This window comes from Pelobates fuscus, chromosome 13, assembly GCF_036172605.1.
Source record: "Pelobates fuscus isolate aPelFus1 chromosome 13, aPelFus1.pri, whole genome shotgun sequence".
NCBI lineage: Eukaryota > Metazoa > Chordata > Amphibia > Anura > Pelobatidae > Pelobates > Pelobates fuscus.
The window spans coordinates 104,354,408-104,426,496 of NC_086329.1; the positions used below are offsets into that span (position 1 = coordinate 104,354,408).

Genomic DNA, 72,089 nt, shown 5'->3' on the forward strand with positions numbered 1-72,089 from the left:
TTTATAGACACTGCATAAAAACTGCAATTTTCAATCCATCAAATAAACTTGCAAACAAAGTGCACACTCAACTCAAATAGCAATGACAATAAATAACAACACAGAAGAGAAATTAGTGTCTTAACCTTCTGACCTCAATCACATTCCTATAAATCCAATGTAACGCCTCTCCTGCTGAAATTGACAATACCGCCTCTACCCAGTTGCTAATTCATGCATGCACTACACGAAACATGAAATAGCAATATTCTGTAGTGCAACAATGAATTATGCACCATTGACATGACAATCTCAATAATATAGAGAGTGGAAAGAAGAAATCTCAATCCCAAAAATTGGTTAAACCCCATTATACATTCAGAAACTAAATAACAAAACAGACACAAACACAGTAAACAAGAGCTTGGTGCAGCACTAGACGGATTCTCGGAGTTCCACGCGCTCTGTACGATGAGCTGTAACAATATCCTCACAATGGGGTTTAATATCTGGATCTTCTCTGCATCATCAGTTTAATAATTACCTGGAAATGGAAAATACGTATTAAACACACATTATATCTACATATCACAATGTAATATCAATAGGGTACACATTGTCTTCATCTCTCCAGTCTCCACTTCTCCCCTCTAAACTCGCTCCCGTCCCTCTCAAGCAGCCCTCAGATGAAAGGATTCCGTTCATATGAAGTCTCCCGAACGAAAAAGGGATAAAACACACGAATAAAAAGGGGAAATCATACGAATATGTGTAGGTTTCGCCACAAAAGAATTTGGAGTTCTCCATTCTGCTACACTCATCTATTCTGATCTCTTTCCCTTAGTCTGATTCCATTCCTAGTGCATATTTTAAGCCTCTCTCTGACTATTGCCATCTTCTCCTTTTTTCTCAAACATGCATTTGTTAATCCCATCCTAAAAAACCCATCCAACTCACTTTCTCAATAATAACTTTATTGTGGCTTCCACTCCCTCGATTCTACTGAAACTGCCTTTACCAAAGTGACTCATGACTTAATCACTGCTAAATCTACACAAAACATGTAGATTTAGCAGTAATTCTCCACCACCTCTCTGCTGCCTTTGATACTTTTGACCACTCTCCTCTTCAAGTCCACCATCTTTGACTTTGTAACACTGTATTTTCCTGGTTTTCATCCTATCTTTCTCAACGTTTATTGAGTGTCTCTTTCACCACCTCCTCCCTGTTGACTGTCTCAGTTAGTTTTCCCCACTGCTTTGTTCTTAGTCCCCCTATTCTCCATCTACACTACCTCCCTGTGTAACCTTTTATCTCCTTTGAATTTCAGTTCCATCTGTATGCTGACAATACACAGACTCTCTCCTTCCGTGACTCCTCTCCTGCTCTCCTGGAGTGAATCGCAAACTTCTCTTCCATCTCTAACAGGAAATCTTTCCATTTTCTAAAACTTAATTTTTCAAAAATGTAACTCCTCATCTTTCCCACGTCAAATCTTTCCTCCTCCATCAATCTCCCTGCAAGTCAATGGGACAAATATTACACCAACCCCTCAAGCTCGTTGTCTTGTTTTTACTATTGACTTGGGTCTTACCTTTTCTCCTCACATCCAGTCTAAATCCTGTAACTTCCACCTTAAAAATATTGTCCACGTTCACCCATTTTCTAACAAATGCACTCATTTCCTGACTTGGCTATTGCAAACTCGTTGACCTTCCAAATGCCCGCATTGTCCCTCTTCAATCTGTAATGAATGCTGCAGCCAGTCTCATCTTCCATACTGACTGCTACTCCCACACCTCACCTCATTACCAATCATTACATTGGCTTCCTGTACCCTTCATGATCCAATTCAAACTGCTAAGGCAACAATGAAATTCCCCAGGCATTTAGAGTGTCAGAGCCACAGGTAGTTTTAATGAAACAAAAAAGGCAGCAACGTTTCGACCTACTAGGAGGTCTTTTTCAAGCTGAAGAGGACCTCCTAGTAGGTCGAAACGTTGCTGCCTTTTTTGTTTCATTAAAACTGCTTTAGGAAAGCATAATATCGTCCTGGGTGACGTTTCGCTCATTTCACTGCCCTCATCAGGTCCATCGTCTCCATAGCCCAGCTCAGAATTCCTCCTTGCTGCTTCCACAAACCCGTTTTACCGGCTTATTTCAACACAGATATCTTCTTATCCATCAACCCCTACCCCTTCTGATATTATTTCTCTTATGTGTCTTTACCCTTCCTCATGGATTGCAAGCTCGTTAGAGCAGGGCTTTCTTCAACTCGTCTATGTTATATGTTGTATGTTAATTACCTGCTGTCAAGTATCCCCATTTTATATTTATTATATATGTTGTCGCTCTATAAATGATAATAAATAGTAGCTTAAGAATTCCCTCTTATATTATAAAGATCTTATTACACAGTTATTTATTGGAATCCTCACTAAAGGAACTCATTGTATTTAGTAATAAAGTATCTCCTGATAAACTGATCCCAGCAGATTGGATTCTGGAAGCTCAGAATTCCCCACTTTGATAAATATCCTGGAATCACCTCCTCTCTCCATGGGTGACCTACCGCACCCCTAACTCAATACACAGGGGTCAGAGGTCATCCTGCCATTTACATGGGACCATGTAATAATAATAATAATATTATTTACATAATCCCACTTTTACCACTCAGGACACAACGGGGCAGGAAATGGAAAGTGCACCCCAAACCCCAGGGAGCAGGAACATCAGGGATTCTGTGTATTAGCACAGGTATCTAATACTGAGCAGCCCACCTGTGGCCATGCAGGGAGATCCTTAAACCTGCATTGTACGGAGGCTGAATATCAGAGTATTAGAAGGTACGTACCCCCAGGAGCCCAGCACAGATAGCAGCAGCCATGATAGTCGCGGTGCTGACGATTCGTAATCTTCTTGAAACAGGAGCTGGTTTAGTTGTAGCAGACACTGCACACAATAAATCCATATAGATTATTTAATATCTGGTTATTTACTAACAATCACTAAATAAGAACCTGTCTCATACAATGTACCTTATAAAAGCGCCGGCCTTGCACACACTGCACATGCATATTCTGCATCCACCATACAAACACACTGCATCCCTTACACACCATGCACTGCATCCTTGTGTGTTGAGTTGTGCTTTGAACTGTGTAAGAGGCCTTTTAAATTTCTCATGGCAGCCCTGCACACTACCTTTGTATGAAGTACCTGGATTGAAGGACCCTTTAACTAAAAGATCAAATATACCAGCTTTACTGCACTTCAATAAATCTGGTGGCTCTTTTGCACGCTCACTATTCATTCCCAAAATTTACTAAGCTGTGCGAAGTTCCACTTTATGACTAGTGTTAGAGGAGATATTTTAAGATTCCCAAATCCCATAACAGACCCATTACCTGTGAGTGTGAGCTGAGCGTGGTCCTCACTCACTGAGTTAGTAACAGTCACTCTGTATGTCCCGTAGTCCGTGCTCCGTACAGTGAGGGTGTCATTAAATTCACTCAGCTGGTGGACCTCGGGCAGGTCTCCTCCATCTCGGGTCCAGGTGACTGTGTCCATCCCCCCAGTAAACTGAACTCGCAGAGATGTGGTCAGCCCCGAATTACTGAGACTGGAGCTAAGGCTGGTGATGGAGACTTTATCTGGGAGATAAGAGGTGGAGATCAGAGGCAGTGAATGTGCATGTCTGCTGGGTGGGATTTACTAAACCCAGTAACTGAGGATCGTTGAACCGTCATTGTGATTTCTCCATTAACTCTCAATAGTAAAACCGGTATTTACCATCCTTTCTCCATGATACAGGGTAAGAAGCAGATTATTAATAATCACACTGTACCGGTTAAATGTTTATCCATTTGAACATACTGTAAATACAAGTATGCATGGGATGATATGACTTTAATGACTTGGCTTCCCTGTTAAGCGCCCTCAATTCCCAGGTGCCATTCGACCCCTCTCTTCCCATTGACCCTCAGGGTAAATTTGGTGCATTCTGATCACCAGAGTTTGGGCCCACATCTTTTTTTAGCATGTTTTTGCAGGTAAGGGTAGCTACGAGAGGTACAAAGGTATCACAGCTACAGTAACATTCCTTCTGAGCCATTTACATGCACTTTGGGTCAGACAGTGTTTGAAAACTGACGGTTAGTCTCTATGGCAGTGGTGCCTAAAAGGTACATCCCCAGATATTTTACTACCTTTAATTTACCTTTTATTAGCCAACATGAATAGCACAGAATGAACCTGTGTCTCTGGTGCAAGGATGACTTTGGGAATTTCAGTAGCGCTCACTGGTGATTCACATGGGAAATCCCTGCTTGAATAAAGGTGTGTTAAACACATAGCAAACCACTAGAGCAAGCCTCTTTGGTACCTTTAACTCAGAAGGTGCTCTTGTTGGTAGCTCTACTCAGCCAGGAGAATGTGTGAGCTCCTGGCTTTATCCTGTGAACCTCCCTTCACTGTTTTCCAACAAGATAAAGTTGTACTGGGTCCTGTACCAGTTTTTAACCGAAAGTGGTATCCACACTAAGAGGTGGTGTTACCATCATTCTACCCTTGTCCGTCATCTCCAGAGGAGGAAACTCTGGATGTGATTAGAGGTCTTTCTTTCTATATTGAGAAAACAAGCATATATATATATATATATATATATATATATATATATATATATATATATATATATATATATATATATACATACATATAATATCTCAAACTCTGGATGTGCAACTTTTTATGAGAGCTGCTGGTAATTTACATTAAAAAATCAAAGTAATCCTTCCCTTACTCTCTGTGCAGCTCGCAGACTATTTACCATTGCCAGCCCTAGGGGTATGCAACTGTGTGTGTGTGTGTGTGTCTGCAACTGTGTGTGTGTGACTGTCTGCAATAGTATGTGACTGACTGTCCCTATGTATTGGACAGTCTGTCTGTAACTGTGTGTGTGACAGTCTGTCTGTAACAGTCTGTCTGTAACTGTGTGTGTGACAGTCTGTCTGTAACTGTGTGCCTGTAACTATGTATGTGACTCTCTGTAATTGTGTGCCTGTAACTGGCTGTAATTTTGTTACTGTCTACGTGTGTGTGTGTGTGTGTCAGACAGTCTGCCTTCGACTGTGTGTCAGACAGTCTGCCTTCGACTGTGTGTCAGACAGTCTGCCTTCGACTGTGTGTCAGACAGTCTGCCTTCGACTGTGTGTCAGACAGTCTGCCTTCGACTGTGTGTCAGACAGTCTGCCTTCGACTGTGTGTCAGACAGTCTGCCTTCGACTGTGTGTCAGACAGTCTGCCTTCGACTGTGTGTCTGACAGTCTGCCTTCGACTGTGTGTCTGACAGTCTGCCTTCGACTGTGTGTCTGACAGTCTGCCTTCGACTGTGTGTCTGACAGTCTGCCTTCGACTGTGTGTCTGACAGTCTGCCTTCGACTGTGTGTCTGACAGTCTGCCTTCGACTGTGTGTCTGACAGTCTGCCTTCGACTGTGTGTCTGACAGTCTGCCTTCGACTGTGTGTCTGACAGTCTGCCTTCGACTGTGTGTCTGACAGTCTGCCTTCGACTGTGTGTCTGACAGTCTGCCTTCGACTGTGTGTCTGACAGTCTGCCTTCGACTGTGTGTCTGACAGTCTGCCTTCGACTGTGTGTCTGACAGTCTGCCTTCGACTGTGTGTCTGACAGTCTGCCTTCGACTGTGTGTCTGACAGTCTGCCTTCGACTGTGTGTCTGACAGTCTGCCTTCGACTGTGTGTCTGACAGTCTGCCTTCGACTGTGTGTCTGACAGTCTGCCTTCGACTGTGTGTCTGACAGTCTGCCTTCGACTGTGTGTCTGACAGTCTGCCTTCGACTGTGTGTCTGACAGTCTGCCTTCGACTGTGTGTCTGACAGTCTGCCTTCAAAGGGTGGGCCACTGACGCGAATAATGTGACCAGAACTGCCAAAAGGGGGTAAATATGCCCAAAAAGGGGGCATGTTGTTCCAAAGAATTGGAAGGCCAGCCTGGCATCAGTGTCCTGTATCACAGTGTCAGTGTCCCCATGTCGCCTAGTCTCCCAGTGTCTCAGTGTTCTCATTTCTCCCAGTGTCCCCATGTCTCAATGTGTCCCGTGTCACTAGGATACTAGGGGACACAGTGAGACATGAGGACACTGAGAGCCTCGGGGACACAGACACTTGGGGACACTGGGAGATATGGGGGCACTTGTGGATACAGACATGGAGACTCTGGGAGACATGGAGACACAGACATTTGGGGACACAGAGACATGGGGACACAGACACTGGGAGACATGGGGACACAGACATTTGGGGACAGAATGACAATAGGGACACAGAGACATAGGAACACAGACACTGGGAGACACGGGGACACTAAGACACTAGGGACACTGACTGGGAGGCATGGGGACACAGACAGTTGGGGACACTGGGAGACATGGAACAGAGAGACATGGGGACACAGACACTGGGGACACTGGCTGGGACATAGAAACATAGAATGTGATGGCAGATAAGAACCATTCGACCCATCTAGTCTGACCAATTTTCTAAATACTTTCATTAGTCCTTGGCCTTATCTTATAGTTGGGATAGCCTAATGCCTATCCCACGCATGCTTAAACTCCTTTACTGTATTAACCTCTACCACTTCAGTTGGAAGGCTATTCCATGCATCCACTACCCTCTCAGTACAGTAATACTTCCTGATATTATTTTTAAACCTTTGCCCCTCTAATTTAAAACTATGTCCTCTTGTTGTGGTAGTTTTCTTTTAAATATAGTCTCCTCCTTTATTGTGTTGATTCCCTTTATGTATTTAAATGTTTCTATCATATCCCCCCTGTCTCGTCTTTCCTCCAAGCTATACATGTTAAGATCCTTTAACCTTTCCTGGTAAGTTTTATCCTGCAATCCATGAACCAGTTTAGTAGCCCTTCTCTGAACCCTCTCTAAAGTATCAATATCCTTCTGGAGATACGGTCTCCAGTATTGCGTACAATACTCCAAGTGAGGTCACACCAGTGTTCTGTACAATGGCATGAGCACTTCCCTCTTTCTACTGCTAATACCTCTCCCTATACAACCAAGCATTCTGCTAGCATTTCCTGCTGCTCTATTACATTGTCTGCCTACCTTTAAGTCATCAGAAATAATCACCCCTAAATCCCTTTCCTCAGATGTTGAGGTTAGGACTCTATCAAATATTCTGTACTCTGCCCTTGGGTTTTTACGTCCAAGATGCATTATCTTGCACTTATCCACATTAAATGTCAGTTGCCACAAGTCTGACCTTTTTTCTAGTTCACCTAAATCATTTGAAATAGGGACACTGGGAACCCTGAAAGACATGGGGACACACACTGGGAGACTAGGGGACAGTGGGAGCCATGTGGACACTAGGGACACTGGCTGGGAGACTTGGGGATACTGTGTCCCTTGTGTCTCTGTGTCCCAATGTGTCTCTCAATGTCCCTATAACAAAATAGAAAAGTCGAGGCACTCCAAGGTACAAATCAGGCAATTTTATTGAACCCACTCCATCGCAACGTTTCGACCTACACGGTCTTTGTCAAGCTTGACAAAGACCGTGTAGGTCGAAACGTTGCGATGGAGTGGGTTCAATAAAATTGCCTGATTTGTACCTTGGAGTGCCTCGACTTTCCTTCTATTTTGTTATTCAGCATTTTGGTCTCTGGTACTGAGACTGTCTGAGTTACACCCAGCTACATACTGCTTAAAGGGATAGAGTGCAGTTCCACACCCTACCATAACTACTTCTCAATGTCCCTATGTCTCACAGTGTCCCCATGTGTCTCAGCGTCCCCATGTCTCACAGTGTCCCCTAGTGTCTGTGCCCCCTAGTGTCTTAGTGTTCCCTTGTTTCCCTGCTGCCTTCCCCCCCTCCCCCCCCCCCATCCTTCACTTCCCTGAGCTGGAGTCTGTCTCTGCAGGCAGGGAGCTGCTGTCTGAACCCTCTGTGCTGTATGGCTGCTCTCCCGCAGATCAGTGAGTAGAGGGAGGCAAGGAGGGATATGCTGTAACTTCCTATCCCTGACTCTCTCCACACATTGACCCCTACTGGCTGGTGCTGGTATTGCAGAGAAAACTCCATTTATACTGAGAAGAATATCTGCATTTATATTGCCGGTATTACTGCAATATCAGCATGGCCAGGCAGCCTCAAATACCAGCTGTGCCTGTAAAATACCAGTCAGGTGGCAAACATAAGAGTAGTGTGTTAAAAAAAAAAGTGTGTTTTTTTAATGGGCCTATTCTATGGGCCTGGGCCTGGAGCTGCAGCTCCATCAGCCCCTGTGTTAATCTGGCCCTGCATGTGACACTGCAAAAATACACACCTGTATTCACACATTATACATGGATGAGCTGGTGTGACCAGGGAGGGGCGCTGTGAAGCCTTTCCGCACAGGGCACCCAAAGACCGGCCCTGCTACTTACCCATAATTCTGCATCTCGTAGAATTATACACAGTTTCTTTACGGTCTGTATCAATCAGTACCCACATATATCGACCTGTGTCACTGCTCTGAACACTTCTTATTATTGCGCATCTCCTGGATTCATCGAAATCAACCCTGTTTCGGTAATTACTAAATGCCTTCCAATAACGGAGATCACAGTTGTATTCCAGGATCGGTTCGGGTTTCGGGGAACAATCAAGGATAGCGTATCCCCCCGTGACGCACGTCATCCCGCACAGAGATAGGTCTGAACCCACCGCGACTCGTACAATGTCTGAACCAGAGGAGAGACCCAGCGCGAGGAGCAGGAGAGCTGGAAGACAGACACAGTTACAGTCATTACAAATCAGGATACATTGTATAAGCACACAATTGGTACTACCACCCAATTCCTGCCAAATCTCCCCTTTATAGAAAGGGGCAATTTTTTAGGGACTCTGGAATCCCTATGAATGGACGCCCTCTACTTTGGAGCTTTTATTCAAAACTGCAATATAAATACTCAAATTGTAACAAATGGAAAAATTCCAATAATTCTACCGAACCCATTTAAGATATAATACTGTATATTGATATGTCATTCCAATGATACCTGTCAAGAGGTGGGAAATATTAGGCAGCAAGAGAACAGTCATTTTCTTACTGTTAAGGACCAGGGCGTTTTTTACATTTCTGCGGTGTTTGTGTTTAGCTGTAATTTTCCTCTTACTCATTTACTGTACCCACACATATTATACATAGTTTTTCTCGCCATTAAATGGTCTTTCTAAAGATACCATTATTTTCATCATATCATAAATTTACTATCATTTTTTTTTTTTTTTAGAAAACATGATGAAAAAATGTAAATAAAAAAAAAAAAAAACTTTTTCGAACTATGACTATGCCTTTGAGACAGTATGGCAGCCCAGAAATGAAAATTAACCCCACCATGATTTACCATTTCAAAAAGTAGACAACCTTGGGGTATTCAAAATGTCCAGTCTTTTGTAGTAGCCACAAACGCTTGGCAAAGTTAGCATTCATATTAGGTTTTTGCAATTTTTTACACAAAAACTGCACTTTTACTGGTGATATTATCGTCGTGATAAGTTTTACTTTTTAAAACACTCATATTTGTGTTCAGCAAAGTCCTCCGAGTATAGCAGTACCCCCATGTAAAGGTTTTATGTTTTTTGGAAAGTAACAGGGTTAAATATAGGGCTTGGCAATTAAATTCTCGGGACTGTCTGCCTGGGTTGTCAGGCAGGTCCCTCAAATTATACTTAGTAAAATCAAATAATTATGTCATTAATAGTTAAATATAAATGTAGAATGTGTGTGTGTGTATGTATATATATATATATATATTTATATTTGTGGTGGGACTTAATTTGTATATGTAATAGAGGAAAGGGAGAAAGTTGGTAGTGTTGTGCCAAAACCAACGTACGGGTAGGCCTGTATAAAGAGGGCTAAAAAGGTATCAGTGAAAAACACTCTTTTAGCATGCTTACAAAGATAACCTTGAGCGATTCCCTGAGCTCTATCCATGAAGCGGAATCTAAGAACTGAATATAGGGATAACCATCTATTCGATATAATGATGTGGACTGGGCTGAGTGGAGGCCCATGAAGAAACTGCAACAGAGTTAGGTGGAAGCTGTTGTGTATGGGTAAGTATGTATCTAGTATTAACATGGGATAGTTGTTGCCTGTCAGGAATAGTGATATAGTGGTAAGATGGTTGATCTGGTTTGGAAATCCAAGGGTGAGAATGTAAAGGTCGATGTGAATGATAAGGTTGGAGTTGATTAAATATGGTGTACCACTGATTTCTCTGGGCCTCAAGAAACGGTGGAAGGCAATGTAAATAGTTACTTGATAACCATGTTAACTTTACTATCGAATGGTTTGGTATCCAATAAATCGGATAGGCTCCTGAATACATGTTCAGTTATGAGTAGCCTAATGGATGAAAGAGAATGTCCTGTTTTTTTTATAAATTCTTTATTTATATGTTTTGATCATGCGTTGTTATTTGCAAGTAGAGGGTACAGAATAAAGAAAGAAGGTGTGGGGGGGGGGGTTCATTTTAAGAGAATGTCCTGTTTTTGATGCCTTAGGAGATTGTTGTAATGGGATATGAGGAAAGAAAGGGAGTGTGATTGGGAAACGTAGTGAGGTAGTGATGTAGTAAACTTGTAAGGTACGAATTAATAATGTTATGTGTTATTTGTAAATGGTAGAAAGGCCAAAAGGTCATCGTGGTCTTGATGTAGTGATTACCTGCGAAGGGACGCTGAAACTTAACTTACTACAAACTGTAATTCCCTGACGTAAGTTGTTTGGCATGCATAGAACGAATGTGATGGAATAGTGACGGTGCCAGTAACATAAATCCATAACCAGCTTCTGTAAATGCCAAGGTTTTATCCGATGTATGTTGATGGTGGGTGCAAGTAGAACATTGTTGAAATAGAAATCGGGATAGCATGACTGCTGTGAGGTTATCCCCCCCCTAACCATCGCCTGAACCTAAAGGTTGGTTCTCTGTCCCCGTACCGGGGTTTGAAACATATTATTATTTTATTATTGATATAGCATCAGATTCCGTAGTGCTGTACAATGGGTGGACTAACAGACATGTAATTGTAACCAGACAACTGAATGTACAGGAACAGAGAGGTGGAAGGCCCCGCTCAATGAGCTTACATTTTGAGGGTTTTTTTTTCAAACTGCCATTTCAAGGTTTATATGTCGTATTTGACTTACGTATTTGTCGTAATGGTTAACGTACCTACCTTATAAAAGCAGGAGGAGAACATTGTACATTGAGAAACTGGAGTCTGCCGAACACGAACGCCAAAAAGGGGCCTAAGGTAAAATTGTTCTGAACATATGAGAGACAAACTAACAAATACGTTGCAAACAATTTAGGGGTAAATAAAGTAGTCAACTGGGGTAATACTGTTGAAAAAGGAAGATTAGTATAAGTGACTAGAATTAACCAGGTGAAATACATACGTTTAACAGTATATAATATGAGATTACATCATACAGCATTAGGTCATAAATAAAATTCTAATAATGATTAAACTCTAGATTGTATGTAAATTGTGAGCCTGTAACGAGACCGTATTTGTTGGCAGGTAATTGACCGATACATAGGCAATGTTGGCCTAATATGAATTTGGGATAGCACAGAGACGGATAAGTAAGCAGTGATAATGGAGAGGACAGAAATTTAGGTAATTAGAACTATGTCAACGAGAACATATGGTGTAAGTATTTATGTGGAACGTGGAACGTGGAACGTGTACAGATAATTTTTGCAGTATTGCAAACATGCTAAAAACGTATTGGAGGTAAACCATTACCAACAACCCTTACGTAATGAACAACTAAATCTAAAGCAAAATCTGATTTCTCAGAAAAAAACCCTATGTAGAAATGGCGTTAAATTTGTATGGTGAACATATATACCAATTAAAATAAATGTCGTTTAACTGAGTGTATATACCAAAGTTTGAGCCTGATGTAGCTTTAATACAGTCGGTAGTGACACCTATCCATATAGGGGACTAATTAGAATTGCGTATGATAAAATATGAAAATGGCTAAGAGAGGACCTAATACCGTATGTGGAAAGAGGTATCGCTGTGATGCTATGAATGACTGAAATAGGCTGATTACTATAGTGAGTTAACTGAATTATTGGTGTGAACCGCTCTAGGGCATTACCAGCTTGTTCGGGATATATGCAGCCTTTTCAGCCGTGGCCGGGAAAATGGTGCCTCCATGACTTTAAGCTCAACCGCCAAATTTAAGCAAGGTCCAGACCTCAGGGCCTTGGGAGTGGCGGGGACCGGGGATTCTACGGGGGAGGACCTGGGATGACAGGGTTGGAGTGTCTGTTAGAGATAGAATTTCACCTGGAACAATTTCTTGCAGCATCCTATAAGGAAATTAATAATGAGTTACCATGCAAAACTTTGATGCAAATTGACAATATCCCTTACGTAGAGCTGGCTCGCTAACTAGTGCCGATATGCAATGAAATTAACTATCCAGTGACCGGTGAGGCCCTTCTAGTTGCCAAATGGCTGTGAGAGGCTCTACCTATGATTTGAGCCGTGTGGGTTCGTAGCTACGATGCGTTGTAGTGGGGTGTTGACCTCTCGGTGACGGTAAAAGAGTCAATATGTGTGGCCGTGAGATGTGAGGCCCTGACTATGATCCTGCAGAACAGTACTCGAGGCACTAACTATGAGTTGGCCAATACCTTCAGGTTGAGGTGGGAAGTTTGCCTCGAGGGACCTGTATGAACGTAAACGTATTGAGGACCTAGCAAGGGTCCGATGGAATGCCTAAATAAGCACAACGTGTAAACGTAAAGGCAGAGTGAGTCCTTAATATACATGCTTAACAAAAAACATAAACGTAAGGAATAAAATACCCGAAACAAAATTGCTGGAGAAACACTGCTGTTCTTAGTTTCTCCAGTAAGTTTGCTACTGAATTGATATGGGCACCTGGAGTACGTGGTATAATGGGAGCACAAAGTGACTAACGAGTTGGGGAAATATATATATAGAAAAGACTTGTGCACTGAATTAGTGTGTAACCTAGCGTTATTATAAAACAGGCGTATGTGACCACCTAGTGCTATTAAATCGTGAACAGGAATCCCAGATAAACTGGATCAATTTTATTAGACTATATAGCTTGGTGCGCATAGATCATAGTTAATGGATATGTGAATTTAAAACGTGCAGTATATTTAAGAACTTTGGTAAAGTACTGAACTGTGACCAACATGGAAACGCACAGGTGAAGGTAGTAAGCGGAAAAAAACATGAAAAACAGGTTTATTTAACCAGAACAAATATCCATTAATAAGTGCAGGAAAACTGAACAGAAATGCACGAATGGGGTGAAATTCAGCACATGCTGAAACAAACAGTGAACCCTGTACCAAGCCCTATGGTTTATAAAACAAACAAACAGTGAACCCTGTACGAAGCCCTATGGTTTATAAAACAAACGAACAGTGAGCCCTGTACCAAGCCCTATGGTTTATAAAAAACGAACAGCTAACCCTGTACCAAGCCCTATGGTTTATGAAACAAACGAACGGTGAACCCTGTACCAAGCCCTATGGTTTATGAAACAAACGAACGGTGAACCCTGTACCAAGCCCTATGGTTTATAAAACAAACGAACAGTGAACCCTGTACCAAGCCCTATGGTTTATAAAACAAACGAACGGTGAGCCCTGTACCAAGCCCTATGGTTTATAAAACAAACGAACAGTAAACCATGTACCAAGCCCTATGGTTTATAAAACAAACGAACAGTGAGCCCTGTACCAAGCCCTATGGTTTATAAAACAAACGAACGGTGAACCCTGTAACAAGCCCTATGGTTTATAAAACAAACGAACGGTGAACCCTGTACCAGGCCCTATGGTTTATAAAACAAACGAACGGTGAGCCCTGTATCAAGCCCTATGGTTTATAAAACAAACGAATGGTGAGCCCTGTACCAAGCCCTATGGTTTATAAACAAACGAATGGTGAACCCTGTACCAAGCCCTATGGTTTATAAAACAAACAAACGGTGAACCCTGTACCAAGCCCTATGGTTTATAAAACAAACGAACAGTGAACCCTGTACCAAGCCCTATGGTTTATAAAACAAATGAACAGTGAACCCTGTACCAAGCCCTATGGTTTATAAAACAAACGAACGGTGAGCCCTGTACCAAGCCCTATGGTTTATAAAACAAACGAATGGTGAACCCTGTACCAAGCCCTATGGTTTATAAAACAAACGAACAGTGAAGTTAAGAGAATGCCCAAATAAATCGGTTTTAAACGAAAGCTCAAGTGTCAGCATCTAGGTAGGTTGAGATTTAAACGAATAAACGCATGATTCAACCAACATATGAATGGGACAAAGTAAACTAACGTACATCTTGAACCAGACAAATGAACAGGATAAGTGAACGAACAGGCTGTATGGGAACAAGCAGAAACCCTTGTACGTGAGTATTAAGCACAGGTTATTAAGAGCAGAACAGAATCAGCCAGTTATTGGTACACAAGTTTAAAGGGAGTGTGGCGAAACCGACCTCGCCACTGGGCATTGGAGAAGACTGATTGCCAGCTTCCTGCCATGTGACTATGGTCCCTGGGATTTATTGCGTTTAAAGCCCTTTAAAGACATTATTTGGGCTACTAGACTTTTGTTGGACTGTGCTGGCCCTTTAAGAACCCTCTGGAGACATATTGAGACTTTGTGTGACAATGCCCCTTTAAGACTATGTCCCCAGACCTTTAAAATACTTTGTTTGTGGCTTTCTCCCACTTGGTTCAGTAAATGGGGCTTACTGAACCAAGTACACAGGCGGAACACCCAGAAGTAGAAGCATGCAGGCAATTTACCTCCCAGGCTAGGAGCCTGCTGTAGGTAGATTGCCGACCACTGGGTGGCCGCCGTTCGTACAAACGAACACGTGGCGGCGGTCATCTTTGTTCATTCGAACGCGGTCAGCGGTGTGTGCCCCTGAATCTATGGAACTGAAAACGGCTACACGTTTAGACGAACACCGCTGACCTTTACCTTCTCCTCCACTTCGACACTGCGGCTGGAGACTAAGTCCCGTTTGTTTATGTTTAAAGTATGCTGATTCTGAAAATGTATGTTTTATATTTTGTAAAAACTGTATATTTTCTGCCTGTGATAATTAAGTTAGTCTTTTGTGTTGAGATAATTGTATCACAGGCAGAGGGGAGGATTTTGTGTGTAATTGCTGGGAGTGTCTGAGTGTATTGTACGTATTGATTGGTTGTTTTGAAAAACCCTGTGGGCAGTACTATGTGTGAGTCTGAGTCCTGTCTCTTATTGAGGGAACCTGCTACAAGGGATTGCTATGCTAGTCATACCCTCTTGCTATATCACTACTAAGCTCTTGTAAGAGCTTGTTCCTGTCTTGCTCTCTAAAGGAGTCTACGGTGGTTATGGTGTCGGCTGGAGTGCTTGGAGCCCTCAGGAAGTGCTAGGAGCATCCTTCAACGGAGGTACCCAGTCGGGGTGCCCGTTGATCCGTTACAGGGGGGTAACCCCAAATGTAAACTATATAAAGAAAGAGAAGTGGTGTACCAAATAAAGGGGAGCTGGGATAAATAACAAATATACTGGTATAAGTGATCAATCCAGGTAAAGAAGAATCTCAATATCTAGAATGAAAGATAAAAATAAAAAATACTTTATTGATACAAGTTATATAATATAATAGTGTTCCCCATTACCCAGTATGAGAACCCCAATATAAGTGTCCCCCATTACCCAGTATGAGAACCCCAATATAATAGTGTCCCCCATTACCCAGTATGAGAACCCCAATATAATAGTGTCCCCCCATTACCCAGTATGAGAACCCCAATATAATAGTGTCCCCCCATTACCCAGTATGAGAACCCCAATATAATAGTGTCCCCCATTACCCAGTATGAGATCCCCAATATAATAGTGTCCCCCATTACCCAGTATGAGAACCCCAATATAATAGTGTCCCCCCATTACCCAGTATGAGAACCCCAATATAATAGTGTCCCCCATTACCCAGTATGAGAACCCCAATATAATAGTGTCCCCCCATTACCCAGTATGAAAACCCCAATATAATAGTGTCCCCCATTACCCAGTATGAGAACCCCAATATAATAGTGTCCCCCCATTACCCAGTATGAGAACCCCAATATAATAGTGCCCCCCATTACCCAGTATGAGAACCCCAATATAATAGTCTCCCCCATTACCCAGTATGAGAACCCCAATATAATAGTCTCCCCATTACCCAGTATGAGAACCCCAATATAATAGTCTCCCCCCATTACCCAGTATGAGAACCCCAATATAATAGTGTCCCCCATTACCCAGTATGAGAACCCCAATATAAGTGTCCCCCATTACCCAGTATGAGAACCCCAATATAATAGTGTCCCCCCATTACCCAGTATGAGAACCCCAATATAATAGTGTCCCCCATTACCCAGTATGAGAACCCCAATATAATAGTGTCCCCCCATTACCCAGTATGAGAACCCCAATATAATAGTGTCCCTCATTACCCAGTACGAGAACCCCAATATAATAGTGTCCCCCATTACCCAGTATGAGAACCCCAATATAATAGTGCCCCCCATTACCCAGTATGAGAACCCCAATATAATAGTCTCCCCCATTACCCAGTATGAGAACCCCAATATAATAGTCTCCCCATTACCCAGTATGAGAACCCCAATATAATAGTCTCCCCCCCATTACCCAGTATGAGAACCCCAATATAATAGTCTCCCCCCATTACCCAGTATGAGAACCCCAATATAATAGTCTCCCCCCCATTACCCAGTATGAGAACCCCAATATAATAGTGTCCCCCATTACCCAGTATGAGAACCCCAATATAATAGTGTCCTCCCATTACCCAGTATTAGAACCCCAATATAATAGTGTCCCCCCATTACCCAGTATGAGAACCCAATATAATAGTCTCCCCCCCATTACCCAGTATGAGAACCCCAATATAATAGTGTCCCCCATTACCCAGTATGAGAACCCCAATATAATAGTGTCCTCCCATTACCCAGTATGAGAACCCCAATATAATAGTGTCCCCCCATTACCCAGTATGAGAACCCCAATATAATAGTGTCCCCCCATTACCCAGTATGAGAACCCCAATATAATAGTGTCCCCCCATTACCCAGTATTAGAACCCCAATATAATAGTGTCCTCCCATTACCCAGTATGAGAACCCCAATATAATAGTGTCCTCCCATTACCTAGTATGAGAACCCCAATATAATAGTGTCCCCCATTACCCAGTATGAGATCCCCAATATAATAGTGCCCCCCATTACCCAGTGTGAGGTCCCCAATATAATAGTGCCCCCCATTACCCAGTATGAGATCCCCAATATAATAGTGTCCCCCATTACCCAGTATGAGATCCCCAATATAATAGTGCCCCCCATTACCCAGTGTGAGGTCCCCAATATAATAGTGCCCCCCATTACCCAGTATGAGATCCCCAATATAATAGTGCCCCCCATTACCCAGTATGAGATCCCCAATATAATAGTGCCCCCCATTACCCAGTATGAGGTCCATGATGAGAGTTGCTGGTTGCAGTTGGCTCTGGATACAATGTAACGTTCTGTGCCGGATAGATTCTAATTTCCCGGTACACAGTGTAACCCGCCCAGTATGCCATCTCACACCCAGTTATCGTTTAGCTAGGGCGGTAAAACACGCGGTCTGCTAACGATTAAAAGTCAGGTGTTCTAACATTTGCCATCTCTCACAGTGTGTCCGGTCCCCGCTCTGCTCAGTGTCTGCCCTCTCCCCAGCTCCTCCCCCCGGATCAGCAGTCACGGTATGAGCCTGGCAGCCTGGGGGGAGTCTGATACATGTTACAGCCACATGTCAGCACCGCTACAGCCACTGCAGGCGGCATTGTACTGAGTGCAGCCATTTCCTGTGTTAATCTCACTGCAAGTCTGAGGAATCCCGAATAAAACCTGTCTGATTCTCTAATCACTCATCTTTCTATAGAAGTCCAGATATATCTTGTGTCAAATCCTTGAGCAGGACTAAGATGGGACAGACACTTAAATCCAAAACTAACGTCCCAGGTAAGTGCCTGGATCCCTGAGCGGTGATCACATGGTATAGTTATTAAAAGATGGGGTTTATATTTTACTATGTATGTAGACATCTGGTTTCAAAAATAAATTTAAAAAATCCTACTTGTGCTACACAGACAGGGGACGATGCTCCATGTGTGTTGGACATGTCCATGCATGCTACCATACTGGGACGCAGTGGAACAGATAATCTCGACTGTACTTAAAATGCCATTTACACTCCAGCCGGAGCTGGGGCTACTGTTTCTTACTCTAGACCAGTGATGGCGAACCTATGGCACGCGTGCCACAGGTGGCACGCCGGGCCCGCTCTGTTGGCACGCGGCCATAGTTCGCCAGGAGAGAGGAGGCCGCTGGCTGTCTGCAGAGTAGGCACCTGCCTGCCCGAAACGGCAGGCGCCTACTCTGCTTCCGGGTCGGGAGGCAGGGGGAGGGCTCTAGCAAGCAGCTCCCCTGTCCTCCCGCGCGATGCTGTGTGGAGCGTTGCCGCACGTTACCATGGCAACGCTCCACACAGCATCGCACAGGAGGACAGAAGAGCTGCTTGCAGAAATAAACTTACCACCGGACCACCAGGGATAGCTGTGTGTCCGTCCATCCCCCCCTTCACCAAAGGTAAGAGGAAGAAGGGGGGGAGGGGGGGAAATACAGCATTAATATATCTTTTTTTTTTTTTTTTTTTATGTATTTTACCCCTACCACCACTTACCCCCACAGCACCCCTACCACCCCTTACCCCCACAGCACCCCTACCACCCCTTACCCCCACAGCACCCCTTACCCTCACAGCACCCCTTACCCCCAAAGCATCCCTACCCCCACAGCACCCCTACCACCCCTTACCCCCACAGCACCCTTACCCCCACAGCACCCCTTACCCCCACAGCACCCCTACCACCCCTTACCCCCACAGCACCCCTACCACCCCTTACCCCCACAGCACCCCTACCACCCCTTACCCCCACAACACCCCTTACCCTCACAGCACCCCTTACCCCCAAAGCACCCCTACCCCCACAGCACCCCTACCACCCCTTACCCCCACAGCACCCCTACCACCCCTTACCCCCACAGCACCCCTTACCCCCAAAGCACCCCTACCCCCACAGCACCCCTACCACCCCTTACCCCCACAGCACCCCTACCACCCCTTACCCCCACAGCACCCTTACCACCCCTACCCCCACAGCACCCCTACCACCCCTTACCCCCACAGCACCCCTACCACCACTTACCCCCAAAGCACCCCTACCCCCACAGCACCCCTACCACCCCTTACCCCCACAGCACCCCTACCACCCCTTACCCCCACAGCACCCCTACCACCCCTTACCCTCACAGCACCCCTTACCCCCAAAGCATCCCTACCCCCACAGCACCCCTACCACCCCTTACCCCCACAGCACCCTTACCCCCACAGCACCCCTTACCCCCACAGCACCCCTACCACCCCTTACCCCCACAGCACCCCTACCACCCCTTACCCCCACAGCACCCCTACCACCCCTTACCCCCACAACACCCCTTACCCTCACAGCACCCCTTACCCCCAAAGCACCCCTACCCCCACAGCACCCCTACCACCCCTTACCCCCACAGCACCCCTACCACCCCTTACCCCCACAGCACCCCTTACCCCCAAAGCACCCCTACCCCCACAGCACCCCTACCACCCCTTACCCCCACAGCACCCCTACCACCCCTTACCCCCACAGCACCCTTACCACCCCTACCCCCACAGCACCCCTACCACCCCTTACCCCCACAGCACCCCTACCACCACTTACCCCCAAAGCACCCCTACCCCCACAGCACCCCTACCACCCCTTACCCCCACAGCACCCCTACCACCCCTTACCCCCACAGCACCCCTACCACCCCTTACCCTCACAGCACCCCTTACCCCCAAAGCACCCCTACCCCCACAGCACCCCTACCACCCCTTACCCCCACAGCACCCCTACCACCCCTTACCCCCACAGCACCCCTACCACCCCTTACCCCCACAGCACTCCTACCACCCCTTACCACCCACAGCACCCCTTACCCCCACAGCACCCTTACCACCCTCAGCACCCCTACCCACCCTCAGCACCCCTTACCCCCCACAGCACCCCTACGACCCACAGGACCCCTACCACCACAGCACTACCCACAGCACAGCACCCCTACCATCCACAGCACCCCTACCCGCCCACACACACACACACACACACATACATACACACTGCACCCCTCAATGCAGTATGTGTGTGTATTCAACAGTCTGTCTGTCTGTATGTGTACTCAGCGGACTGTGTGTGTGTGTGTGTATTTAGCGGACTGTGTGTTTATGTATTTAGCGGATGGGGAGTATGTATTTAGCGGATGGGGAGTGTGTATTTAGCGGATGGGGAGTGTGTATTTAGCGGACAGTGTGTGTGTATGTATTTAGCGGACGATGTGTGTATGTATTTAGCGGACGATGTGTGTATGTATTTAGCGGACGATGTGTGTATGTGTTTAGCGGACGGTGTGTGTATGTATTTAGCGGACTGTGTGAGAATGTGTTCTGCAGTCTGTGTGTATGTATTGCATTTGTTGGAGATACTAATAAATATAAGCTGAATTTGATCTATTTATATCATTATTTAAAATCTGTATCATTGAACTCTCTGTTGTGTTCTTCTTTTAAAACAAAAGTTGTTAATTAGTTCGGACAACTGTACAAGTTGTTTTTTCTAAACTTAAACCTCAGTATTCAGGTTTAATTGCAGTGTTGGCACTTTGAGGAAAAAAAAGTTGACATATATTGCGGTTTGGGCACTCGGGCTCAAAAAGGTTCGCCATCACTGCTCTAGACCAATACAATAAATTGCATAGCGTTCTGCTCTTCCACATCCTGATATCTGCCCTTACGTTGATAGCAAGGGAATGGAAAACCGCAGGGGCTCCCGCAACAACTGATCTGATAAAGCAGATCATGACAAACTTCGATTACGAAACTATGTCAGATATACACATGACCCCCAAGCAGTGGCGTACACACAATCCATGGGGCCCCGGTGCGAAAACTGATCCGTGGGCCCCCCCGCGCGCGCGCTTACTCTGCGCGGGCTGGGGCCGCAACACATGGCGGCGGGCACCGGGTCGCAGGGCTGCGACCTGTGCGACCGCGGTATGTACGCCAGTGCATGCATAAACACATACACTTAAAGGACCACTACAGACACCCAGATCACATCAGCTCAATTAAGTGGTCTGGGTGCCAGGTCCCTCTAGTTTTAACCCTGCAGCTGAAAGCATAGCAGTTTTAGAGAAACTGCTATGTTTCACTGAGGGTTAATCCAGCCTCTAGTGGCTGTCTCATTGACAGCCGCTAGAGGATTTTCTGCGATTCTCACTGTGAAAATCACCGTGAGAAGACGCTGAACGTCCATAGGAAAGCATTGAGTAATGCTTTCCTATGGGCGGTTTGAATGCGCGCGGCTCTTGCCACGCATGCGCATTCGGAGCTGAGAGGCGGATTCCCAGCGCCAAGGGAGTCCGGCGCTGGAGAAAGGTAAGTGCTTAAGACACACACACTCTCATGAACAGACGCACACATTTACTGACAGACACACACTCAGTGACAGACATACATACACACTCACTAACAAACGCACACAAACATACTCAGTAACAGACACACACACTCACTAACACACACTCACACATTAACATACATACTAACACACACACTAACACATACACACACACTAACACACTCACACACACTCTAACACACACTCACACACACTAACAAACACACACTAACACATACACACACTCTAACACACACTCACACATTAACATACATACACACACACACTCTAAGACTAACACACTAACACACTCACACACACTCTAACACACACTCACACATTAACATACATACACAAACACACTCTAAGACTAACACACACTCTAACACACTCACACACACTCTAACACACACTCACACGCACTAACAAACACACACTAACAAAAAATGTGTGGTTCAAATTGTGTGATTCTGCTTATTTGGCATTTGTTTATACTTTCACACGAAACTGTTTTAAATGAATTCTTTATTTTATGTTCATTAAAAATTGTGTTAAATACTGACAGGAGAGACATACAAGAAGATTCGTAAATGGTTAAAACCGACACAGGGAATGGAATGCTGACAAGCCTTAGAGAGATAAGAGAGAAAAGTGACAGACAGGGGCCTAAAAAATAAAGCAGAATAATATACCGGTAATAAATTTTGAGAAATGAAAACATTTTGCTCTAATTTCTCTAAATTGATTTAACTAAGGGTTAACCCCTTGTTGCCCATCCTACGGATAAAAAAGCTCTCCCCTACGTTGTTGTTCATAATGATATAATAGGAATAATAAGCACTGCACGGGTTTCCTCATGGGCTGGTGACCTACAATATCAGCGTTCTCCGGGCTTGGACTGGCACACTGGGATATTTCACTGGTGAACACTGATAGTAAAGAATTAAATTGAAAGCGTTACTCCAAGGACCATGACCACTTTGGTGACATGAAGTGGTCATGGGACTTGGAATCTGTATGTGTGGTGTTTTCTTATGAAACGCTGCACCTACAGACATTTAGCCCTCTGCTGCCAGAAGTCTAACTCAAACTCCAGCAACATTCTGTGCATATTGGAGTCTGTAGTCAGTACACATAGCATACTGGTGACATACAACCACTGGCGGCTCACCTCCTTCCCCTCTGTGATACCCAAATCCTCCCCTCAGCCCGTCCTCCCTGAAATCCCTACCTCTCCCATGAGTAGGAGTGACCACAACGGAACAAAATAGGGCTGTCAGGAGAACTTGACCTCGTTGCAGGAGTACAAGTTTTTGATTTACTATTTTTTTTTTAGTTTTCAGTTGAGTGGGTTCAACAGTAAGGGGTATTTTATTAAAACATCATTTTTTTGGTTGGTGTAACACTAACACACTCATACACACTCTAACACACACACACACACACACTAACAAGCACACACTAACATACACTCACACACACTAACACGAGGGAGCTGAAGAGGAAGCAACCAGGAGACAGTGCTCTCTCGCGCGCCGGCAGGACCGGCCAGCCGGGTGACAGCAGGGCCAGCCTCGGGGGGCCCTGAGGTGGCCGGCTCCTGGGCCCCCCAGGAGAAGAGGCTGGCCCAGTGACATACATACCTGGGTCGCAGGGCGGCCGGGCCCCCTGGTGGGCCGGGCCCGGTCGCAGCCGCGACCCCTGCGACCCCGGTATGTACGCCACTGCCCCAAAGAAATAGGTACAGGTAGCGCAGGGTCACTTGTAAGGCTACCTCAAGACCCTGTTGCTCGATTGATCGGAGGCGCCAATAAATACTCTAGCCTTTCCGCACTTATACAGACCAACTTTAAGATCCTGAGATTTCAGGCCCTTGGTCAGAAGAGGGCATGAGATGCCAAATCAACGAAGCCCCCAGGGAGGAACACCAGTTCAACTAGAGGTGACTAGACAAACGCCCACAACAAGTTCACCAAAAATAAATCCAACACCAGTTATCACCCCCCATCAAGACACTACCATACATTATTGACTGTAGGCCAGCCTCACTCCTAATCACACCGAAGGCCATGGCAGCATGAGGGAGCTACCGGGACGCTCCACAGATTATGGAACGTAGAACAAAGCCAGCTAGGGGGGGACCTGGGGCAATGCATAATGCTGCTCCCACCTATCTATCCTCCCTTATATACAAGTATGTACCATTTAGGCCCTTCTGTTGAAGACTTACGTCTATCTTCTGTCCGTACTCCCACCTCTGATGCTTGCCTTCAAGATTTCTCGAGGGCTGCACCGTTCCTTTGGAACTCGCTTCCCTCCTCCGTTAGATGCTCACCCAGTCTCCACTCCTTCAAAAAATCATTAAAAACACACTTCTTCATAAAAGCGTATCAATTAAACTGTTGATAGCTCCCGACTGATTCCTCTCTTGCAACTGTCACTAGTCTAACACTATCCTTACCTTTTTGTGTCAATTTACCCCACTCCCTCTAGAATGTAAGCTCATTGAGCAGGGCCCTCAACCCCTCTGTTCCTGTGTGTCCAACTTGTCTGGTTACATCTACAGGAAAAATTAGAAAGTGTGCAATAAAATGGAGCTACGAAGGTGCTGCCAAAAACCTAAAAAAGGGAATAAATCACCCAATTCCCCAAAATACAACAATTCCACAACGACACATTAGGTGGTGCACTCCACATGCAAACAAAAAGTGCAAATGCAGAATAAATAAATGAATACCCAATTCGGTTATTTTCTTGGTAAATGGCTGTAAAAGAATGAACTTGACATAGAGCAGTATAGTCCAAGAACATATAAAGATCTCCCATATAAATTTATAGGATTATATATTCACATCCCACTCACATTGTTTAGAGCCTGTAAACAAACTGGCTCAGGTAAAAGCGTTTCTTGAAGTGGTGATGGTAGTTCAGTATTCACTCCAGCAAAAAGCCTCTCTCCCAACATATGTGAATGGAAAGGCACCAAATTAGATATAAACACATAATTTATTGAACAGAAAAAAATAGGAAAATCTTACACGAAAGTTCACAGTCTTCAGCTACAGATTCTTTAAAAACATATCTAATTTGGTGCTTTTCAGGGCTTTTTTGGACCCTTTTGATGCTTTTTCAGACCCTTCTGGCTAGGGACGAAACACAAAAATAATAAAAATTGTCAAATTACAAAAAATAAAAACCCTACTTTACCATTACAGCATGCAACACAAGATCTAAAGAGGTCACCGCAATCATCCTGTCATTAAGTTACCCCATCTGGACACCTGGTAAAGATCTAACCTGCTCTCCCAGTATACCACTAAACCAAGGTAGGTAGGAATCTAGTAAGGGTGGGCAATTACGGTTGCATTACGACGGCCCCATAGGACAGAATTTAATCAATGCTTTCCTGTGGGGTTTTAGCTATTGCTGGATGTCCTCATGCATTATTGCAGTTTATCAATAATTGCAGTAATTCTAGTTGCAGGGTTAAACTGTCAGGGGCACTGCACCCAGACCACTTTAATGAGCTGAATTGGTTTTGATTGCCTATAGTGTCCCCTTAATTCAAGTCAGGCTGTATAGGAAACAGGTGTTAAGAAAGGATTCCAATTTAACCACCTTCTGGCTACTAATCTGTGTGGCGGAACCAGCCCCGCCACTTGTGCCTGGAGAGGACTGCTTGCCAGCCTCTTACCATGTGATTATGGTCCCTGGGAGGTTTGGCCCTTGAAATAACAGATATGGGCATGATGGAGTTTTGTGGTGCTGCTGCTGGCCCTTTAACTCCCAGAGAAAGGATTTGTACTTTTAAATTGGCACTTCGGATGCCGTCGAAGTGCCGAAGCAGTCGAAGCGGCCGCCATTCGAAAAAGCGAACACGTGGCGGCAACAATTTTAATTTAGTCGAACGCAGTCAGCGGTGCGTGCCACTGAATCTATGGAACTAAAATCGGTTACACATTTGCACGAACACCGCTGACCGTTACCTTCGCAGGAACTTCGACGCTTCGACTGGAATCGAAGTGCGTTCGATAATTCAAACGCACTGTTAGACTGGGCTATTTGCAGCAACGGCCCCGTTTATGCATTCGAATGGGACTTGGACATTTTTCTGTGTGAAATTGACCGACCGCACAGCCCAAATCTATGGAACTCTTTTGGGCATGAAAATGTGCTTGCGGTCGGTCAAATAGGACTTTCCCTTAACTTTTTTTTTTTTTTTTTTTAATTCTTTATTTTTGTAGTGCAAGGTATAACAATATGCTTACTCAGCCACGATAGCGGTCGTGAGCAGTAACATACAATGATCAGAACATGACATAAGAATATACGGCACAAATTTTTAAGTTTTGTTGAGATAATGCGTAGACAGTAGCTTGATATACCGGGTAACCTATGGGTGTTCCTATCGGTCATGCACAATTTTAAAAAGGTAATAAAACAAGTGTTGACCGTTGCTAGGGTTTAGTTAAGTAGGCAGTAGCTAGGGTGGCTATACTTATTAAGCTTTGTTATAGCAATATCCAGTAGTACGGTTTGCGAGCGTATACGTACGTAAAGTCAAAATAATAACCAAATAAAAATACATTGAGACAGTGCTGCATAAACTTAGTAGGTGCGTAAATGTTAATGCCAGAGTACCCCCTGTCGTTTAGAATAGCGATAAGGTAGCTTATTAACATTATTTTGAGAAAACATCTGCTATTAAAAATTAGTGCGTTAAAGGACCACTCTAGTGCCAGGAAAACATACTCGTTTTCCTGGCACTAGAGTGCCCTGAGGGTGCCCCCACCCTCAGGGACCCACTCCCGCCCGGCGCTGGAAAGGGGAAAGGGGTAAAAACTTACCTTTTTCCAGCGCTGGGCGGGGAGCTCTCCTCCTCCTCTCCGCCTCCGTTCCTCCCCGTCGGCTGAATGCGCACGCGCGGCAATAGCTGCGCGCGCATTCAGCCGGTCACATAGGAAAGCATTCATAATGCTTTCCTATGGACGCTTGCGTGCTCTCACTGTGATTTTCACAGTGAGAATCACGCAAGCGCCTCTAGCGGCTGTCAGTGAGACAGCCACTAGAGAATTAGGGGGAAGGCTTAACTAATTGATAAACATAGCAGTTTCTCTGAAACTGCTATGTTTATAAAACAATTAGTTAACCCTAGCTGGACCTGGCACCCAGACCACCTCATTAAGCTGAAGTGGTCTGGGTGCCTAGAGTGGTCCTTTAAATAAGCTAAGCATTGTGTGTTCAATCTCGTTACATTTACTAGGCATTAGTCGTACGAAGGAATAGGGTGTGGGCATGTGTAGTATGTGGATAGTTCAGGCCTGGATTGTGAGCCCAAGGGTGAGTGTCATGAAGACTAGTGGGGTCTGGCTGTTAGTGCACAGGCATATGTGGCCATTGTTCGGGGAGCACGATTCACAAAAGCCTATCCAGTTAAAGTTATCCGCACATACATATGCTATTATTGGCAAGAATAATAAAAAAAAACAAAAAACACAAAATATAAAAATAAATTAAAAATAACTATATACAAATTTAAAGCTGAGCGACTGCAATAAGCCTATGAAAGGGAAAAGCAATGCAATGGTATGGTATTAGTGGCCAGTAAGGCCTAGCAGTCCCTCGAGAGCTCTCAGGTGTTGGCTCCGGTCTGTGCAGCGCTGGTGGATCCACCCGGAACGAAGGGCCTAGAGGTAGCCGGATTCCATCTGTGCGGCTTGTAAGTTGCGTGGTGTCGCTTCATGGCGTCTGCCGGTAAGCCCAAGGCTTGGAGGTGGGTCTCCGCCTCCCGTATGTCCGCTATGAGGTATGTGGCGTCTCCGTGGCACACTTGCAGTTTGTGCGGTGAGCGCCATCTGTATTTAAAGTCACGTTCACGGAGCAAGGCGGTAAAAGGCCTCAAGGTAGAGCGCCAGGCCATAGTCCCCTTAGAGAAGTCTGAATACAATGTCAACGACATGTCCTCGAAGCTGAGCGGTGCGGTGCCCCTGCTTGCGGCCATGACTGCGTCCTTGTCTTGTCGTTTCTGGAATCGTATTATCAGATCCCTGGTTGCTGCTGGTGGGGCCGTCGGTGGTTTAGGGAGCCTAAACACGCCGTCAAGGCCTACTCCTTTGGCCTGTATTGGCGGCAGTATCGTGTTGAACAAGCGCCGCACTAGGTGGGGGAGCTCAGAGTCCGGGACTGAGTCAGCGATGCCCCGTACCTTAAGGTTCTGTGCTCGTCGTGAGTCCTCCATAGCAGCCATGGCCTGCTCCATTTTCGCGTGTTTCCGTTGTAGTAGGGCCATCTCCTGTTGGAGTGCGGCCACTTGCCCTGTGTGCGTGTTGGAGGTTTGCTCCGCAGTTTCCATGCGGTCTGTGAGGCCTTGTATGTCTCTCCGCATGCCTGCCACATCCTCTTGGATATTCTGGCGAAGCTCCGCCAGCAGCTCTCTCATTTCGGCTTTTGTGACCGGGGCTGTGTCAAGTGGCTTGGCAGGCTTCGGGTTGGGCTTCTCCGATGCCTGTGTCACGGGCTGGTATAGCTCCTCCGACTCAGAGAGCAAGTCGTCGGAGTCCTCGATGTCCTCCATGTAGGTGGCCATGTCCGGTTCGTGTGCGCCATTGTCATGCCTTAATTATAATATCCCCTTACTTCCTGGTTCCACGGAGCTTAGCCACACCTCTTCATGACCCGGTCTCCCTATTTAATCTGACCGCACCAGCTGATCGACGCTGGATTAATGAACTACGTTCCGTACTCACGAACCGGCTGCAACATCGTTGTGAAAGCCTGCTGTTACCGGACCGGACTGGAAGACTTCAAGTTCCCTTCACCTTTCCTCAACCACGGCTAAAGCTGATCTCTATCCATGCAGGATAAACCGCCTCTGAGGAAATCTCGGGAACCAGTGTTCTATGTGCCGGAAGCTAAGTAAAACCTCAGTGATAAGCGTTACATCTCAAAGCTGTTATTTCCTGTCTCCAAAGTCCTTCGTTAAAGCCAACCGTTACAGCTAACTTCAACTCATACTTGTCTCAGTTAGCTGCATCTATCTTACTTCAGTTAAAGTCTATGGAACAGTTAATTGTAACTTCTTATCACCTAATTAATTAATACTACTAAAGGACTCTTGCTGCTTCAGTTACCGTTTACTCCTTAAAGCTACAGTGCATATAATTGTGGACTTCAGTTATCGTTTACTCCTTAAAGCTACAGTGCATATAATTGTGGACTTCAGTTATCGTTTATTACTTAATGCTACAGTACCTGTAAATTGGAATTAAAGTCAATACCAATTACTTTCTAATAAACATTCGAACTATAAGAAATCTGCAGTTGTGTTCCTTCATAACAAATGTTTAAACGTGACAGCCATGCGCTCGCCGCCACAGGTCTCCTATGCTGGCGCCCGGTCGGGGTGGGTCGTGCTTGGGCTTCTTACTTTTCCTGCCCATGTCTGCTTCTTGCGTGGGTAGTTAGCGTGCTTTTTTGGGGGTGATTTTCCGATATTTTGGGACTTTAAAGCCGATTTCGCCAGGAGCCCTCTGAAGATGCTACCTGTCGGTTCAGTAGCTGGCTCCGCCCCTTAACTTTTTAACCCCTGAACCGATTGCCCTTATTTTTGAGTATGTGTATATTTCAAGCATGCTGATTATGAAAATGTATGTTGTATGTGAATGGCATGTATATTTTGGAAGTTATTAATATTTTATATAAACCGTATTTCTCTGTCTGTGATAATTATATTAACCATTGTGTTCAGTAATCATATCACAGGCAGAGGGGAGGATTTTGTGTGAGAGTGTCTGTGTGTATTGTACGGATTGATTGGTTGTATTTAAAAACCCTGTGGGCTGTACTATGTTTGTGGATTGGGAATAAAAGAGACTGTATGTGCCAGTACAGTTAGTTCTGCTTGACCTCAAAACGAAGTGTCGTCTCGTTATTCGGGGAATTGGATTGTATGCTGATTGCCAGGAGTGTAAGCTGATTGTATGCTTTTCCTGTTCAGCTGTTTCCAGTGTTCGTGTGTTTCCTGTTCGGGAGTTGGAGGATCCGTGTAGTTTGCCTAAACGGTTTTTAACCTCTTGTGTGCAAAACGGTCCGTTACAATCTGTACCTCCCTTTAGAGCGATGATTACACAGACACTAATTCGTTATCAATTGAAAAATATAATCACTGAATCCAGTAATGATCAATTTAAACATCACAACATGAGTCAAACGTTGGAGATACACAAAAAGCAACGAGCTTACAAGATAAAACTAAAGTTCTCTGTCTCATATTCTACCAAGAATAAAACCGATATTTCACAAGTGCTGAGTTTAGCATAAGGAGCCCCAAATGCAATAATGAGCTGAATGCTATAAGTGAAATACCAGTAGGGTTAAAATGTGGACCTGGTCAGGTATAGCAAAAGGTCAGGCAGTACAGGTTCACGGGCGATAAACAGGTAAAATAGGTCAGATACAAAGGAGACCAATAGAGACCAGCACCAAAGTGTTTATAGTGGAGAGGGGTATACCTGATCCTGTCACTATTACACACACCCTAAACCAGTACTTCCCTCTGCTCCTTTAAAAGACTGTCTGCTGAGTGTGCGCACCTAGGTAGCCCAGGGCAAGGTTGACATCTAACGTGAATCACAGTCCGCTGCACCACTACCACTTTCTGGAAATATGCCAGGTGTCAACCCGCAGTGGCGAACAGGTTGACCACGCTAAGGACCTCTTCTTTAGACTCTCCCAGTGTGAGAACATAGTGCTGTAACCATTTATTGCGGGCAGATAACTGGGACCTGATCAATATGTTGTGTCTAATCCAACCATTGGAGACTCTCTGAGTAACATGGAGACCCAGTTCTGTGTCTTGACCAAAGGGTTAAATGGACACTAGGTGCCAACACCACTTCATCTCAATGATGGATCTCAATGGATGCCATGTCCCTTTTATTCTAACCGTGCAATATAAAACATTGGTGCTCTGCAGGAACAGAATGTCTACATTGCAGGATTTATATACCTCCAGTGGCCGTCACTCTGACACCCACAGGAGCCACTTTCTCCATAATATCAGAGTAAAACTTGTCTACTTCAATCGGACAGTCTAATATAAACCATATAATTGGCACAGTGCGGCGTCTTACCATGCATGCATCCTAACCTTGGATTTACTGAGATAATCAAGATGGCTTGTCAGCCAAGGAGAGAGCAGCTTGAAGTGAGATACAACGTAAGTAAAATACCTTTATAACCCTTGTTTGGGGGCAGTAACCTAATGGTGACTAGGGCACTATAGCGATAGGAACGCACATTAGTATTCCTAACACTATAGTGCTCCTTTAAGATGCACCGGCATAGCTGTTGCTAACACTGATGATCTTGAAGTTCGGCAATCTAAGAACACTACCATTAATAATTAAGGAAGAAATGGTTCTTTATGTTAAGAAAAATATAGGAGACATAATTTAGCTAAATTAAATCACGGGCTAGCATATCTGAGAGTTTTACTATAATTGCTGAAAGTTGTGCTGTTAAAAATTCAATGCCATTCTAGTGAGAGCCATAGTGTCACGTTGATCTATAATATGGGAGTTTTCACTTTCTGGCTTTTTACCATATAATAAATCCAACGTGAGGGCTTTAAATCTGTCTCTATAAGATACATGAATGAGCCTCGCTGGCTCGCTAAAACCTCTCCCTTCGATCTGTCATTTTCTGAATCAAAGCCAATCTTTCTCACCACCTGTCTTCACTCTCTGAGTACACATGACCAGCACATTGCGAGGCAATTGCCGACTGAGAGGGCATTCACTGAAGTGTGAACTTAAATGTGTGAACGATATTCAAGGTAGAGAGTACTTAAAGTTTCCTCCATTGATGAAGGATTGAAGAAAAAGATCATATCGAACTGAACTGGAGAGGGTCCAATCACAACTGGGAGTCTACTGGGATCAGCACGTGCAACTGCATGCAGTACGGAGAGATAAGCCCTGGTTCCGCTGGTTGCCGTGGCAACTGCTCCACTTTAAATACCTTGCACTATTTGTAAAATCATGACACTATGAAAAATCTCCCCTAATGTTTCTGTTTGTCCAGCTCATTTGCATAGTCTGCCCTGGCTGAGCCAGGACTGAACTGGTGATTTCAATTTCTAAATCTTTAAAATATATTTTAAATGGAAATTTTATATCATATATAAAGTACAAGTTATGCGCTGATCAGGCACGGCATTAAAGCCACCTGTCTAATATCATGTAGGTCTCCCCTCGTGCTGCCAAAACAGCTCTGATGCATCAAGGCATGGACTATACAAGACCTCTGAATGTGTCCTGAGGGTCTGGAACCAAGACATTAGAAGTGGATACTTTAATCCTGACAGTTGTGAGGCCTCCATGGATCTGATTCAGGGCCGGCACTACCATAAGGTGGCACAGGCGGCTGCCGTAGGCGTATCAGCCCAGGGCACAGCACTCCCCTCCTGCCGGTCATTTATTGTAGCATGGCCAAGTGCGGTCTGACAGAAATTGCATGCACTGAGCAGAACTGCTTCCTGTTAGATCGGGGAGAGAGAAATAGAAGCTCCTCTATCTCAGTCCGCACTCGACCAAGCTACAACACACAGGAGAGAGGGGGGCTTGTGACCTATGGGAGGGCTGGGAGCTTGAGACACACAGAGGGGCTGGGGGGATTGAGACACACAGAGGGGCTGGGGGGGATTGAGACACATAGAGGGGCTGGGGGATTGAGACACATAGAGGGGCTGGGGGGGATTGAGACACATAGAGGGGCTGGCAGAATGAGACAAGAGTATGGGACACACATGTGAACCTGCATATTTTGAGGGGGAAGTGTTGGGGAGGCAGCAAAATGCATATTCACCTGTGTAGCCAAAAATCCTTACTGGCCCTGATCCTTTTTTTTTAGCACATCTCGGATGCTCAGTCAGTTTGAGATCTGGGGATTTTAGAGGCCAAGGCAACACCTTAAACTATTTGTCATGTTCCTTAAACCATTCCTGTAGAATGTTTGCAGTGTGGTGGGATGCATTATCCTGCTGAAATTGGCCATCAGGGAACACCATTGCCATGAAGGGGTGTATGTGGTCTGCAACAATCTCTAGGTGGGTGGTACGTTTCAAAGTAACATCCACATGAATGCCCGGACCAAGGTTTCCCAGCAGAACGTTGTCCAGAGCATAACACTGCCTCCGCACCCTGCCTTCTTCCCATAGTGCATCCTGCTGACATCTCTTCTCCAGGTAAACGATGCACATCCACCCAGCCATCTGACTGATCTAAATGTGATTCCTCAGACCAGGCAACCTTCTTCCATTACTCCATGGTCCAGTTCTGATGCTCACATCCCCATTGAAGGTAAACAGTGGTAAACAGGAGTCAGCATAGGTACTCTGACCAGTCTACAACTGCACAGCCCCATATACAGCAAACTGCGATTCACTGGGTGTTCTGACACCTGAGCTACAATAGCTCTTCTGTGTGATCAGATCAGACAAGCTAGCCTTAACTTCGCACATGCATCAATGAGCCTTGATCCTGATGCTGGTTCACCGTTTGGCCTTCCTTGCACCACTTTTGGAAGGTACTAACCACTGCATTCCGGGAACACCCCCAAGACTTGCCGTTTTGGAGATGCTCTGACATGTTGACTAGCCATCATTATTTGGCCCTTGTCAAAGTCACTCAGATCTTTCCACTTGCCCATATTTTCAGCACATGAAATTTAATAACTATTCATTTGCTGCCTAATATCCCCCACCCCTTGACATTGAGGTGTCAATGTAACAATATAATCACTTCATATCACTTATTCACTTCATCTGTCAATGGTTCTAATGTTGTGGCTGATCGATATGTCATTTTTAATATTTTATTCAATGGAGTAATTTCACCATTTTAAAACTGTTCTCTTTTAAAGTGCTATCAGGATATCTCTTGTTCTGTTCTTAATATATCGTTCTGTATAATCAATCGTTCTGCTGACTATTACAACGGATTTCCTACACTGGCAGCCCCAGTGTTCTCTAAAGCAGGAGCTGAAACTTGACTCTACAAGCATCCCATCTTCAGGACATTATAAAGGTCAACCAAGCAGATATGCTGCCTTGGATTTCTAACTCTGTGTGCAACAAATTCCCTTATATCACCTCAGTGGTGGACCTAACATAGTGAGGGTCCTGGTGCAATAATTTTTTTTTATTCACCCTCCAGTTTACTATCTTTAGGATGCAGGAGGATGGCTTCCCTGTTAAGGCACTGCAGCACACGACCGGGCCCTTGATGACACATTTCCATTGGGTGGCCCTAACTGCTCTGTGTGCCTAAGGAAGTCTTTCTACATAAAATAAATTATGGCGCACACATACTAATATACTAATAATCTCAACAGGCTACTTAGATTCACCTATCTAAGAAAATAAATATGGGGATTCAGTTCCACAATATGGCGATATGTTATTAATCCCACCGCTACAGTAATGTGAAGTAGTTGTGGGCTTAACAACATATTGCCATATGGTGGAACTGAATCCCCATATTTATTTTCTTAGATAGGTGAATCTTAGTAGCCTGTTGAGATTATTAGTATATTAGTATGTGTGCGCCATAATTTATATTGCGCCGTAACTTAATTTGTATCATGTATGAATATTGGTCACTACGGCAGCACCATTCCTGTACAATGCATATTTCGGATGTGCCACCAATTTTTCTTTGCTATGGAAGTCTTTCTGACATGAGGGAGCGTGGCTAAGGAGGCAAGGTAATAAAGAATTCCTCAAAACATTTGTTTATTTGTGTGCAAAAATTATAACTTTTAACATCCAAAAAATAGAGTACATTGATGAGGCCAGAGTCTATCAAATGCATTAAAGTTGTAATGGTGCCCAGAGTGTCCCCTTTAAGGTTACTCTGTTGACATTTTATACATCTGATGTTTATTTTATACATCTGATGTTTTAGGAGAACACAAGTCTTACTTCTTTTACAACACCATTAAGACACGTGATATTGTAAGGTTTTCAGGTCATGTGATGTATGCACTCTATCTCTCCCCCAAAACTTTGTTACAGCCAAGTTACATTTTTGTTGCATCCAGACATCATTACAGCCATCTCTTCCATCTTAGTAACAATCTGTTTGTTCCATTGAAAGCTGTACATCTCTCTCTGTTAGTCCCCATGTAACCCTTGGTGCTGGTCTTGCTGTCACACAGTAATAAATGCTTTGTTTACATTACAAGAAACAATATCTCCTTATTGTCTGCAAAGACAGGATATAAAGATTTTACCAACCTCTGACACTGTGAGTATGAGAGGAGTGATAATCCCTCTTTTAGATCAGTATAGTTTTAGTATTTACACCGTACTGGAACAAATGTAGAGATCAAAATATACTTTTATACTTACATGAACATTGTTCTGATTTTTCTAAGATGACAGTCAGACACGAGTCAGAGACTGTCTACAGCCTTTATGTCCCAGAGTGGCCGTCACACAGGAGGTGGTAAATGTTGCGTGTGTGTGTGTAGTTAGTACCACGGTGCGAGTGGCTCACTAACAGAGAACAAGACAAACTAAAAATATATAATGAATATACAGCAATGTATTTTTTAATCTGTGCATATATTTGCAAACTCTACCCCCTATAAACTGACAGCACGGCATATTTGTGTAAGAAATACACTAACTGCTGGAGGCTGTTTAGCATTTTGGAAGTTTAACAAGTTGTCATGATGTTACTAACGGCAAACACAACGTTACATCTGTGAATTTAACCCAGAAGAATACCTTGTGTGCCATTTTACTGTAATAGGAGAATTCAACCACAAGATGGCAGTAATTACACTATTTTGAACACGACCGAAGCTTTTCATTTGACATCCAGATATTAGTGCCATCAAAATAGACTTAATGGGTAAATCATTGAAACAAGAACTGCGTAGGATTGTGAAAGAAAACTGCAAATTTTATGCCAAAGGAGCCGAGATAGGAAGATATCGGAGATGGACATTTTTTTTCTAATTTAGCTATTCTTGCCCAAAATAGAAAATTCTCTCGGAAATTCTCAGCAATTGCAGTTTAGTGATTCACAGTGTTTGTGGTTTTCTTTCACTAAGTATATATATATATATATATATATAATGAAAAAAAAAGTTAAACTTTATACTAAAAAAAAATATATAATAACTGGAAAAGCATGTCCAAAAATGTTAAACTATGGCCAGTATGGGACGAGATGAAATGAAAGGTTGTTGGGTTCTGTAGGTGTGTGTGTGTGTGTGTGTGTGTGTGCGTGTGTGTGTGTGTGTTCTAGAGACATTGTAAACCATGAAGTGAAGGTTGTGGATTCTGGAGATATCATAAAATCACAACACCAAAAGATGTGGGCATTCTGGAAACATTATAAACCATAGAACCAGAAGATGGGGGAGTTCTGGAGACATTTGATCGATGACATTAAAAGATGAGGGGATTCTGAAGATCTCATAAACCACAGGATCAAAAGATGTGGGCAGTCTAGAGATATTTCATATCATAAGGACAAAAGCCGTGTTCAGGAGGCATTGTAAAGTATGAGACTAAAATATTTGGGGTTTCTGAATACTTTGGAAAAATTGTCCCAAAGAATCAGAAGGAGATGGAGATGCTTTCAAACAAAAGACGCGTGGATTGATGAGACGTCATAAACATTAAGACCAAACAATGAAGGTTTCTGAAGACATAACCAAGAGACATGGGTTCCAGGAATATTGTAGACTATGAGAGCAAAGGACATGGGTTCTCACGATATTTTAAACCATGAGATCAAAACATGTGGGGCTTCTAGAGGTATTGTAAACCCATAAGGGCAAAGCTCTCACATGACCAAAAGATCAGGGATTTCGGAAACATTGTAAGAGCAAATGTCATGAGGTTCTTGAGACATTGTAAGCCATGACACTCTATAGATGGAGGTTTGTAATGTCTCTTGAACCCATCAATGGGGTATATGTCTCATAACACACGCTACACTATTCAGCATCTTTCTATTATAGGGTAAACAGTACCTGATATCAAAACAGGTACGTACCATAAAGATTTAACTTCAATGTCTCATCCATATAATAGTAAATATTGCCATAATGGGTAACCTAGGTATTATAGATGTTTGTGGACTACATTGCTCATGATTCACGGTCAGAAATCCAATCCACAAAATCGCCTTTTTGCCCATTGTGCTTCCAGCCACACAAGGTCGGGCAGATACCAAATTACATATTTAATGGACATTATGCCATCCCTACAGATGAAAGGAAATATATAGAGAACACTGCTGCCAAAATACAAACAATTCTAATCACTTTCTTTTAGATATACCTCCAATGCAAACATGCATGCATTTAATGATTTATTTTTTCATTGGGGTATATCTACAAACAGCTTGCAAAAGCTGCAGGTCTCTTGTCTGCAGCCTTTGCAAACCCTCCCCTTGTGTCAGGATCGGGACAGGGATCCAACACGCAGAGTACAAAGAGTGGAAAGGTACGTATACCGGGCCTTAGAATGGCCGGACTAACGTACCGAGAGTAAAGAATAGTCAGAGGCAAGCCGAGGTCGAGGGAACGAGAAGACAGATAAGCGAGAGACAAGCCGGGTCAAGGGATAACAGAGAAACAGGGTAGTACAACGAGCCGAGTCAAAACCAATGGAGCAAACTAGAATACCAGAGCACTGAGTGACTAGACAAGCTAGAACCACGACAGGGCAATGAGCTGAAGAAAGGAGTAAGCTTAAATACCCTGGCTCTGGATGGAAATCACGCCTCTGACAAGTACCGATTGGATATCGGACACTTGAGTGACAGATAGCTCGTGCTAGCGTCATGACGTCACGTATTGAGCGTCCTGCTAGAAAAGGACGTGGATTCCTCGCGGCCGGTGTTTAAGTGACTGGATGAACCGCGAGGAACGGAGGAAACAGCTCGCCTGGACGGATACACCACCAAGTCTCTACCTCCCTTAGAGGTAGAGGCCTCAGGTACCCTGACAGTACCCCCCCTCTCAGATACGCCCACCGGGCGGAATGAACCGGGGCGAGATGGGAAGCGAAGGTGAAATGCTCTGCGAAGGCGAGAAGCATGGACGTCCTCCTGAGGTACCCAACTCCTCTCCTCAGGACCATATCCCCTCCAGTTGACCAGATATTGCAATTTTCCCCTTGAAATTCTGGAATCAATGATGGAGCTGACCTCGTACTCTTCCCGACCCTCCACCTGAACAGGGCGAGGCGAGGAGACCTTAGAGGAGAATTTGTTGCAAATGAGGGGTTTCAACAAGGAGACATGAAAAGAGTTAGGAATGCGTAAGGCAGGTGGCAGAGCAAGGCGATACGCAACTGGATTGATACGAGTGAGAACCCTGTAAGGGCCTATGTAACGAGGAGCAAATTTCATGGACGGAACTTTTAGGCGAATATTCTTAGTACTCAACCATACCCTATCCCCAGGAACAAAAACAGGAGCCGCTCTTCTATGTTTGTCAGCGTGTTTCTTGAACAGCGAGGAACTATGTAATAGAATTTGTCGAGTCTGATCCCATAATTTCTTCAGGTTGGCGACATGATCATCAACCGACGGTATCCCCTGAGAAGAGGAAACCGAAGGAAAAATCGAAGGATGAAAGCCATAGTTCATGAAGAAAGGGCTAGAGCGAGTTGAATCGCAAACAAGGTTATTGTGTGCGAACTCCGCCCAAGGAATCAGACCGACCCAATCGTCCTGGTGTTCGGAAACAAAGCAACGCAGATACTGTTCGATCTTTTGATTAGTACGTTCAGCAGCTCCGTTAGACTGAGGGTGATAAGCAGAGGAAAAGTTCAATTTGATGCCCATTTGAGAACAAAAGGATCTCCAGAAACGTGAGACAAATTGAGAACCTCTATCAGAAACAATCTCTGAAGGGATCCCATGTAGACGAAAAACTTCTCTCGCAAAAATCTCCGCCAATTCAGGAGAAGTCGGAAGTTTAGGTAATGGCACGAAATGGGCCATCTTGGTAAATCTATCCACCACCGTGAGAATAACAGTTTGTCTTTTGGAAGCAGGCAAATCAACGATAAAGTCAATGGACAAACAGGACCAAGGTTTCTCAGGAATGTCCAAGGGGTGTAACAGGCCACATGGGGATGCATGAGATAGTTTAGTCTTGGCACAAGTCTCACAAGCTGCGACGAACTCCTCAATATCCTTACGAAGAGAAGGCCACCAGAAATCCTTGGATATCAGAGAGTACGTCTTGCGAATACCAGGATGACCAGCTATTTTACTTTCATGAAAACATTGTAAGAGCTCCAGTTGAAGTTCAGGAGGAACAAAGTTTCTTCCCTCAGGAGTGTTTCCGGGAGCTAGATGTTGTGACTTCAAGATCTGGTCAAGTAGCGGGGAATGAATTTTGAGACTGGTATTAGCAATAATATTGCATTTGGGTACAATGGAAGACAAAAGTGGTTCAACTGAAGCAGAGGGTTCATATTGGCGAGATAGCGCATCGGCTTTAGAATTCTTTGACCCAGGTCTGTAAGTCAGAACGTAATTGAAATGGGTAAGAAACAACGACCAACGAGCCTGCCTGGAGGACAGACGCTTGGCCTCTCCGATATAGGACAAGTTTTTGTGGTCTGTCAGGATGGTAACAGGATGTAATGTACCTTCCAATAAATGTCTCCATTCTTTCAAAGCCTTGATAACCGCTAGTAATTCTCTGTCACCAATGTCATACCTGCTTTCAGTACCGGTCAATTTTTTAGAGAAAAATCCACATGGATGTAATGGTTTATCAACACCCAACCTTTGAGATAGAACAGCACCTAAACCAGTCTCTGATGCGTCTACCTCGAGCAAAAATGGCAGAGAAGTGTCAGGGTGAACTAAAATTGGAGCGGAAGCGAAAAGCTCCTTGAGAGTCTTGAACGCAAGGAGAGCTTCAGTAGTCCAATTCTTAGTGTCAGCCCCCTGTTTGGTCATGTTAGTGATAGGTGCAATAATGGAAGAATAGCCCTTAATAAAGCGCCTATAATAATTGGAAAAACCAATAAATCTCTGTATGGCTTTAAGACCTGTGGGTAAAGGCCACTCTAGAATGGATTGGAGCTTATCCGGGTCCATCTTAAATCCCTCCCCAGAGATCACATAGCCGAGAAAGGTTACCTGGGTTTGATCAAAGCTACATTTCTCCAACTTGCAGTACAAGCCATGCTGGAGAAGCTTGTGCAAAACCCTCCTGACTTGTTTGTGATGAATCTCAATGTCACTAGAATGAATGAGTATATCATCTAGGTATACAATGACGCACTCTTGCTGAAATTCCCTAAGAACCTCATTAATCAGATCTTGGAATACTGCCGGCGCATTGCATAACCCAAAAGGCATGACAGTATATTCATAGTGGCCATATCGAGTATTGAATGCCGTCATCCACTCATGTCCCTGCTGGATTCTCACCAAGTTATATGCCCCTCTGAGGTCTAACTTGGTGAAAATTGTAGAGCCCTTCAAACGATCGAAGAGTTCGGTGATCAAGGGAATCGGGTAGGCATTTTTAATGGTTATCTTATTCAAACCTCGATAATCAATACAAGGTCTCAAAGAACCATCTTTCTTTTTAACAAAAAAAAATCCAGCCCCGGCAGGGGAGGAGGACCTCCTGATGAATCCCTTGTCTAAATTCTCGTGAATATATTCCTCTAGGACTGAGTTCTCCTTTATAGATAATGGGTATACATGACCTCTGGGAGGCATGGTACCAGGGAGTAGGTTAATTTTGCAATCAAAGGACCTGTGTGGGGGTAAGGTATCGGCTTTCTTTTTGTCAAATACTGCCTTTAAATCTAGATACTGAGGCGGAATTTGTGTCTCTGTAGGATTGTCAGAGGTATTCGATGTATTAGTTAATCCAAGAGGTAAGACCTTCCGCAAGCATTTTTCTTGACAATTCTCTCCCCACGAAACTATCTCCCCTGATTCCCAATTAATAATAGGGTTGTGTCTCCTCAGCCAGGAGTACCCCAGAACTATGGGAATAGACGGAGAAGAAATGAGCATCAAGGATATATCCTCTTTATGCAGGATGCCAACAGTCAAGTTAATCGGTATGGTCTCATGAAAAATAACAGGCTCAAGTAACGGTCTACCATCGATGGCCTCAACAGCCAGAGGTGTCTCTTTTAACTGGGATGGAATAGCATGCTTGGCAGCAAAACCCTGATCTATAAAGCTCTCAGCAGCTCCAGAATCGATTAGTGCCATAGTCTTAACTACTCCCTTCTCCCACTTTAAAGAAACGGGTAACACAAGCCTGAGCTCCTTGTAGTTGTGAATAGAGGACAAAGTAGAAACACCCAAGGCCTGTCCTCTAGAGGAACTTAGGTGCGAGCGTTTCCCGAACGATTGGGACAATTTAGGCGTAAATGACCCCTGACTCCACAATACATACATAAACCCTCCCTTCTCCTGTACTGTCTCTCCCTTTCAGTGAGATGAGTACTGCCTATCTGCATAGGTTCAGGAATACGTAAGTCTTCGAACTCAGAGATTTGAAAGGTAGGCGCTAGTTTAAAGGAGGGTCTACGGGTCCTATCTCGAGTGTTCTGCCTCTCTCTTAAGCGTTCATCAATACGAGATATAAAAGAAATTAAATCCTCCAAATTTTCAGGGAGTTCTCTAGTAGCGACCTCGTCAAGAATTACATCTGATAACCCATTCAGAAACACATCTATATAAGCCTGTTCGTTCCACTTAACTTCTGCCGCCAAGGATCTGAACTCTAGTGCATAATCCACAAGTGTTCGATTGTCCTGTTTAAGGCGCAACATTAATCTAGCTGCATTGACCTTTCTGCCAGGAGGGTCAAAAGTTCTTCTAAACGCAGCTACAAAGGCATTATAATTATAGACGAGTGGATTATCATTCTCCCATAAAGGATTGGCCCATCTCAAAGCCTTTTCAATGAGCAGAGTAATAATAAATCCAACCTTTGCTCTATCTGTAGGATAAGAGCGGGGTTGTAGTTCGAAATGGATGCTAATCTGGTTTAGAAAGCCACGACACCTCTCCGGTGACCCGCCATAACGTACTGGTGGGGTAATACGGGAAGAAGCACCTACAGTGGCTACCTCTAGACCTGAGACTGCAGGAGAGATAGAAGGAGTACGTGTCTCCTCAGGTGGATTACTAGCACGAGACAAAAGTGCCTGTAGTGCCAAAGCCATCTGATCCATCCTATGTTCCATGGCGTCAAACCTGGGATCCGAAGAACCAAGCTGACTGTTTGTACCTGCAGGATCCATTGGCCCTGTCGTAATGTCAGGATCGGGACAGGGATCCAACACGCAGAGTACAAAGAGTGGAAAGGTACGTATACCGGGCCTTAGAATGGCCGGACTAACGTACCGAGAGTAAAGAATAGTCAGAGGCAAGCCGAGGTCGAGGGAACGAGAAGACAGATAAGCGAGAGACAAGCCGGGTCAAGGGATAACAGAGAAACAGGGTAGTACAACGAGCCGAGTCAAAACCAATGGAGCAAACTAGAATACCAGAGCACTGAGTGACTAGACAAGCTAGAACCACGACAGGGCAATGAGCTGAAGAAAGGAGTAAGCTTAAATACCCTGGCTCTGGATGGAAATCACGCCTCTGACAAGTACCGATTGGATATCGGACACTTGAGTGACAGATAGCTCGTGCTAGCGTCATGACGTCACGTATTGAGCGTCCTGCTAGAAAAGGACGTGGATTCCTCGCGGCCGGTGTTTAAGTGACTGGATGAACCGCGAGGAACGGAGGAAACAGCTCGCCTGGACGGATACACCACCAAGTCTCTACCTCCCTTAGAGGTAGAGGCCTCAGGTACCCTGACACCTTGTAACCCCGCCCAGACTTTCTGTGGCTGTCCAATCACAGACTTCCCAATGCAGTTTAATGAGAAGTCTTGGCAAGGCAGGTGCTCTGGGCAATTGTCTAGCTCTCGAGTTTAACTCCAGCTAACCAAACCGGGAAGTAACAGGACCAGCCGTCTGACAGCAGGGGGTGTAACAAGGTTAATTTATACATGTGCCAATTTCTAATGAAATCTACGCCTTTTGCAAAATGAAAAAAAGCAGACACACTCTTCACACATAAAGCACTTCAGCAAGCTAGACAGCTTTGGGGGTTCAGATTGCCCCTTTAATATGGAGGAAGACCCCCCAATTAATTAAGATTTTCAAGTAATTGGACTGCTCATTAAGCAATAAGCAGTCAAGTTTATTTTTAAGAAAAAAAGAAGTGAAACAAATAATTTAAAACGAGAGATGCGTAGCTTGTACGTTCAGTTTAGATTGCTGTTCAAAGATACCTAAAACAAAAACTATCCTGTGCAGTCTTCATATTCTGTATATTTACATACGTTTAGAAAAGGATACAGATTGGTATGTCACTATCACACACCAACACCCTATGACAGCCAGGTCCACAATAAATGCACACACTAATAAGCATATGTTTGCTTGCACACACAAACCACATTGCCACTAACACACACCTAAACACACAAGCACACTCTGCCAGTAACACACCACATACACATACCCCAATCCCTAGGTGGGTGGAGAATTCCATCGCTAGAGCTGCCCAATTGTGCCTGATCCGCTCACGTACATCAGGCTACCTGCCAGTCAAGCAAGCAAGCCCACTAAGGACGAACCTGATAGAATGCTCTCTTTCAGCGCACTCTGATCAGCCATGAGTGCGCTGAGTGTAGCATAAGCACATTTTGTTGAGCACCTTTTCTTGGTATCCCCAAAAGCGGGTCAGAGGAACTGGACCCTGAAATCGGGACTGTTGGGATTTCAGACCAATAGATGCAGGCTCTTTCTAAGGAAGAGACGTGCACTGGCACACTAACACACAGATGTACTAATACACTCCCAGCTCTCAAACACTTATACACAGGTCACAATCTGACACATGTACAATTGTACACTACCACAATCACACAACGCACACACCCCACTCTAAGGGACTAGCTCATACTACTACACAATCGGTTATTTCACTATCACATACAAGCCTACTTTTCCAGTAATAAACCAACACACACAGGATCACTCTAACACACACACACAAACCGGATCACTCTAACACACACATAGGACCTCCCTAACACACACAAAGGATCACTCAGAGACACACACAGGATCACTCCGAGACACACACAGGAACACTCTAATATACACACAGGATCTCTCAGAGACACACACAGGATCACTGAGACACACACAGGATCACTCTAACGCACACACACAGGATCACTTTAACACACACACAGGATCACTCGAATGCACACACACAGGATGACTCAGAGACTAACACAGGATCACTTTAACACACACAGGATCACTCAGAGACACACACAGGATCACTCAGAGACTAACACATGATCACTTTAACACACACAGGATCACTCAGAGACTAACACAGGATCACTTTAACACACACAGGATCACTCAGAGACATACACAGGTTGCACTAAGCCTCCATACTGCAGAAGAGCCCTGTCACTCTGCATCCCCCCTCTTGCACTGATTCCCAACCTGAGCTGCGGCCGAGCCTACAGGTTCTTTGTGAGGAGGGAGAGTCCAGGGAGAACTGAATGTCCAACTCCAGAGGATAGAGAAGAAAATGATTGCAAGTGGCTAATAGAATTGTAAAATACATAAAGAATTGTCCGGATGACAGATGACAGAGCAGAATGTTGGGCTTCCAGAGGAAGGATGAACAAGTGTTGTCCCTATGGGATCAGTCCAGGGACCAGTCCTTCATTAGTGACACTGCAGATATTATGGGATATCTCTCTGCAGATAATACAAAGATTCGTGGCAGAGCAGATTTTCTTGAATTAAACAAAATGTTTTGTATGGAGGATCTAAAATGTAACAAATTAAAGAAATGTAAAATGATACAAGTGAGATACAGAATACAGAGAGAATAGACATGTGTGTGTGTGCGTGGGTGTGGGTCCGTGTAAATGCAGACTAGCGCTGCTAATACCACGTTCTAGATCACTTGTGTGGAATATTACAACGGGTTCATTACACTCATTAATATAATAAAATTATGTACGGGAGAACCATTTGCCTCTTTATTACCAAAAATATTCCTTGTACTCTAAGCACAAATGCAGTTTGCAGAATTAAATATTTTTTTTTCCGTCAATAACATTAAAAAAAAACAGAGTGTGTGCGGCATTTACTACAGAAAGCAAAGAATGAAGAAATGCAGGGGAGAGAAAGCTAGAATTACACAGGCCAGGGAGAGGGCGAGAGAGTGCGGGGAACTGGAGGCTATGGAGCTATTGATTGTTGTCTGTCAGGTATGGAGAACAATGGAACAGATTCATGTCTGGGCACTGCACCAACGCACAGATCAATTTATCCATCGATGCTGCAGGAAGGAGATGTATGGCCTCCATAGCAACGCTACGGGCCGAGGCAATGACAGGAAGGCTACTCCAAAATGAGTCGTAGGCATCCAGTGACCCAAATTTCTGTCAACTGGATTCCCAACGATGGTCATACTGTAAGGATATTATAAATGTCTTCTCTCCGCCGTCAGACACACAGCTGCACTCTCCAATGTTGCATATTGACGGGGACAAAGCGATGACGGCGACACATGCTAATCTACTGTTCTGTTGGTGGTTATTGAATGACATGCTTAATTCTCTAATAAGAATCCATATTTCTATTTCACACAGAACTGACATCAATTGCGCATCGCAATAAATTATATTCGGAGCAGCATAGATGCTTAAACACAATCCCTGCTTGAGTACAGGTGACCCAATGGTATCATAAGGTCCTGACTTGTTATAGCTATTTTTTGGTGGGGACAGGCATCATTCTCCAATCAGAGACCGCCTTTTTATTGTACTTAGAATCAATATCTGATCCTATTAGTCTCTTGTAGTTGTAATCCGTGCTTGAAATAAATGTGTCTCGGTGATCTTTTTAGTTCCTGACTAGTTGGGCTCTACGTCAATTGATAATATTTTAAAAGGAATTTTTACTTCAATGACAGTACCGAAAGGAGAGAAATGATGGGGGAGGGGTACTATACACATGGTAACAGGGGTCCTGAATTTAACATACATGGGACCCTCAGTCACCTTGAGTTAGAAGTGATTGTCAGATCCCTTTGTCATACTTTATAGGGTGACTTTCATGATTGATGGGAACTTGAAACTACACGTATGTGGCAACGCAGCCAGGCGCAGTCATTTATAGTTTAAAAGACAACTACAAGCACCATAACCACTACAGCTCTTCGAAGTTCTACTTCTATAGTTTCATCTATTTCTACCACTTGTAGCTGTCATTGAAGTCCAATATTGGACACATTTGTAAAAATAATGCTGAAGTGAAACTACATACAGTGTTTATGGTGCTTAGTGTACCCTTTAAGGTAATCTGAATGTTTAATTAAAGCCCTGGTACTTAGTATTACAACCTGAAGGTTTTCCAAGGATGTACAATAGCAGCAAGGCTTGCTGTGTTTATTGGATAGATGGACAGATGGGTGGACATTTGGAAGGATTGAGGGAGATCATAGGATTAATATTGTCAATAAGTCAATCTTTCCATTATAATGACAGCATATATGATATCTATATATATATATACTTACTGAAAGTCACATGATGAGAGACTGCATGTCTGGTGTCGAAATGGTTAAAAACTGGTGGTAATCTGTCAGTTATTATATTTGGAAATGTTGTATGGAAAAAAAATAAGATAAAATACTAATGGAACTGTACAAGCTGACAACATGTGTCTTGATGAGTGTGTTCAGATCATTAATAGGTTCGGTCAGTCTTCATCCATCCTGGTTAAAGTGAACCACTCTTAGGGGATTCCAGGAAGACACAATGTCTCAAGTTCTCCTAACCCAACGCGATTCCTGGAATCCCAGGCATTTGACCTCCTAGTCCTGTGAAAGGTGAGTTCCAAACGCTCAGACACTCGTTACATTGTTACAGGAATACTGGCCGTCACTTACAAGAAGTGTATTGCGTGAGACCAAGAGACGACATGGGAGCATTTATTTCGAAGTAGGCATGAAGAAGGGCTTAATGGTGCACAAGCTTTCAAGGTATCACCTGTTACCAAAACCACTAGGTCTCAAATTACATGATCGGTTATCTTTCAAATGGCTGTGTACATCCAATTGGAGTAGTAACCAGGATCTCAAGGAGAAGGCCTGATACTGAGGCTAGCATGCTAAAATGATTTATGTTTTCTTATATGTCCATTACCCCAGTGCTCCCTGCCCCAAGTAGGTCTTGGTTATATCAGAATGTATCAGCATCACTCCCACCAGAAGCCTCGGAGAACAAGATATTCTCAAATGTTTCCATTAATACTTCAGATGTGAAAAAAAAAATATTGTATTTTAGTCCCTAATTTCTAAGTGCGACCCTTTGCAGTGCAAAAACTATAGTACAATAATTGGGAAAAAAATAATAATACAAACTACTAGTCAGGATGGCTACAGAATGGATAATAATGTTAGTGAAGAAAGGTTCTGGATCAGACGGAACAAATTGCCATTGATGTTACACACTTGCTCCTTGATATTAATTATATTTGGAGATCTTCTGTTTATTTTCAGCATATATGTATTCATGAATGGATGCAATCAATGCATTTAAAGAGCAAAAAAAAATTCTAAACAGAGCCCAGAGCCAAATAATCTTCATTTTAAGTCAAAATTGGTGGCCTGAGTGTTTGCAGGATTGTTGAGTAAAGTGTGAATTGTGGATTCGTAGAGAATTTCACATTTTATGCCGTACGATCCGAACTGGAAAAGTTAAAGTCAGCTTTGTATCCACTTTTAATTCACTTTGAATTTCCAAGCATTCACAGTTAATAAGCAAATAATAATCATTACGAAATTAATGTCACCAAATTCAAACTGTTTTTCATGTTTTGCCCATCTGTCATTTCTCAGAAATTCTGGAACTCTCCAAAACTCCCTTTATCAGCAAAACAAAAAATCTCTAATAGCCTCTCATTCTCATTATGATGAGGCTAATGAGATTGTTACAATAAATGGACCATCCGACTCTGTAACAAATGGAACATTTCCAAGAGATTCCGCGCGAATTTGGGTACAACGATGACGATAATGATGACAATGATGACGAAGGTTTATTTTTGCGTTGGAAATTTACTAAACTGAGAACAGTGGTGAATATACCGTAGGATAATATATTATAAGATACAATTACCATGTTGAATAAAGTGGACAAGAGATTTTTCACTTTGGCGGATTTACCCTGAAATTATCTTTTAATTTCCATCACAATTTCTAGTTTAGTGAATAACGCTCAGAATTTGCAGACAGTTTGCCAGTGGAAGGGTTAAGGATGCAGACAGAAGAAAGGTTTTCCAGCAGATATTGATTTCCTTCCCGGCCGTATCCAGAGGTTTCCTATACTCCCAATCAATGAGGGAAGCTGGGCATTATCTCCCGGACACGTGAAGCATCACATCTCTTGCAGGCCTTGCTACTGAACAATGATTCTAACCTTTGCCACTCCATATTTTGTGGACTACATTTCTAAAGATGCTCATCCATCCATCCATTTAAAGAGCTGACTGTCTGAGCATCTTGGCAAACCAAGTCTACAACTACTAGAGAGTTTGTGATATTCCCTCAAAGTTGCGGGACGTCTTCATTATTAGAAGCAGAGGGTTCAACACAATTCATTGACTCAATGGAAGGGATTCATGAAATCATTGCAAATTAAAACGTGTTGCCTAAGGCCTGGGGGTGACGGCCGAACTCCCGGCACGGGACCCGCTCACAGGCATGAACCCAGCACAACCCTGCTAACCCCCCCTCTGGACCGGCGGGGGATATCCCGGTCCTCGCTGGGGACGATTACCCCCACACCAGCACCTGACCAAGCGACAAAGTCCAAAGCAAAGTGGGTCTGTCCAGGCCCACACAAGATGGCGGCACTGCTACAGCCTACTAAAAAACAGCCTACTAAAAAACGCACACTGCTTAAGCCTCCCAGGAACTTACAGGAGTTCTTCGACCAGATCTGCGCCAGCCTGTTGCTTAGGCTCTGGGCCCAGAGACAACCCTACAAGATGGTGTTCAGAGAGGTGGCGGCGTGGTTCCGCCCGGCAATCCGGCTCCACATGGGCGGGAATCCTCCTCGTACACCCAGAGTGGCCCCCCGCCGGGACAGGAGACCAGCGCAGAGAGAAGCAACGCCAGGGAACTGGGGCACCAGCACTTGCGCACCCAAGCCCCGGAGGGGGTTCTACCAACAAGCCCGATCTACCTACACCCCAGCGGCACCAACCGACACCACCAGGCAAAGAGGTGCCCCACGTTTGAATACTCACAGCACCGGCCGCGCCACTGACCAGGGGGCAGTGAGGCTAGATACCGGCGAGAGACACGGGCAGAGTTCCCCCCAGCGTCCCACAGGGGACAGAACCTCGATCCAAGGGGCCCACGTGCAACGCCAATGACCCAGCAGAACAGGCGTTGGCTGACGGGGAATAATTATGGGCAGAGGCCTAACCGCCTCTATTAAGCACCGGGGGAAGTACCAGCACCACCGCACAGACTCTCGGTGCACCACAATACGTTGCCCAGCTGTCTCCTGCACACTTGTATGTACATTTGGCTAGCAAAGGGCTAGGAGCAATGTCTTCGCCATCATTTCTTTGTTTATTTAGTATGCAAGATAGACATGCACCTTACACACTAGTTTGCAGACCACCACATAATGTTATCTCTGTTAGTTTATCAACTGGACAGCCCCAACACTATGCCTTAGCAGCAAATGTGTCGCATTACAAACAAGCTGCACATTCAGTGCCATAAGCATAACCAATCCAACTATCAGTGTCCCTACCCTAACAGGTTATCCCGCACAAGCTCACTGTTAAAAATTACCTGGAACAAAAGCATTAGTCAAGTGACGTTACTAGCGAGTAAAAACTGCATTATCTGTACTGTTAATGCTATGCGGCTTATATTGCATACTGCTTAAAAATGTTTACAAAAAGCATTGTTAAATCTTTCTACTTAGTCTTGTGCACATAACCTCACTATACCCAATACCCTTCATGTCAGCACGTAGAAGCACACACAGTATATCGTTGAACCAAACTTGTTATAAATATAAAAATGTGCAAACTCTCATGCCACTACCTAACTCTTGTGAACCTTTGAAACACGCTGTTGTGGCGTATGTGATAGCCTGTAACCACCTGCACAATAAAAATAAAGAATTTAAAAAAAAAAAAAAAAGTAAATACCGATCAATATTATCAAATAATGGATGTTTGAAAATATCTTCGTAGAGAAGAATAAATTCAGAATTTGATATAAAAAATATTTAGCAAATGTTTTTTTTTTACATTTTTATCAGTGAAGAACAATGACGAGACAAACATCAAGCGACAAATAATACATTTTAAACAGTCACGGTAACAGCACACTTCAATTAAAGCAACACAAATCAAATTAATGTAAAAAAAAATAGTACAGTTCGTTATAGAAAGTGAAAATTCACCAGTCAGTTTCTGTCAATGGACGGTTTTGTTAATAAACCTGCAAATATTTACCATAACCGTGGCCTGCAGGGTGTGACCATATATTTAAAAGGTACAGTACACAAATAAATGCTAACACCGATCTTCTCTGTCACCGCCAGCCTTGGGTTACAGTAGCTCTTTAACTCTTGGGGTGGTGTTAAAAAGCTCCCAGATTTTTTTGGATATTTTAAAACCAAGACTGGAGAAGGGGTTAAAAGATGGCCTCTTTAAGGGGGAACAAGCATGAAAAATGAATAGTGTAGAATTGCATTTAAAGTCACCATTATATTTATAAGTGTTTTGCATTGACAGGGTTGCTAGCAGTATTAAAGGGCAACGGTCATATATGAAATATATACAGTTACGATTATTTAAATAGTGCCAACATATTCCGTAGCGCTGTACAATAAGTAAAAAAGACAAACATCTAATTCTGACATACATGAACAGTATGTGAATAGGGCCCTGTCTAACATACCAAAATCAATAGCTAACTAAAATGTATTGTTTTATTCTAAAATTCCAAACTTTTTTTTCATTTTATTTTAAATTTCCATCATATGCCTGGCACAGCCAGGGCATTCAATGCAAATTAATTCATCCCTCATGTCCCAGCATGCACACGTGTAGCATGATGGAAGGAAAGCCAGAGGGGCCCTGCTCCTAAATTTTTTACAGAGGCCTAAAACCGTATGAGAGCATCCGTAGTGTCATGGGGAGGTGATGTAGCTCTGGACAGTGAAGTGCTGCGGAGGTAAGTGTGTTTTTTACCTACCTCCTACACACTACTTATTCCAATAAGATATTCAATAGCGTTTACTGGGGTTAGGGAACCAGGAACCATCAAAATCAGTGAAGTGACCATTCCACCTTTATTATTAACCCACTAAGACAATGTGGTCCAGCTCCCATGTGGAAAGTAGAGATGCTTGATACATCTGACGAGAAACCACTGGAATGTAGCAAATTAATTATTGACGGTCGTTTGGCCCCTGGCATGAAAGGCCCGCACTGCTTACGCCACTAGAAGACCTGCATATGGTTCTTGTAATAAGGAGGTGAATTAAAAAATTCTCGCTGGATTTTAAAAAATGTCTAGACCTCTATTTTGATTCAGATGTCAAGCTGTTAAAATCAGGGCTATGCAAACATCAGAGCTTATCATAATTTCTTTAGCAAAATGTATCAACACAAAATACAATACTAAAATGTAGTATAATATATATAATATAGCAGAATGTGTAATGTGTATCTCTACATATCATAGGTTAGATATTTTGTTTCTTTATTTTGAATGAATACACTGATATATACACGTATTATTGTTCATATTGCAATAAATAGACACGTGGAAAAAGGGGTTAAGGGTTGAATGAATCCTCCCCCCATAGTTTCCATGGTAACAGCTGATGTATTGGCCTATTGATCAGAAAATGGATATATTGAGGTGCGTGAGTTTGGAAAGTCTGCGTTATGCTGTGTGCTGCACATTTTTCTTCTAACCGTAGGTCAAAATCGATAGCAGACACCACATCTCCTCTCCCCCTCTCTAACGAACGGCCGCCTCTCTTGTGAGAAAAATGTTAGAATATACAGTGAATCACATAAATATTTAGCAGCGAGACACTTTTTGTTTCTTCGTTAATGTCTTGTTTCTCCATATTTCCATGATTTTCGATGCCCAGTGCAAGATAAAGCAGTGAATCTGCTGAGGGCCAATACGCTCACCTACCCAACTGTACCAACCTGACAGAGCTCAGTACAGTATATCTACTTCGCCAACTGATTACGTACCATTCATACAAAGCACTACTGAGCTGGCTGAAGAGAAGCCACTGATATAACAATTCAATATTCTTGGAGAGCTGTGTGGACTTCTGTCGGATGAGTAAATCAACATCGTATTGGTTGGTATAATTAGTATTTTTAATTGTCAAAATATTTGACAAAGAGTAACAGAAAATGTAACAAAAAAAATTCCCCAGCTCAGAGAAAAATAGAGACTCTGTATCAAAGGGATAAATCAACTGTAAATTCTGGAGCCCAAGGAGACAAATTGTAGAGACCGCAGGGAGGGCTACACTTAGAGTCTGCAAAGTACTAGACAGGGTACCAAATGCTCCTCCAACCCCATGTACTTTTCAAGGTCCCATTCTAATTGGGCAGCCAGATTGAACTCTGAACACAGCGTCACTTCGCATCTCCTACTTTTCTTGGATACAGTATATGGAGTGGAGGCTTTTCGTGATAATGCTCAAAGACAGCCTGATTAATTGTGTGCCAGTAATTCAGCAATGAAAAGAGGCTGAAACCACTCGTTCAAAATTATAACGGAGGATACAGAAATTATGGTATCACTAAACTTACATGAAGATGAAAAGACGGTTCCTCTAGTTGTGTACAAAAACCCTTTATTGGTGCTTTGTCATAGCTGTGAGACAATACTAATAATGGATTTGTGTACACAACTGGTGGAGTGCTTTCTTCTCCAAGTGATTAAACAATATCCACATCCCCTACGTTCCCACAATGGACAATGTGAAAGTTGGGGGATCTGCCCACACTGTAGTGACTTTGGGTGTCCACAGTGACACAGTTGCCTTACTGAAACTCGTGGCATATTCGAATCCCACAGAGAAACCTCTGCGTTGACTGTCTAGTGGTTAATTTTCCTAGGATTCGGGAACAAAGGTCACAGTATACAGACCTTCTGCTGTAAACAGAATGCCTTTAAATGATCCAGTATGTTACATAGTCTGAAAAGAGACTTGCGTCCATCAAGTTCAGCCTTCCTCACATCTGTTTTTGCTGTTGATCCAAAAGAAGGGGAAAAAAAACCCAGTCTGAAGCGCTTCCGATTTTGCAACAAGCTAGGAAAAAAATTCCTTCTACCCCACTAATTACAAATGATATCCTTGTGTACAATATATTAATATTATAACGCAGAATACAGGGTTATTTTTTTATTTTATGTTACTCTTCCTGTTTCTAGATTATCTTGATGGCATAACAAAGCGAAGGTGGCTATTATACGATGCCCAATCGAGAACACTTTAGAAACATGAGCATATCGTAAGAAAAAATTGGCACAAGCGAACCATTTCAAAAGTGGTGACTTAAGCATTGTGTGTGCCCCCTGGGTTTATTTGGTGCACTTGGGTGTGTACTCCAATTCCCTAGTGGACTGAATTCATAATATATTACCGCTGTAACGCTATTTAAAATGTATATATAACGGATGACAAAACAAACAATTTACTTAATTCTTATTTTTTTTCTAAACAGGCGTTACTAACTAAAATTGTCTTTGAAACAGAAACAGTAAAATAAAAAAATAACTGAATTTGTGTCAGCACACTTGAACCGATAATTACCTTTGTGTCACTTTTGTCCAACGCAGGTCGCACAATCTTAAAGAGTCAGTACGAGCACCACCCACACAGCCTTAATCCCCATGCGACACTCTTTATCTGTCTCTGCACAAGAGAAGGCTTTGTACGCTCTAACCAGCGCAGGTCACAAGTAAAGGTCGTCCGATTTGTGAAAGGGATGTTTATGGGGCACGGCAGCTGTGAGGCGGATGACCGGATGTCACTGCGCAGTGACTTGTGTCCGGCACACTTCTGTCCATCAATGCCACACAACTGTATTCTGCTACAGTGACCATTTGACCAAATAGCCTAACCCTGCATTCTACCATCCAGTTATCGTTTCAGCAAATCAACACTGACACTTTTGGGTACACACAGCATTTTAATATAAATATAGATGCAGTTACTTATATACACACACACACATATATATATATATACATACACATACACATATCCTTTAAATTATAACAAATCATGAAATATACCACCAAAAAAATACAATGCTTTGGCATTGAATGGGGTGATAAGATGTACATTTTACAAGAGGTGAATAAAGTTTAAAAAGCAGTTTTAACCAGAAAAAAATGACAAACCAAAAAAATTAAGAAAATTTAAAGAAAATGAAGAAAGACAAATCTTTATAATTGAATCATCTTTTTGAATGATCTTGTATAATTTTGAATAAGGCAATTTTCTTATTTATTCTATACTAACCGTTCTATATAAGATAAGCTTCACATCTGTCTATAATCTTTAAATTGCTTTGACGTACTCTGCAGGAGTAATTATAAAATTTGAAAGCTTGTCACTACGAATTTCTGTTAGTCAAGTAAAAAAAAGGTATTAAAAGATACTGAAATACGTCATTATTCTCGTTTAATTATATATATATAACAAAATGTAAAGACACGTGCATTATATACATATGCACAGCATGATTCTGTGATCGCCAGGGGCACAGAGATAGGCCATCGCTGTCTCCGAGTTAGAGTACAGCAGTTCACAGATGGTGCCTGGCGTATCCCCTCGTGGTGGTCCCCCCTGTCCCTGGGGGCGTAGAGGGACATGTTCTGTCCACTGGCACCTGACGGGTTTAGGTAGAGAACTGCAGGGAGCTATGATCTTGTCAATGTACAGAAGGTCAGCACGTGTCATGGTGAATCTGCCCCTATTCAAACAAGCTGGATCATTTTCTGTCATTATCTGCACTCACATTGGCCCGTGGCAGAAGGGACTGCTGACCTTTCACCCTTGTGGTTTTACATAGGTCATCTGTCTTTATCCCAATCAATGGGCAGCAGAATGTCCCTTTAACTGCTTCCTAGCCGGCTGCTGCTAAGAGTAGAGGAGCAAGTTACGGATATCTATTTATTTTTATTTACAAAGAACTGTTTAGCTTTTTTTAATTATAATCTATACATTATATATACATCTTGGTGCATATTCGCTAAACACTAATTTGTAATGATTTGAACTCAGAACTGAAAAATAAAGGCTAAAATAGTTTCTACGTAAGAAAGCACTTTACTACAATTTGCTGTTTAGTGAATAATCCACTTGTTTATTAGTGATATATACAGTAACTCAGCCTGAGCTAAACCACAAGACCCGCCCACAGCGCTCTGACACTATCAGTGATTTCCAAGGTTGGACAGATTCGCACTTTGTGTTTCTGTATTATCAGAGCGCAGGAAGCGGGGCATAGTTACAAGTTTACTAGTAAAGTAGCATAAAGATTGCCTGTGGCATTGTACTTGGTGGTTTGAGTTGGTTTTTATAACCAGGTCACATGACATCATTCGGCAGATCTGATGGATGTGATTAACGACAACAAAAAGAGAGAAAATCCAGACAATATGTCTACAATTTAAAAGAAATACATAGTAAATTAACTTATTCTAATTATATATATATATATATATATATATATATATATATATATATATATATATATATATATATATATATATATATCTATACACAGACACACACACACACACACAGAGATGAATACAATTATTGGAAACAATGGAATGATAATAAATAATAAATACAATAAATAAGTCTATTCTGCAGTCACAGTGTGATTTAAAAAAATGAAAGTAAACGCTTGTGCCATCATATAAGGAAATATGCAATCTTAACCCCTGAACTTAACACTGTCTTAATCTGAAGGACCACTGTCTTAACCCCTGAAGGACCTCTGTCTTAATCCCTGAAGGACCACTGTTTCAACCCCTGAAAGCCCACTGACTTAATCCCTGAAGGACCACTGTTTTAACCCCTGAAGGATCACTGTCTTAATCCCTGAAGGACCACTGTATTAACCATTGAAGGACCACTGTCTTAACCCCTGAAGGCCTGCTAACGTAATTCCTGAAGGACCACGGTCTTTATCCCTGAAGGACCACTGTCTTTATCCCTTAAGGACCACTGTCGTAATCCCTGAAGGACCACTGTCGTAATCCCTGAAGGATAACTGTCTTAATTCTCTGAAGGACCACTGACTTAATCCCTGAAGGACCAGTGTCTTAACCCCTGAAGGACCACTGTCTAAACCCTTGAAGGACCACTGTCTTAACCCCTGAAGCAACACTGTCTTAACCCCTGAAAGACCACTGTCTTAACCATTGAAGGACCACTGTCTTAACCCCTGAAGGCCCACTAACGTAATCCCTGAAGGACCACTGTCTTTATCCCTTAAGGACCACTGTCGTAATCCCTGAAGGACCACTGTCGTAATCCCTGAAGGATCACTGTCTTAATTCTCTGAAGGACCACTGACTTAATCCCTGAAGGACCAGTGTCTTAACCCCTGAAGGACTACTGTCTAAACCCTTGAAGGACCACTGTCTTAACCCCTGAAGCACCACTGTCTTAACCCCTGAAGGATCACTGTCTTAATTCTCTGAAGGACCAGTGTCTTAACCCCTGAAGGACCACTGGCTAAACCCTTGAAGGACCACTGTCTTAACCCCTGAAGCACCACTGTCTTAACCCCTGAAAGACCACTGTCTTAACCCCTGAAGGACCACTGTCTTAACCCTTGAAGGATCTTGTCCCAGGAGACTTATGGCAGTGCGGACTGAGCTGCTCATTCTGCATTTGTTAAAAGAGTGTCACGTTCCATTTTGTTATGGACTTTGAAGGTTGGTACGTTATGACGTATTATTACATCATTGCACCTTAATGTGCTAAGAAGTAAATAGGCTAAGTGCAAGCTAGAGTAGGCACGTTTACAGTTTGATGTATGAAAAGCTTATTCAATTATCACCATAAATAATTAAAACGTCTGTCTAACTGTCTCCTAGAAATAACGACACAAAAATACAGTCACAAAAATAAACACCAATAAATGAATAGAAGACAGGACAGGAAAGCTACTCACATGTGACAACCTCAATTGTTTTGGTAATAAACCCCTTTGTTACAGGGAATACCAGATCCTTCATGTAGACATACTCTGCCAAAAATCTGTCATTGTTATATATGGTGTTTTTTCTCCTCTTAAATCCAGCTAATAGACCATTGTTGGTCCCCTCCACCCCCCCAAAAAAATGTTTTTAAATAAATTGAATCGGCAAGCAACGGCATAGTTATGGGGTCATGAAGAATGGACGCTGTGCTCTCTATGCATATTTAATAAAAGCATGGACTATAGTTATGATACCAGAGCTCATACCAAGAACAAGACAATGATACTAACACCTTGGCATCACACTGGACCTGTGCTTTGGAGGAGCTTCCATATGGACATCGCGTGATGCTAGGAGTCAATGTTTGCCTAGGCGGAAGCGATCCTTGTGCTATGTGCTCTCTCTTCTAATCTTGATGTAACCTAAATAATTGTATAAAGACGAAAAATAAGGCAATCACACAATGTAATATCAATCAAATGTATTAAATCATAAAAAAAAAAAATTAAAGGAAAAAGAAACCGTTCTCTCTCTTTCTGATCATTTTTTTTTCAAATCCATACTGAGACTTTTAAGGGCTATTAACTTTTCTATATAAATAATCCAAGTATATTTAGATATACATATATACAAAAACAGAATCTCGTAAACAAATACATTGTATTCCATTTTGATTTCTATGTCTACTGATGTTGAATCCCTGTAGAAATGGCCCAGAAAAAGGCGAAGCGTTTCAGTGCTTGTTTAGATGAGATTTGAGTCTCCTTCGTTTAGGCCCTCAGGCTGCCGCATTCAGAAACCCAATCCACAATTCACACCTAAAGAGCACTATTAGGAGAGATGGTATTTTCTAAGAGGGTGCATCAAGTAGCTTTCACTCCCCCTACGAGGCTGCGAGGACACTCAAGAATGCCTTCCACATAAAAAAAAAAAAAAAAGACACTACCACAAGTTCAAAGGGCACACATCGTGGACAATGGGTCATCCGCAAAGTGAAAGCTCTGGTTGCTTTGTTGCCTTCTTCAGGATCTGTTGCCTTACAAGATCACGCTAATGATAAAGAGACCCCTTTTCTGTTTGCTTTTCTCATTTCTAAAGGGGATGAATATTGAGTAGTTTTTCGAGTACCGCAAAAGTAGACTATCCATGTCATCTCCTGCACCTTTTATCATGGAACTTCAAACCTCAGAGCTCTGCGCACAGGCCATGTCTCTTCAAGTGGCTATTAGTCCATCTAAGACACTCTTTACTTTAATCTTAAGAGCAATATCACCATCCTTAACTGTGCCATTACCCTGACATGTTTTCAACACGGCCGTCAACCCTTTTGTGACTAAGTGGATATTATGAGGATCTTCATCGGTGACCCACATGCCTATTAAGTGCTTAATGCTATGCTTGTAATAGATCTATTTAACAATGTTGTATCCATTTTCGGAGGCTCGGAAGACATTACAAAGCCCTTGGAACAAAGAAAATGTCACCTTTCCTCCCTGTTCTTTTTTACGTTGTTGCTCCTAGAAAATCTGTGGTTGCCCCACACCTGGACTTTTGCTTTTTGATACTGTATTGAAGGAGAATTGATGCAGGTGGATGAAAAATAATTCAGGTTTACGGGGACAGGCAATGGATTGCATGGCGGGGACATTAAGCATGGCAAAAAAACAGCCAATGGATTTATGAAGTGTCTAACGCTTGGAACACATTTAATGGGAAAAACGAGACTTTGAAGAAGTATATAGGGATGTTCTCCTACAATGTGTTGCTGGTGATATACAAAGAAGAACATGTCCAATATTAAATGCATTTTCTTTCACTATGCTCAAATCATTACTATCATACACTACCGCATGTTCGTGTATATAACCAGTGCTCAGGGTTTTGTTTAATTAGAAAATAGATTTAATTAAAGAATTGAGAATATTGTTAAAGCCCCAGTAAAAAAATAAATAAATAAAAAAAAAAAAAATGACGACAAGTAAACCCTACCTTAAAGTAACTCTCCATATCCACTACAGCCCACTGCCAGGGGTGATCTGGTGCTATCCCATTGTAAGATGTTAAATCTTTTTAGCAAAATTTGACAATGTATCTGGGTCTCCCAGGTACCCGAACCGCATCTGAACTTCTCCTACAGGAGATGTCGGGTGTCTCTGTAGAGCAAACCACAGGCATTGTTGGGGAGGACTTGCTGATGCTCTCAGTCAACAAACATAGTCCTGTATGGTCCTGCTTTGCTCTATAGATCCTACCGGATTCTCCGAGAAAAGATCAGATGTGGCTGCAGTCCAACGAACAATAGCAGGTTGGACATCTTACCGGATGACACTAGGGCTCTCTTGGCACCATAACGGTATAGCAGGCTGTGTTGGTTTTGGCAGTTGGAGAGTTCCTTTAAGGGTTAGCTACTTCCAAACTGTGTGCATATTGTGATTTATAGCTGACTTATCTACTTATCTTCCTCATCACACTCTTGTAATCACTCTCTAAATTCCACTAAGCTAATCAAGAGTGGAGCAATCACCATGGAAACCATTAGAGTTCTCTTGCTCAATGCATGTGGATCGACCCAAGTTTAGAAGTTTTTCTCAATAGTTTCCCTACGTTACTATTGAAAACACTTTTATAAGCCTCCGACAATATTTTCGTTACACTTTTAAATGGATATTATTAATAATACTATATCTCAAAGAAGCTTTCCAGATCTGGATTTTATTTTATTTTAAAACGAGTTTAAAGAAAACTTACACAAAAACAATAGTTTAAATGAGGTTGATGAATGACTCAGAGAATTTGGAAAAGATAAAATGGATGTTGAAGATATGGATGAGTCAACATCTCGCCTTGTCACGGGTGCGTCATTCCGGGGCCCTATTTAACCTTGCTGCAGAGAGCACCAAATAAGTGGGTTTATCTCATAACAGCAGGCATTGGGTTGCTAGGACAGGACCTGCCAAAAATGGGGTACATTGACGTTGTGACAGGCTTATGCAATGTATCATCAGATTCTGTAAATAAACCTCCATTATTTTTGCCTAGATTAGGTGTTTTTAAACGAACTTCTGCTAAATTTTCTGAGCTTTGAAGCTGGTATTTAGTCAGTGAGTGTGCTGGATTCTGTAACATTCCTAAATATTTAAACACACAGTTTGGGGACCTACCGATTGGTAATCTTTTCATGACCCGTGACTGCCCACCGTGGCCTGCTAGCTAGGTTTTATCTATGTGAAATATATTATTATTATTATTTTATTATTTATATAGTGCCACCACATTCCGTAGCGCTGTACATTGGGTGGACTAACAGACATGTAATTTTAACCAGACAATTGGACGTACAGGAACAGAGAGGTGGAAGGCCCTGCTCAATGAGCTTACATTCTAGAGGGATATATACAGGTAATCTTTTTTCTATTTGTACATATATATATATATTTTTTTTTTTGCTTTTTTGTCCTATGCATATATATATTTCACATAGATTTGTTACACTTATTATTATTTTATCTTTTTTGGGTGGGATCGCTGTACTAGTTTAGATTTTTATTTCTGACATAGTGTTGTTAAACAGGAATTGGAACCCAGATTAACTGATCACAGTTCTCCTAAGGATTAACCAATCTTTTTAGGATTTTCTTTTCCCTATTTCTTGGATATTAATTTTATTCATGATAAGATTTCCTAGAATATTTTAATTAATACATTAAAAGTGACGTTTTATTTATTTATTATTTGGGTTACTCTTTGCCACCAAGGGTTTACCTTCTAAATGGTTTTCCCAGGCATTCCTACTTTTGTTTTATAACTAACTTATTCTGGGGGTAACCCCCCCCCCCCCCTCTTTCCATAGGAGTCACCTGACACTTTCTCTCTAGAAGGTCACTCAGTTTGTAGTTGAAGATTAGCCAAAATGCTCAAATGACAGAAATAGAGTTTACTTTTTTCCATCAGAGTTAATTTGTGCAAAGTCTCATTTCAAACCAATTTTTTCCTAATTTCTGATTATCATTATTTGGCTTTATTTACCGTGGGAGAGCCAATTCCCAGCCCCAGTTATGCCCATTCAGTAAACACTGACTATATGAGTTCTGACTATATGAGTTCTGACTATATGAGTGCTTTCGCTCCAGGCCCACTGATAATCTAAGCAGATACATAAAAAAGTCTCTGAAATCCGAGGCGAGAGACATTGATTACTGCAAATTCTTTAGAGAAATTTCCCTGTATTAACACAGAACTGCAGTGCTATGTGTAATAGGTTCCTAGGGGTTCCGGGTGTAAATATAATTTTATTTTAATGGCTCGTGCTATTGCCCTCGTTCACTCCCTCCCTGCTCTGGACCCCCCACTCTAATTACCATGAATGGTTACTGCAGGCCAAAGCCTTGAAACAGCTGGACACAGGTGGACAGGGCTGACCCCTGACCCCTCAGGGAGCAGAATTAGTGAACACATGGCCTGCCTTTCAGTCATTCACACGGAAACACTAGCCAGCAATGCAGGATGGCTTGTGAATGCCCCATAACCTTAGCCAACTGTCCCTGGAAAGGAATAAGGGGGAGGGAGGGCTGCAGAGTCAGGGAAGGGTTAATGGCCCTATAGTGCTCTGTCTGTTAGGAGTTTACTGTAACTGAGAAGGACTGACACAGTAAAGGAGGTCTCTGGGAGTTACTGTGATGGAACAAATTAGACAGGGGCAGCGATGAAGGCTCCGGTACGGTCCAGTTCTAATTATTGGCTTATTATTAGCTATAGATTACACTCTTCGTGTTCCTCTCCCAGAATTCCCTCTGCTAGGGGGCTATGAAGTGACCTGCCCCTTAATTCAATGGGACCATCCTGTTTATAAATCCGGTACTGTACAATGTAGCTAAGTAGTAAGGGGTCCATCAATCTAATGGCAGCAGCGGAACATATATTAAACAACTGTGTGCGTTTGTCTATATTTACGTGTGTGTCTACAGAACCCACAATGCTATTATTATCCCATAATACACAGATCACCATTACGTGTACTATAGTATATATATAAAGAAACAAAAAGACATTCATAGTTTAGAACCCAATAGATTTCCAAGTTCCAGCACAGTAGAGGTTCCGATTGCCCCTAATTTGGAACGTTTACTAATCTCTTTATATAGATGTTTAATCCTCAAGTGATGTCCCGCACCTCACCCCATGTACCCTCAGTTATCTCATTACCAGGTCTCCCCAGTCCTTGCTGAGTGGGGGGATATCCTTACAGGACCTTAAGCTCAGTCTGCACAGTGATGGCCTGGGCTACTGGTGACATATGTGCCATGTCATCACTTTGTGACCCTTGCAGAGTTCTCCCTGCTGGAAGGAGCTGTATACTCCAAGTTGATGGCTTCCCATGTTCCTGTCACGTCTACTTTATGCCGTGCGAGGAGTGATGGGAATTGATTGGGTTTAAGTGCAGATCCGGGAAGCAGGAGGTATACAGTATTTTATTGCCTTTTAACCCCATAAAAGCTGAGGTCGTGTCAATCATTCATCATACGTGTTAAACCATCAATAAAACATGTCTAACCCATTCCTTCAGCTAAAAATGCCAACACGGCGAGCAACGCGGTACTAGCTGGATCAGAACCAGGCCTACAAGGGTTCTGGGTAATGGCGAGGGTAGATTGCGATGCATAATGAACAAGACTTTGATCTGCTGTACACATTTGGGAGCCACAAAGTACCACATTGCCAGGACACGGGTTCCAGGAGACATTATTCTGCAACATTCTACAGTCAGCTTTGACAGTTCCTACTTACTAGCACATTTTGGGTATTTTTACAGCCAGTTCAGGCCAATCTGTTACGCACACCCAAAGTTGAAGGTCTACTGATTGATCCTAAACATGCTTTATTAAAGGAAGACTCTGGGTACCATAACAACTTCATCACAATGAACTTGTTATGGAACAAGGAAGTTTCGGGTGCCCTCTTACCTTAAGGGGTTAAACCGTTAACACTTTAACACCAAACTTTTGAAGGCGGCACCTGATCACTTTGTCCATCACCTTCCGTTCTTGGTCCAAAGCTTCAATCAAGAAGCCTACCAGCTTCTAATACATACCTTTTACACTCCGGTTTTGGAATTGGGAGCTCTCTGTTCGGACACATGCAGATACACTTTTCAGTCAGGACCTCTTCTTCGCACCATAACAACTTAATTGTGATGAAGTTGTTATGGTACCCAGAGTAGCCCATAGAGCAAACATCACTAATTCTAGACACATTGCACTGTTGTTGTGTGGCACTGACGCAGAATGTGCGTTCCGCCACCGATGCAACATTAAACCTGGACATGACGTAAGACCTTTTCATCACCTATAGGAACCCGAAGGCCTGGAGATCAACTAGTACTATTCAGGGTTATATAATGAAGTGAGCATTTCATAGGCAATTAATAGATTACTGATAATATTTATTAACCTAATTGGTTCTAATTGTGCGCATAAGGGATGCAATAGGGACTATATATCCCAATCAACCCAAATACGTAACAAAATAGATAAGGAAATCAGCTAAAAGCAGCTAGTACAAGACCTGGTCATAGAGTTATTTTAACTGACTGTATCCACATATTTAGATTTAGTATAACATGGAACAGGCCTAGCTTCATGGAATGGAGTTTCTTGGTAGCAAAATGGAGCTTGCATTGTTAACATAACTGCTAAGAAATACATACCTCCCAAGTGTCCCTATTTAGGATGGACAGTCCCTATATTGGGCCCAAATCCTTCTTTTATATCCTACTGTCCCTCTTTTCTAGGAGCTCCATATTGTTGGTGTGTCTGAGTGTATAACAGAGCTCCACAGCAATAATACTCCCAGAGTGTATTACAGAGCTCCACAGCAATAATACTCCCAGTAATGTGTCTGAGTGTATCACAGAGCTCCACAGCAATAATACTCCCAGTAATGTGTCTGAGTGTATAACAGAGCTCCACAGCAATAATACTCCCAGTAATGTGTCTGAGTGTATAGCAGAGCTCCACAGCAATAATACTCCCAGTAATGTGTCTGAGTGTATAACAGAGCTCCACAGCAATAATACTCCCAGTAATGTGTCTGAGTGTATAACAGAGCTCCACAGCAATAATACTCCCAGTAATGTGTCTGAGTGTATAACAGAGCTCCACAGCAATAATGCTCCCAGTAATTTGTCTGAGTGTATAACAGAGCTCCACAGCTATAATACTCCCAGTAATGTGTCTGAGTGTATAACAGAGCCCCAGAGCAATAATACTCCCAGTAATGTGTCTGAGTGTATAACAGAGCTCCACAGCAATAATACTCCCAGTAATGTGTCTTAGTGTATAACAGAGCTCCACAGCAATAATACTCCCAGTAATGTGTCTGAGTGTATAACAGAGCTCCACAGCAATAATACTCCCAGTAATGTGTCTGAGTGTATAACAGAGCTCCACAGCAATAATACTCCCAGTAATGTGTCTGAGTGTATAACAGAGCTCCACAGCAATAATGCTCCCAGTAATTTGTCTGAGTGTATAACAGAGCTCCACAGCTATAATACTCCCAGTAATGTGTCTGAGTGTATAACAGAGCCCCAGAGCAATAATACTCCCAGTAATGTGTCTGAGTGTATAACAGAGCTCCACAGCAATAATACTCCCAGTAATGTGTCTGAGTGTATAACAGAGCTCCACAGCAATAATACTCCCAGTAATGTGTCTGAGTGTATAACAGAGCTCCACAGCAATAATACTCCCAGTAATGTGTCTGAGTGTATAACAGAGCTCCACAGCAATAATGCTCCCAGTAATTTGTCTGAGTGTATAACAGAGCTCCACAGCTATAATACTCCCAGTAATGTGTCTGAGTGTATAACAGAGCCCACAGCAATAATACTCCCAGTAATGTGTCTGAGTGTATAACAGAGCTCCACAGCAATAATAATCCCAGTAATGTGATTGAGTGTATAACAGAGCCCCACAGCAATAATACTCCCAGTAATGTGTCTGAGTGTATAACAGAGCCCACAGCAATAATACTCCCAGTAATGTGTCTGAGTGTATCACAGAGCTCCACAGCAATAATACTCCTAGTAATGTGTCTGGGTGTATAACAGAGCTCCACAGCAATAATACTCCCAGTAATGTGTCTGAGTGTATCACAGAGCTCCACAGCAATAATACTCCCAGTAATGTGTCTGAGTGTATAACAGAGCTCCACAGCAATAATACTCCCAGTAATGTGTCTGAGTGTATAACAGAGCTCCACAGCAATAATACTCCCAGTAATGTGTCTGGGTGTATAACAGAGCTACACAGCAATAATACTCCCAGTAATGTGTCTGAGTGTATAACAGAGCTCCACAGCAATAATACTCCCAGTAATTTGTCTGAGTGTATAACAGAGCTCCACAGCAATAATACTCCCAGTAATGTGTCTGAGTGTATAACAGAGCTCCACAGCAATAATACTCCCAGTAATGTGTCTGAGTGTATAACAGAGCTCCACAGCAATAATACTCCCAGTAATGTGTCTGAGTGTGTAACAGAGCTCCACAGCAATAATACTCCCAGTAATGTGTCTGAGTGTATAACAGAGCTCCACAGCAATAATACTCCCAGTAATGTGTCTGAGGGTATAACAGAGCTCCACAGCAATAATACTCCCAGTAATGTGTCTGAGTGTATAACAGAGCTCCACAGCAATAATACTCCCAGTAATGTGTCTGAGTGTATAACAGAGCTCCACAGCAATAATACTCCTAGTAATGTGTCTGAGTGTATAACAGAGCTCCACAGCAATAATACTCCCAGTAATGTGTCTGGGTGTATAACAGAGCTCCACAGCAATAATACTCCCAGTAATGTGTCTGAGTGTATAACAGAGCTCCACAGCAATAATACTCCCAGTAATGTGTCTGAGTGTATAACAGAGCTCCACAGCAATAATACTCCCAGTAATGTGTCTGAGTGTATAACAGAGCTCCACAGCAATAATACTCCCAGTAATGTGTCTGAGTGTATAACAGAGCCCCACAGCAATCATACTCCCAGTAATGTGTCTGAGTGTATAACAGAGCTCCACAGCAATAATAGTCCCAGTAATGTGTCTGAGTGTATAACAGAGCCCCACAGCAATAATACTCCCAGTAATGTGTCTGAGTGTATAACAGAGCTCCACAGCAATAATACTCCCAGTAATGTGTCTGAGTGTATAACAGAGCCCCACAGCAATAATACTCCCAGTAATGTGTCTGAGTGTATAACAGAGCCCCACAGCAATAATACTCCCAGTAATGTGTCTGAGTGTATAACAGAGCTCCACAGCAATAATACTCCCAGTAATGTGTCTGAGTGTATAACAGAGCTCCACAGCAATAATACTCCCAGTAATGTGTCTGAGTGTATAACAGAGCTCCACAGCAATAATACTCCCAGTAATGTGTCTGAGTGTATAACAGAGCCCCACAGCAATCATACTCCCAGTAATGTGTCTGAGTGTATAACAGAGCTCCACAGCAATAATACTCCCAGTAATGTGTCTGAGTGTATAACAGAGCCCCACAGCAATAATACTCCCAGTAATGTGTCTGAGTGTATAACAGAGCTCCACAGCAATAATACTCCCAGTAATGTGTCTGAGTGTATAACAGAGCCCCACAGCAATAATACTCCCAGTAATGTGTCTGAGTGTATAACAGAGCCCCACAGCAATAATACTCCCAGTAATGTGTCTGAGTGTATAACAGAGCCCCACAGCAATAATAGTCCCAGTAATGTGTCTGAGTGTGTAACAGAGCTCTATAGCAATTATAACCGCAGTAATGTGTCTTCAAACTACAATAAATGTGTTTAGAAATCAGTCTGTATAAATAAGATACATTGTTCTTTTTCTAAATTACATTTTAGCTGTATAAATTGATATTAGTAAGTTACCTAAAATACCCTATATATCTGGACAGAAAATAACCCACAATTGAAACCTTTCGCAAGTACTCGTGGTAGCTACATTATCAAGAAGCAGCAAAATGATTTCTCCATAAGATTAAAATTCACACACACACACCGGGAAAGCCAGAGATGTGGATTATGCTAGCAGCTCACCTTTTATAATATGAATAAATCAATAGATTCGTCCCATAAGTGACCAAATCAAAGGCCGTTGCTAGGCAACACCAGCATTCAAGATGGAGTCTGCTCTGTCAAATGGTCGAAGGCCTGGAGCATCACAAGGGCATGAGCAGAAGTCAGCGGGGGAACACCCAGAGGGTCTGCGATGTACAAAGACCATTTCTAAAATCTTCCCTTTATTTCCAGGGTTGTAGTAATAGGTGGCGGGTTACCTTGGCACTGTGGATGTCTGCAAACTACATTTCCCATGATGCTCTGCGATGGGAGGTTTAGTGATCGCTGAATTAGACCATTAAATTAAGCTAAATTAGCCGTCCATTTTACGGCATAATTTGCATTCAGTTACTGTAAATTACCGTGAGTGTAAGGCAGTTACTCTACGTGGAGATGAATGGGAGGTGTAGATCATGATTTAGAGATTCGGAGTGAATGATATTATAAATCGTGTATAAGTGCTAGCCAAGCACAGTGTGTTTTCGGTGTCACTAGCTATATTAATTGTGTATGCCATGACGGATGTATGTGAGGAGATAGCGGGTCAAGCCTGCATAAGAACAAATTAACTACCAGACACTGATATGTTTAAAGACTCGATATGATCACCATTATGTAATTAATGGACTTACCTGGCTTGCCGAACTCTTATCTAAAGCATACAACCTGTATTCTGGATTGTATCTACAGATATCCAAAGAATTCTTTCATTCACAGGGTTTAGTCTACGCCACCTCCTCTGGTAGCCTGATCCATGCACCTACTGCCGCCTCTTCTGTACAGTAACAGCCTAGGTTGCATGTTACCTGCTTGTTAATAACACGATTAGAATTTCTTACTGCATTTATTCATTGGGATTATAAGCAAGAGAGCCCTTGCCTTGTTTCCCAGTGATCCGTCTAAATGTTTCTACAGGAGCAAAAAAAAATGTTCAGATAAACAGAGAATTAGAGACCTTGTTAAGAAATATGTATGCCCCTCACCTTCTACCCTTGTAACATTGACACCATACTTCATGTAGAGAGTTCAAATACAGTAAGTATACATGTCTTACTAAATCCAAGCATCTTTATTACAAAGGGCATTACACCTTGCCATCTCTCCCTACTTAGGGGCAGGCCATGAGCAAAGCACACGCATTCTGATATTGTCAGTTGTGTCCTTCCAATAGGACATATGTACCAATAGCAAGCTACCTTCACCAACATTTTCAAGAGGGCGGTGTTAAGGGCTATCGTACAAACGACCAGCAGTGATGTCAACGGTTCCAAGTAGTCAGAGTCGCCAAATGACATCACCGGGCCTGTCTATTTCACATCTTACAGAGTGTCATCACTAAAATCACACTAAAGCCACTGCCATGTTACTTGTGGCTGCTGTAGAGCCCCTGGTGTCCTCCATGTCAACTTGTGTAATAATGAGGACAAAATGCCACCTCATGTTGATTTTGACAGAAACGTAAACGCCACTTGCGATTTTCTTTATATAGTGCCATTGCTTATGGATACACACTCCCTCTAGACTGTAAGCTTGTTTGAGCAGGGTCCTCAACTACCTATTGTTCCTGTTACATTTTGTTATTGTCTCATTTGATAAATTCCCCTCTTATTGTAAAGCGCTGCGGAATAAGATGGCGCTATATAAATAATAATAATAATAATAATAGTGTTAAACCTGCAAAGTTGCACACTCTGGACACACCATATTAATGCAAGCTGATGAGTTCTTAGCCTATATCTATATAAACCCTGCTTCCAAATGGGGGATGCCTTTTCGTATGCAGCCCGACCACTGATTTCTCTGGTGATTTTAGTTTTGACCTCCCTAGCTTCTCGACATTGCTATATTTGGGTATTATTGACTTGGTGTGTTTCAGATAGAATCAGGGTTATTCACAAAAGTGAGAATTGTTGGGAATGCAAAGTGAATTTAAAATTTAAGGCCAAAAAATCTTGAACTAGAAATATCCTCCAAGTCAGCTAATCTTTTGAGTTTGGCTGTTTTAAATTTAAATTTTAAGTTTGTGTGGAGTGTCTGAGAGTCCTCACTTTGTTGAATAACCCGGACTGATTCTGTTTTCAATTAACCTTGTCTTCTTTCTTTTTTTTTTGTTTGTCCGTCTTTTTTTTTCTGTGTATGTATAGACAAAACAAACAGACTTGCAATGCCCCAGCAGCAGTAGCAAGCATAGTAGAACGCTTAGCATAACAGTGTGCGGCATGTGAGCAAACAGCACATTTTTAAGTAGATAAATCAAAATAAAACAGGCTAGGTCAGGTATGTCTAGTTAGGAGCATGATGAAGGCTGATCTAAGTCTTGCTAGTGTTTTAATCCAACGTTACATATACGCATTGAAACTGTAGAGTGTTACACCCCAAAGGTCCCCATCACTAACAAGTGAGCTTCCAAAGCATAGTGTGGCCTCAAATATCTAACTATTCTCAGAAATTCTCCAAGTCAGCTAATCTTTTGAGTTTGGCTGTTTTGACTTTAAATTTGAAATTTGTGTGGAATTTCTGAGAATTCTCACTTTGTTGAATAACCCTGACTGAATCTCCCCTCCCCGGACCTCTCCCCTGCCGTCGTACAACGTGTCACTGCCTGCCTTTCTTCCATCTCTGACTGGATGTCCTCCCGCTTTCTGAAAATAAATCTTGTTTATCTTCCTCCTAATACTGATCCTCCTCCCTTCAAGTTAGTGGTATCCACATCAGCCCATCCTTGCAAGCGTGCGGTCTTGGCGTCATACTTGATTCTGGCCTCGCCTTCTGGTCTCACATTCAGTCTGTTACCAAATCCTGTAGATTCCATCTTAAAAACATAGCCTGCATCCGCCCCTTTCTTACGTAAAATGCTACTAAGGAGCTTGTCCATGCTCTAGTAATCTCTTGCATAGATTATTATAACCCTCTCCTAATTGGTCTTCCCAAAAGCCGTATTGCCCCGCTACAGTCTGTAATGAATGCCGCCGCCAGACTGATTTTCCTCTCTAGTTTGCTCTCTCATACCTCACCCATCTGCCAGTCCTTACATTGGCTTCCTGTATCCTATAGGAGTCAATTCAAGGTGCTAACCCATACCTATAAAGCAACCAATTCTAGCCCCTCTTATATCGCTTCACAGATCCATAGGTATGCCCCTTCTCTGTCTCTCCGCTCTGCCCATGACCTTCTCCAGTCCGCTGCTCGCACCCGTACGGCCAACTCACACTTGCAGGACTTCTCGCGGGCGGCTCCCTTCCTATGGAATAGCCTGCCTACCCCCATCACACTCTCCCCTAGTCTTCAATCGTTCAAGAAGTGTCCTAAAACCAATCTCTATAGGAAAGCTTATGGCCTCCCAGAGTAACCTCTACCTCACATACCTGTCCCTTGCTCTCTCTAAAGGGCAGCACTCTACTCTCTCCTCCAGCTCTGCTTCACTCCCACCTTATTTGATTGCTATCTCCTGTTCTATTGTGTTTTACACCCCACCTCCTACAGACTGTAAGCTCGTTTGAGCAGGGTCCTCTTAAACCAATTGTTCCTGTAAGTTTTCTTGTAATTGTCCTATTTATAGTTAAATAAAAGTCCACAGCTTTATTTTATTGTAATAAAAACAAGATAACAAATTGGGGTCATTACCGCATAATAATAATTTACTACCAACCCCTTCCGTACAGAATTACCTCTGGTAATGACCCCATACCATAAACAATATATAACAATATAAATAACACATAATATATAACACACGGCCCACCAAAGAGGCCCCATAACCATAACTTCTTTAACTGTAGGGGTGTACCAAGACACCCCTACACCACCAGGTTTGGAGCCACTGATGAGCTCGAACCAACAGACCACTTACCACTCTGGCCTAATCCAGCCTAACCTTAGCCTAGCCACTTGATACTCCTCTTTCATCCCAATTACCCAAGCCCTATCCTGCCACAGCCCGAGACTTGATATCTTAACGTCTCGAGTGCCCCCCACCACACAGAAATAGGGCCCGTGCTATACCCTCCTGAAAACCTAAATTCAACAAGTCACACCCCACTTCCGAAAGGTGTACCCCATCCTTGTGAAAGTACCCAGGCAGCATACCTTCTAGTTCCCAATGCTGCACCGGGACCCCACCTAACCACCGGACGAAAACTAACATGGCTTTATTTACTTTTCCCAGACATCGCGCCACAGCAGCTGGGTCCATGGCATGTCTCTAATTAAATCGAGGCACCATCTCTGACCATACCACCACCACGCCAGGAACCAGCTCCCGTAGCCGATCCACATCCCGCTTCATCCTCCTAATCAGTTCCCTTTGGGGAACCAAACCCAAATCATTACCCCCACCGTGAGTTAGTATTATGTCTGGGGAGGACCCCCCCGAAATCCTCCTGAAAATCTCTCCACTAATGCTCTGCCAGCTAAAACCACGAAATCCAAACCACTGTAACTCCACCATTTCCAGAAGAAAACCCAGCTGTTTTCAGTTCCTCCGAACTGCAGCCCTCTTCTGTGCCCAGTAAACGTATGAATGACCCACCAAACAAGTGACCAGACCTGAAAAGAAACTAAATCAGTTACCCAGCAGAGCAATATCACCCCCCCCCAGCCTTCCCCCAGCCCCCCGTTACACCAACCTGTCTGGCCGTACGTACGAACGGAACCGAATGGACTCCCACCTACCTATCTGTTTAATCCGTTCATCCCCAATCCCAGTTGAGCCGCCTCCATTGCCGCCTCTATGCGAAACGAATGTGTTCCGAATTGCATGGGTTGGAGGCCCAACTTTTGTAGCCCCATGCGGAATACCCGGACAAATTGAAAACCTG

At 43.1% G+C, this 72,089-nt stretch overlaps 1 protein-coding gene across 1 annotated transcript; it reads right to left on the reverse strand.

The window, feature by feature from the left end:
• Positions 1-481: 481 nt before the first annotated feature.
• LOC134582674 (uncharacterized) lies at positions 482-17,719 on the reverse strand. Its single transcript, XM_063439325.1, has 5 exons — positions 17,614-17,719; positions 8,447-8,782; positions 3,390-3,635; positions 2,837-2,934; positions 482-523 (listed from the first exon to the last, which is right to left on the reverse strand). The coding sequence occupies exons 1-5, from the start codon at positions 17,627-17,629 to the stop codon at positions 482-484; spliced, it is 738 nt and encodes a 245-aa protein (XP_063295395.1). The 5' UTR covers positions 17,630-17,719.
• Positions 17,720-72,089: the final 54,370 nt, after the last annotated feature.

Bases quoted from the DNA above. Each gene is read 5' to 3' on its own strand.
- LOC134582674 (XM_063439325.1), bottom strand. The intron at 3,636-8,446 runs GTAAGTAGCAGG...CTTATCTCCCAG, and splicing joins TACGAGATGCAGAATTATGG to ATAAAGTCTCCATCACCAGC. The intron at 524-2,836 runs GTACGTACCTTC...TTCCATTTCCAG, and splicing joins TCTGTGCTGGGCTCCTGGGG to GTAATTATTAAACTGATGAT.